This window comes from Anas acuta, chromosome 7 (genome assembly GCF_963932015.1).
Source record: "Anas acuta chromosome 7, bAnaAcu1.1, whole genome shotgun sequence".
Classification (NCBI taxonomy): Eukaryota; Metazoa; Chordata; class Aves; order Anseriformes; family Anatidae; genus Anas; species Anas acuta.
Genome location: NC_088985.1, coordinates 4,322,974 through 4,392,296, shown reverse-complemented (window position 1 = coordinate 4,392,296; position 69,323 = coordinate 4,322,974). Strand labels below are relative to the sequence as shown.

The following is a 69,323-nucleotide window of genomic DNA, read 5'->3' as shown; positions in this document are numbered from 1 at the left end:
GCGCCACGTTTTCACTCGCGTGTTGTGCAGGGGTGTTGCATTAACAGCTGCCATCCCATCCTATCCTATCCTATCCTGTCCTATGGTGGTGGGGTGGATGAGAGCAGGCAGGAGAGGAGAAGGAGCAGGAGCAGAGAGAAGAACGCCAAGCAGCTGATTTTCAATTAACGGCTGAAATAAAAACGAAGTGCTTTTAGCACTCGGCCTTCAAAGTGCCAATACTCTTAAATAACACAGGTACCTGGCCCTTCTATAGCCCTATTAAATCAACTTCATTTGTTTTAAGCAGAGCTGAGCAGTACTTATTTAACAAGCACTTCTTCAAGCATGACTCAACACGCAGGGAGGAAGCCTTTCAGGGCAGACAGAAGTGTCTCGGAGGGATGCTGGGAGAAGAAATTTCTCTGGGCTAGAAATCACTCACCGCAGCAGCTTCTGGCCAGGGGACGAGCGCTGGGAGAAGGTTTGGGATCATCTGATTCTGCCCAGGCTGGGGTGCACCTCATGTGCTAAACGTTAAGGACCTTGTAAAAGGGATGTGGTTGGGATCACAGGCTCCTGGAGGGAGAAGCAGGATACCCTGAATGCCCTCCTCATTTATCCCTTTCCCCTAACACCACCTGAAACCTCCCTATGACCTTGATTTTAAGGTAAAACGGTTAAAATGAATTGGAAGCACCATCCTCAGGATACACGGGGCTGTGCGTCTGTCCCCAGGCGTGAAGCAAGCTGTGCAGGGGGGAGTGACGACAGCCGTGGCGCACAGCAAGCCTCCAAGCCACATCCAGCTTGCCTGGGCACCCCAGCCTTTCCCTTTCTTAGAAGAAAACAAGAATTTTGCTTACAGGGCAGGTCTGAAGAGAGAGACGCGTGCTACATCCCCCAAAATATCCTTCCCAACATCCTCACAGCCCTTGGCCTCCCGGACCATCCCTGTCCCACCTAGGAGCACATCCCCGGTCACCCCCCATCCAACCCAGGCACTTTGGGCCGAGCGAAGCTCCCGGAGCTCCTTCTCCAGGTTTGAAGCACTCAGGGCTTCGAGCTGCGTTACTTTTACCCGTCATTGTCTTTCACTTCAGTTTCTGTATCCCATTGTTCGCAGGTTTGCCCTGTTCTACTGCAAGATCCACTTACCTCCAATCCCCCTCGTCTCTGATACACGGCGCGTAACCGGCTCTTAACGGGAGCCTCTCTACCCCATCAAAGAGCTCTCGGGAACATCTTTGTATTACACCGAACCCATTCAGAGCCCCCTTCACACACTTAGCCTGAAACTCGTCCTCAATCAGGCCCCCATTCTCCATGCACAAGTAACTCTCGTCCGCACGTGACCACGGCTCTCGTGCGCTCGGCACAAAGCATCGTGGCGCACACCGAGTGGTGTTTCCGAGCCAACGCGCATCAACCTCTCCTCCTAGAGATGGGAGCACAGAAGGACAGCGATCCTAAAGGCCCCGATAACCAGCTGGGAGCACGAGGCACGGCTGAGCCTCGCCGGGCTGAATTGCCTTCCTGGGATGGTTTGATGAGGGGCGTAATCACGGGAGAAGTATTTCTGAAAGAATGCATCCTCGTCTCTTCTAACCACAACTAATCAGCAGCTAATTCTCGCTGTCCTGTTACGGCTTGTTTGACTTCTGGAGAAATTAAGAGCTGTCCTCGTGGCAGGGCTGGTACAAGCACCGCTGATTTCTGAATGGCTCAGCTTCAGTGCTGCAGGATCAGAAAAATAATCATCATTTAAAGCTATTATTACAGCAGAACTTTCGTTCTTTAAAAGTTTAAAAAAACAACAAGAATATCATTTGTGATGCATGCAGAAGAACACCTCGTTTCACACTGATACCAGTGTTTTGGAAAGCGGCCCCAACTCTCCAGCACTGTCACTACAGTCTGAAACAGCTTAAACTGAAGGCACGGGGAAGGAAGAGCCCCACGCTGGGAAGACAAACACTTTACTTCTCACCTGCCTCCATACAGCTAATTTTAAATCCCTCCTGTATGCTTTGCCTGCAGGGCACTCTGAAAAACAGATCCTGGGTTTAATGCAGTCCTCGTCCAGCACGACATGGTCACGTCCTCTTTGGGGCACCTCTCCCCAGGGTCGCACCCTTGCTTCAGGTGCACGGAAGCACTCTATGCCTCACCCCACAGCAGCCCAAACAGGAGGACGATGCCATAAAAGCCACCCCACTTGCCACCACCCTCTCTCCATTTCACCCACAGGCTCCGAAACACAAAGACCGAAGCCCTACAAAGACGCACGCCCCCATAACCCCCTCCAAGGACCCTCCGAGCACTGCAGCAGACCAGGAACACGCACAGCCCCAAAAAGCAAACACTGTCTGTGCTTGCTCAGCTTGGGGCCGACAGCACCCGCAGGCATGGACGGGAAGGGGGCATCTCGGTCCCTCTGCGCCCACTCCCCTCCATTTCAGAATCAATAAGTAGAAAAAGGGATGAGGACGTGATTATCATCTAAGGTTTTAAAACCAGGGGCGATGGGGGAGGCTGGAAAATGTCAGAGGCTTCTTGCGGACGTGACACAGGCTGGCTTGTGGGCACATTAACACAACCGGGAGAATTCACTCAGGCTCATCAGGGTAATGAAATGTGATATCCACTGGAGAAAGCAGGGGCAGGGACACGCTCCACTTTGCTGTAGCAGCGATGCCCTTTAGACAAAAGACTCCCTGGTGAAATGCAAAACAACTCTGGGACAGAGTGTGTTCGAACAGGATCCAAGGACAGCAGCCCCACGAGCACACGCACAGATCCTGCTGCTTATTTCCGCGCTGCACGGGGACACGCCAGCGCGTTTGGGGAGGAGGTGCTCGGGAAACACCAACACTTTTCCCTTTTCCTCTTCCTGCTCTCTAACAGCCCCATTGTTCAGGGTTCAGATGCAAAGCTCTCGCCCCAAAAACCTTGCTGACTGCGTCTACAGGCCACATACATCAGCTGCAGGTTCAGATTGACTTCAGACAACTGCTGCAAAGCACAGGGAGATAAATCTGTAGGGCTTCCAGGAGCCCTACATCTTTACAGAGCAGGAAAAGGTTCTCCATAATATTAACTATTCTTGCCCTACATCGTTTGGACCGAGTAGGAAAATACCCCCTAGCCCCATGGATACCACTACCATAGAGCTCCTCTCTGCGATCCTGGTACAGCTCTGAGTAAAACGGAGATACCAGTGCTAGGGAGAGGAAGAAGCAGAGATCACAGCTTTAACTTTCCTTTTCACACCTTCCTTCGCAGAGGAAATGCTGCATTAAGATGTTGATGAAATATAACACATCCCACTCTCCCCAGCTCAGTCTGCAACGCGCAGCCCTCCACGACAGAATCCCAAATTGCTGTGTTCGGGCAGGTCAAAATAAGGCAGTTCATTTGGTAAATTCAAGTCCAAATGCCCCACCCAAAAAAAAGATTTATTTTAATGGGAATACATCCAAAAACGTCAACACGTCCCTCCAAGAAAGGACTGTTGTGACACCAGCTTTCTCTGGCAAGGTCAGCCTCAAAGCCGCCTCCCGGACCTTGACAGCAGCCACACAGATATTTATTTCTCCCTACTATGTTTTGTTTTTGTTTTACAGACTTTATAAAGGCTGCTGGAAAAACGTTGACTTTGCAAACAAAGTTTCTGTACGGAGCAATTTATCTGATCCATAGCATCTTAATTTGGATGTGTGTTTTAAGAATAGTTCTTCAGGCAGCGCGCAGCTCAGCTCGGGGAAGTTACATAAATCACCAAATTTACATCCGTGTGCGCTAACGAGAAATGAATGCCTCTTTCCCTTCCAGTTAGCATTTGTGTGTGTCACGGGCGCTGCTCCCTCTCCCCACCTTTCCCACTGTCTTCAGGATATGGCCACAGCAATTGTCAGATTGAATTACACTGATAACCCATCTAATTTAGTGCCCTCTCTACAATAATACCCCACGCCAGCTGCTCCGAAGGAACATTTAACACTCCTCGTAATTGACAATGATGGAACAGCACCACCACGAGGGTCATATTTCCTTTGCATTAGGGGACCCCCTCCTCTCCTTCAGCATTTTGCCATTTGTGTTTTGATCCTAGCTCACGTACCTGGGAATGATCCACTCGGACAAAACCTGACAGTCAGCACTACCTTCTGGCAAGGAGTTGTGCCGGTTAACGCGCTAATTGGGTGTGCAGCACACCTCTCATACCTGGCACTGCCACGTCCCTCGGAGACAAGGCTGCAAGGCCACGGGCTGACTGCCGTGTGCTCTTCAGTTTGTGCTGGGTCACCCTATCTGCTTGCAGGAAGCCAACTCCCACAGGTACCTGCACAAATGGCATCAAGAACCCCTTCACCCTTGGCAAGAAGAGTTTTGAAAAGGATGAACCAGTCCAGATGCCACCCAACTGGAAGCCCTCCTTCCTGCAGGAGGGACACGCACCAGGTGCCCCAGGAGCCCCATAAAACTCAGCCCCAGCTCCCACACGAGAACAACACTGCTAATAAGATGTCACGGGGAGGGTTTGGGGACAGGGACGGGGCTGGGCTGGATTGTGGAGTTCAGCTTTCTTCCCCGACAGGGAAATTTGCAGCTTAATTAAAATGAAATGTTGGCGCCTGTGTTCCACGTTGAAATATTGATGGAGGGAGGCATAAAGCATTTTATGAATGCATGCTTCCAGTTTGTGATTTACTGCCCCCAAACACCGTTTCCACGGAACCTACTCGGGAAGAAAAGGGGGAGAGATGAAAGAGCAATAGAGGTTTTTATCGCTGCAGAGAAAAGGGGACGGAATCGGACCAAGTTAAATACAGTGTACAGAAAGACGCTTTCACTCTGAACTTTGTGTACAGCAGGAGCTCCCTCTCACCTGCACTGAGCTCGGTGGAGGTGCTGGTTTTTCAAACCTTTCCTTGCAGTGTAGCAGGTAGTGCTGGGAAGGAGCCGCACTGTTCAGCAGCAGTTAAGGAGAGGTCAAGCCACTCTTGGTAACGAGGCCTGGAGGAGAGCGCTCACAGCTGGGGGGAGAAGGCAGCCGGGCAGGACTCTGGACACAAAGGCCAAGTCCATCACCTCTGCCCGATGAAGTCTGATTCCATCCTTATTTCTAAAGTGTGGAGAGGAACTACTCAGAGAGCTCTTTAATTAATGATCTAATTACGGCGCTGATGAAGACGGCAGCGCTTGCCTTTGCTGTGGCAAGGGCAGCAGATAACTCTGCCCGTAGCATATTTGCCACGGGAACAAGTCGCAAATTTGCCTCCAGAATGAGTGAAATCCCAATTATTAACCAAAGATGAGACCTCAGCATCCATCAAAGCTTGGGCACGGGGAACACAGAACAGCAGGGAACCAACGCAGCAACCAATCCAAAGAGGGAGAAGGAAATCTCGCCAGGATCCAGGGGGATAATTTAAAATACACAGTTTCACTTCACTCAGTCACCAGCGTTTTCCTTTTTTGCTCTGCCAAATCAATTAATGGGCTGCAGCAAGCGGGCAGGAGTCACAGAAAGCATTATCAGCCCCGGCGATGGCCAGGCTGGTGGCTGCTGCACGACCCAGCTGGCTGCACTGCCCTCCGAGAGCCTGCTCCTCCTGTTCTCCAACCTTGGCTTCTCCTTGTAGTCCTTCCTTTTCCTCTCTTCTCCCTAAAACCAGGTTAATGTAGTAGATGTGAGTTGCTGGCTGCATAATTGGGTTGTGCGTGCACCCAGGGCAAGGTGAGCCCCCGTTAGCACGCACATCCCTCATTCCAGCACCAGTCTTCCAGGCACCTTCCCTTCCTTTCCACCAAACCTCACGAGCAGATGGAGCTCCAAATATCCCAGCTGTTTCCCCGAGGGTGGTAGAAACACTTTCCTGTCACTCCCTTGGGGTTTGCATCGCTCACCACAGTGCAGCCTGAGAGCAGAAGGGCAGGATGCACACACCTCCGACATACAGGGTAGCTGTAAAGTCACAAAGGCAGCTCTGCAGAGACAGATTGTGGCTCTCCAAATTGACCCATGAACCCAAACCAAGGAATTTGCATTGCACACACACAAAAACATTTGAATCCACCCTGTTCCAGGTTCCTCGCTGCTGGTCCTAGCCACTGGAGGGACCAACCCAGGTCACAACCAGACCCTCAGAGAGCCCAACTCAACCCAGCCTGGATCCAAAACACCCCCTGAGACTCATTCAAGCCCTCTTGCTGGACCACGTGGTGCGATGAGGTACCTAGAGATGCTTCACTTTAGGGTCTACGATGGCCTGGGCACAGCCCAGCTCTCCGTGCTGGAACATACCCTTGCTCCTCCAGCTGCAGACCCAGGCATAATCTCCTTTCACTTTTTACTTACTACTTGCTCCATAATTTAAGTTTGCTTCATTAAGACTTCAGCTTTACATTTTCCACCTATATTTCTTCCAAGCTGCATTTCCTTTGGTAAGCCCAAGGACTTGGCTTTCTAAGCCAGCTTAAAAATATTAAATTCTGACCACATCTTTGCATTCAAGCACTTACAGGTACAGTTTTGGACCCCCAGCACAAAGCGTGTGTTGTCCCATAAGCATAGTATAAGCTGAGACAAAAAGATACCAACCCAAAACTGAATAATCAAAGCCAGCTGATTAAAAGATTGCTTGCTAGCTACATCTGCCGTGAAAAAGTACATTTCACTTTAAGGTTTGACTCTGTTTTAACAGAGAAATGGGATTTATACAACGGGGCAACTTTTTTGCAAGATGAATTTTTATATTCCGCATTCCCTTTCCAAATAATTCATTCATTGCAATGCACCAAAACAGTTTTTGAAGTCCCTCGATTTACTATTTACTCAGCAGAAAATATCAGCAAGAGAGGTCTGTAGAAAATTAAATATATGCACACATTGAGAAAAACACTAAGTGACAGCCAGCGCTCAATGAAATTTTATGTGACCGATAGCTGTTGCTGGATGCATGATTTAAAGGTTGCATTAAATATCTGAAGCTTCAACTAATCACTGGATAAATAACTTCCAGGGGAGGCCTCAGGCAAGCGACTGATAGAAGGCTTCTCAGCAGATACAGGCATGTACCGACGGAGGTAGCTCTGAGTTAAGTTCTACAGGAAGAGAAAAATCCCAGAAACTAATGGAAAAACAGAACAAAACACAAGAGGCCAAGCTGTGCCTGTGCAGAACAGCCTGGCAATGGCAGGCTGAACAAATAATGTCTGTTTTGCACAGCTTCTTGCACTCTGGGTGCTGAGGGTCTAATCGGTGACTGCATGGTTCCTGGGCTGCTGCAGGATGTGGTGTCAGAGCTGCGAGAAGCTGCAGGAGCACATGGAAATTCCCTGGGCTCTGAACAGACCTTCTTGGTGCTGCACCTCCTGAGAAGCCCCTGGGAGCTTTTAAGCCTGATGAAACACCCCAAACCCACGAAATACTCTCACCATTGATTTATGTGAGCAATTCACTGCACGGTGCAGGTAAGTAAGCCATCTCCTCTGGGTTTGATGAGCCTTACGCAAAGCCTACTGGACATTTCTGCATTTTTTACTGAAAACAGACAGCTCCCTGCCCCACAGGCCACCACTGTTTGGGGTGACCTGCATTTCAGGCCACTTACTTGCAGAAGGTGATTTCAAAGCCACTTCAGGAGAAAGAGAAGTTAACAGGGACCAAACCCACCACCCCTATGAGTTTCCAGGATCACAAGACCACGTTGTACGACCCGAGAGCAAAGGACAAACCTCAGCATCTCAGGAGAACCGAGTCCTTTCAGCTCTTCACTCTGAATCACGTTAACCTGGCGAAAGGAAGGCATCACTTCAGGGCAGATTCAGCGGGAAGGAAGGAAATCACGGGGCTTCCCAACATGACCAAATACTTGCCACGTTACGGCTGCGTTCAGGAAATAACCTCGCAAGATGAGCAAGGACAGCGATGCCCTCTCCGTCTGGAGAGCAAGGTTGAGCGTGCAGCAGCGGTTTCTCATCGTTTCCTGGAAAACACCAGATGTTCGGTGAGGTTTGGAAACATTTCCCAGCAGCATAACCCTCCCTTCCTGGTGCTGAGGTCGTACACACAATTTTAGCCAATTTAGGGCTACCTGTGCAGAGATGCAGCTACACCACTGGCAAAGTTAATTTTTAGCATGGAGGAGGGTAATTCAGGCATCAATAAGTATTGATCTTTGCTTTCTTCCTTCTTGACCTGAGAAGGATTCTCAGATAACTGACAAAATGAGGATAATCGGGTGTTGCCTACCTTTAAAGACAATCCTGTTCAATTTACCTAAGGATAATCACCTGGGATAGGAGAGGAGCTGAAGTCACCACCCATCTTCTCCTTTAACCAACATGCAAAGTTTAAAGAAAGGGAAGAGAAAAAGATCATAAAGGTCAGTTTGCACTGGGACGAGGAAGGGACTAGACAAAAAATTGCTCTTTCACTGTCACACAGGGCTGCTCTTCTTGATGTTGCAATCCAAGAGGCAACAAAGATAGTTTCACCCATGCTATTGAGCTCTGGATAATGAAAACTAGTTAATGGCCGAGAGCTGTCACCAGGAGCATTGATTAATTAGGAGCAATTGATTAATTAGAAGGAGTGCAACTCTAGTGGCGCATCAGCTGCTAATAATAGAGCCCCAATCAGCCGAGGAGCTTGTCTGAAAGGAAGAGGAGGCAGCCACAGGCTCGCAGCTCACCTTCACTGAAGACAAGACAGGCACCAGCTCCTCCAGAGGGCTTCTTTCCATCTCCCACCTCCTGCTAGGAAGGGATGCAAGTGTCAGAACTGCCCGAGAGAGCCCAGCACAGCCTTCCTACACGATGATCTTCTGCCTCCTACCTACTGAGGACACGAGCTTTTACTGAAAATTGGGTCTTGAACACCTCCGAGGTCTTGATTTCTCCTTGCCTCAGTTTCCTAGCTGTAGGAACGACACTTCCCCTAACCCATTTCAAGCATAAGCTAACTCAGAGCAGGAAATCTCTCTCCCTATTTGTCTACAGGGCCTTAAAAAAAAAAAAAAATCCACCTTGTACTGGAGCTTTTCTACATTACTGGAAAACAACCCAAAAATTAACAAAAGTGACCCCTGGGAGAGGAGAGCTGCACTTAAGATAAGCTTGCCGGGTGCCTGGAGGAGTGCGGGGAATGATGATGAAATAGCTGTATCATACACACACACATTTGTTAGAGCTAATACTGACACAGCCAGGAGACACTGACAGCTCTGCAGAGTAAGACTAATTTCCCAGCCCTGAAAATCATCGCGGTGGAAGGTTTAGGAGTAAAAATTATCCAGCCCATCTGACAGAGTGGTCATAATTTCGGTGTCTAACACCTCAGTAATGCCTGAGCCACAAATTATCGTTCTGCATCAGCAGAAAGCAGAGGTCTTAATGCTTTTTGTTGACATGGCAGGCTCGATCACTGGCAATAGTGATTTGGAATAGAAGACAGGTGCTTTTTGCACTGTGCTTACTGGCAACAGAGATACAGGCACGGGGCAAAGAGGGAAAAGATCCTGGCCTGCCCTCCAGTGTGGTAAAGTTTCCTCCAAGCTCTAAAATGCCCTTTCTGGGGCTCTGTAAGGAGAAAAAGCAATTCCATGCTCTAAAGCGGAGCTAAAACCCTCCAGCAGCATAAATGAAAGCGAGTAAAATAAAAACCAGCGCAGTATTCCTACCTCTTAAACCAAACAGGGCAGATCTCAGGTTGCCTCTGAAACTTAATTGGAAGATGGCACCACAAAGACAGTAAAAACCTTTTACCCAGCTCATCCCCGCTGGCTGGTTATTTTTGTCAATGAACTGCATGCAAAACATGACCCAGAAGCACCGCCGTGAAGATGTTTCCTTCTGGTTCAGAGCCTGTAGTGCAGGAATTTGCAACGGTATTTGCCGAAAGCTCTGTGCCACTGCTAGAAAGGACAACACTCAGTTGTAGTTTGTGCGCTGGAGACCTTCAGAGGCACCAGGAGGGTACCCAAAAATGTAGGCGCTTTAAAAAAAATTAATCTCGTTTCCCTCCTTATGCTGAATCCGGTAGCAAAAGCGAGATTCCCAAGCATCATTACAGTGAGGCACATTAAAATACTTCACTGAGCATCTCTGCAGTTTGAAGATACCGGTCAGTCATATAAATCACTAATTACCTGCTCAAGGAGGCAAATCAGCTGCAATCGCCAGCCTCAAGTGAATCAGTTTCACCTGCTCAATCGTGCATCAGGAGAGAGGGCTGAGTTATCCTTGAGCATGTGGCCGTGCAGGTCTCCAGAGCAGGCATTGATTGTGAGCCGCTGATCGATAGCTGGTTCCTGGCGAGGAGCAGCCTCTTTGCTGAGCAATGCCTCTGCCAGGGCACAGGGGCTGCTTCCTGATCCTGCTGATGCGAGTCCGTGCTGCCATGATAGGTAGCACATGCTGGGAACCCTCCCACCCCATTACACCCCCCACTGCAGGACACTTTAGCATCCTATCTAGCAGCTTCCCAGGCCACTTTAGCATCCTATCTGACCTCCAACAGCACCTCAGAGGGATGCAAGCAGGGGTCCAAGAGCCCAGGCAAACCATCCCAAGCCACAGACCCCTCTTTTTGAGCCCGAAGCCCCTGCACGGCCACGGCTGCCTCAGGAGGGAGCAGAGCTGGCTGGAATTAAACACGGCTCCATTTTACTGCGACAAAGTCCCCAAGCCCAGGCTGTGAATCAGTGACAATTTGTACTATTTCATCTCTCCCCTCCTTGCCATGCCTGCCACAGGAACTCTTTATCCCCAGACTTTGAAGCGAGCTGCTATGTTATTTAATTTCCTTCCCCCAACGGGTGCAGCACAGTGGCGTTTGGGTTTCTTACGATTGCTGTGTACACTGTTTTCCCATTAATTTTGATCCTGCTTCGAACAAACAGTGCAGACAGCATGGTCCAGTGGTCGTTCCCACTAATAGCAAGAACAAGCAAAGCAGATGAATTCAGTTTGGAAGAAGCCGTGCAAACTCATTAAGCTGGGGAGGAATAGAGGTGGTAATATAAATAACAGAGTAACCTCATCAAAAGAGCATGTTTAATGCTAACACACGAAAAAAAAAAAAAAAAAAAACAGCACTGCACCTGAGATGAATTTCATGCATGAGTTTCTGCTATCAGATTCAGATTGTGCAAAAAAAAAAAAAAAAAAAAAAAAAAAAGCGCAAGATTTGCCAATCTCTCTCCAGCAGCTCCCCTTACACCATGCTCCAGGCCTGGGTGTTACCTTGGTGCCCCCAGGGATGTGCTACCCCTCACCACCTCACCCAGCACCCTCCCAGGAAGGTTGGAGATGATGCTGAGCACCTGCTGAGCATCCCAGCAGGCTCCCACATGCAATCTGCGAGGGACAAGCCCAACAAGAAGCCAGCAGGGCACCATTTATCACCCAAAAAAATAAAGTTTCTGCTCTCAGCCCCAACCTGAGGAAAAAAACATGCTAGAAAACGCCTCCCAGAGGCAGGTCTGGGAAATAAAACTCAACTCCAGTGCACAGCGAGGCTCCTGGAGCTGGCTGCTGTCCCCCCCAGCAGCCTCATGTGCCACAGCCTGTAAGGTAACTGTTTCCTCAAGGAAATAATGCCTTAACATCTTTTTTTCCACTCACCTGCCATGCTCCCCTGTAGGCTGCAGCCACTCTTTCCTCCCAAAGCAAGCACGCGTGGCAAGCATCTTGCTATTCTCCAAGCAACCATTCTCAGCTAATTTAGCTGCGAAGCCTACTGTTTCTGGCTCACGTTGGAAGAAGGGTTTGTATGCCCAAAAACTCATCTACCTCTTCAAATCCTACGTGCTGCCCTAATTAAGGGTCTGGGCAGACAGACCTTGCCTTTATAACCAGCCCAGCTCCAGTTCCTAACCTCAGGGCAGCCGCTGTGCGCCCTGAGATTGGGAAGCTGGAGATAAAATGAGGGCTTGAAAGCAAGAATGGTACCCAAAGACCTCAAGAATGGTACCCGAAGACATCAGTGCTCACAGATTTTGGGGACAGAGTGCCCCAGGAGCAGCACCGATGCTTTGGGTGCACCAAAGGACCTGGAGGTGCTTCTCAGGAGCCAACATGTCCATGGAAATTCAGCACAGCTTGGGCAGCACCCAGGGGCAAGGACTACGGCCCAAGAGCTGCTTGGCTGAGCACAACCGTTCTTTGGCAGCCCTGAGTCCTGGTTTTTGGGACCAGGCGGGTTTCAGAGTTTTTTTCTCAGCGTTTTCCTGACCCCTAGTGACAAGACGTGGCCGTACCTCAACACGCAGCGCCCAGCTCTGCCTGCAGAAACACAGCAAAACTCGCTCCTCCGGGTGGAAAAAGCTTTCCAGATCCATCAGGATCCTTACTCACCTTGCAGATGTGCCAGAAGAGGACCGCCGGTGGGGAACAGGAGCCAGGAAGGGAGCTGAACACAGACTCCGTGACTCCAGCCTCTTGCGACCAGCTGCCTCCCACTGAGTGTTCACGTTTGCTGCCTTCGAAGAAGATTGCACCACTTTTATTGCCAGTTTTTCAACCTAGCCTTCTCCAGAGGTACCTACACGCAGCCTGATGGCGAGGCCCTTTCCCCAAAGCACTGCGTTACCAGCCCAGAAGAAGTTTGCAGCAGCCTCCAACTGATTTTGTTCACCGTGCCGAGGCAAACTTCAAGCCCTGGCTGACTTTGAGGGGAACAACTCTCCAAGAGGAAGGCTCACGCAGGGATAATTAACAATTCATCTCTATTTATCGGGCCCTTTTGTCAGCTTAAACCTGTCACAACTGCCATAAATCCCCTCCGATGCTAAACAAACTCTAATTAAATCTATCGTGCCACGGGAGCAACACTTCAGAGAGCAGCAGAACAGGCGATGATGAAAGAAGCTGGCCCATCACACCAGTGACCTCAAAACCATGAACACGTGGATGGTTCGGTACCACCAGACACAAATAAGTTCCCCCATCTCCTGGGTTGCTAGCACTGGGTGTCCCCATTTAGGGAGGAAAAGCACTGCAAGCCCTTCTCCTTTCTCAATGGGGGGAGAAGAGGGAAATGGAGGTGGCGTCAGAGCCAAGTGCACCAGGTAAAGGTGCTGCACACTGCCAGCATCCCCAGGATTTTCCAAAAAGGCAAATATCTAAACAAATCTCTTCTCTAAGGAGCCTGAGGGATGGTCTGGTTCAGACCAAGGGTCTTTCTCACCCAGGATCCCCTCTCCAGCTGCAGCCAGGAGTGCCCCGAGAAGAGGGCAAGCACAAACAAAGCTTTTTCGTTCTACCTTTGCCTATTTTCAGCCCAGATCTCCCCTTGATTTGCTTTCTGGTAACCCCACCTGGCTGCGACAAACGTCTCTCACGCAGCGCTGGAGGACACCCGCCCTTCATCAGCAAACATCGCAGAGCTGGGTCAGCAGCTTTACCGACAGCCACAGCAAAGACGACGGCAGAAGCCACCTCTTTCTTTGCTGGTTAATCCCCTTTGCCTCACGAGAGAGCCCGGGATGGGAAAATAAGAGTGAATTTATCATTTCTCAAACCATGCTAATGCTCACACCAACCCCGCGGGTCAGCAGCTCCTGAGGGGTGCCTGGAAAAGCACCCAGGCAGGAAGATGACACTGAGAAGATCTTTAATACTGTTAAGTGAGGAGCCAGCACAGCTCTAAACTAGGGGAAAAGGCAGGAAAAAAGAGCAGAAATTTCCCCCAGTTGGAAGCACGCCCCTTGCACAGGGCTGCACGCATCCCTGTGCAAACACCTTGCCCAACAGCGCTCAATTAATCATTAAATCGAGAGTCCCATCTCCAAAAGGAAAATTAAAGCAGAGCAGAGGAGGATTTCATGCACTCGGGGGCGCAGGATTCAGAGGCAGCCCGAGGATCGCCCAGGCACAATTTCACACCTACAGAGAGGAAAATCACAACTGCCCTGTTGACACCTTTCAGCAGAAGCACATCCCTGTGCCAGGGAGAGATCTCACGCGGAAGGCTGGTCGTTACGTGCTGATTTATAACCTAGGAGAGAAGCTGGCATCACAAAGGAGCCGGGTAATCAGCAGACACGGTATAATTAATCGTTTTTCTCCCGATGTTCTCCAACCACAGAAATTCTCACCTTTAACAAGCCGAGGTGCCTGTCAATTGCTCTGCACTGGCAGCGCGCTTGGCAAGGTAAATAGGATCAGCTCCCAGCTGGGCTGGAACAAAAACCACAGAGGGAAAGCAGGGCACGGTGAGAGGTGGGGGATTGCGTCCCCCCCTCCCCAGATCAATAGGGAGGCCAGGAGAGGCACTGCCACCTAACCAAGGTGTGCCTGAGGCCCTGACACGCCAATATCACAACTGCCACCGCGTTTTCTTCAGAAGGCTGCAGCTGCCACCGGGGCTGTGCTGCTCAGGGTGTCCTGCAATTCAACCCGACGCCAAGAAAACATCCTGCTCGCCTTTCCCTGCCCTACAAACAATCCCACCTCCTGGGCTCATTGCTGACAACGGTACCACACTCCTCTTGCCTTCCGTATCAAAGCCTCACATCTGCAGACAACAATTTTCTTCCCAGGTGCTGCATTGCCTTCCAAGTCTCCTCTCCCCGGACGGAGGCAGAGGCTCTCCCAGGACGGGAAAGATTCTCATTTTTCCTTTTCATTACCACAGCAGAAGGATTTGCTTCCCTCTAAGACGCCTGCTGGAGAAACAAATAGTCTCTGTGGCGCTCAAGAACTCCGACAAGTGGAAAACAAGATGCGCATAAGCATCTACGAGGGGCGTGTGTCGCACTGTATTAAAAAGTTCCCCAAATTAGTTGGCTCAGGGGTAAGGAAAGGCAGCGGGGTATAGTGGGGGTGCTGCATTTCTGTCCTCGCTACCTGCTGGGCTTGCACAGCGTCACGTACATCAGCAAGGCACAGAAGTGTCAGCTCTGGAAGATTGCCCGCCACGTGAGCGGGTTCAGCAGGCGACAAACCACGGGACACGGGCACAAATTTGGGGAGCAAACAGGCTGGGGAACAGCTCGCAGCGCCCGTGCGGACACGGTTCCCTCAGCAACAGGAGGAAACGCCTTGAAAATGCACCGAGGTATCATGCACAGTCCCTGCGCTACCCCGGCTCATCACCACGCTGTGAAATGATCCAGGCTGTCCCCACGCGGCACAGCCCTCAGCTCCTGGTTGTCACTGCACGGAGCGATGCAGGGCCGGGAGAGCATCACAGCAGCACCCGGGGGGGCTCGTAACCACCCCTCTCCATCCTGCAACAGGTCAGGAAAAAATCCCACTGGGGAAGGGATGGGGAGAGCCGCTGACCACTGCTCGTAACATGGGGATCCAAGGGGCCCGTGTTCCAGCATCCCCAAGCCCAGCCAGCGTGCGACCGCTGCCGGGCGGCGTTGGGAATGGGAAACGCGTGGGGCACGGGCCTCGGTCCGCCCTGGGTGGACCCGACCCCTCGCCACGCCTCCCGTGGCCCCAACCCCACTGTTGGGCTCCAGCACGGCTCGCAACACCCAGCCTGGAGCGGGGACGGAGGCCACGGACACCGGCGGGCGATGGTAAGGCACCGGCGGGCAACGCAACGCGGCTGTTGCTCCGCCGGGGAAGGATGGGGAAAGGAGGGTTTGAGGTGGCTGCTGCAGCCCTAAGGAGGCAGGAGGAGAGGGAGGAAGGAGCAGGGCTGCGTGCTGTGGTTAATGAGTAACGCGGGCAGCTCGCAATTAGCGGAGCCACAGCCTGCTGGCTCCTCCGCAGGGGGAGGGAAAGGTTTGGCAGCACTGCCAGCGCGGCTCCTGCTCAAATCCTGCCTTTGGGGTGTGAGCCCCACTCGTGCGGGCTCTGAGCGGGGTTTTCACAGCAGAGGGGAGGCCTCGGGGCACAGCCAACTCCAGTCCTGCTCACGCTGGGGCTCTCCCCCTCACCTTTATCCCCTTTAGGTGAGGGGCCACACTTACAAGGGAAGCTGCAGATTTGGGCAGGGGGGGGTTCATCTCCAGAAAACCCCTTAGGGATGGGCTCTCGGTTTCCCATGCTGGTCCCTTTGCCTCGGTTGCACAATAGCGTCCTGCGGGCAGAAAAATAAGAAGATCCAATGCCTCAGTAGTGGAAAGCCAGCAAAAGAAAGCAAACTAATTGCGTTTCCCTAATGAAAAGCGTGTGTGCTTAAAGAAAGAAGCGCACATGAAAGCACGGACAGGCTGTACCCACCAAAACAGCAGGCGGGACGATGCTCTGGGGGGGGGAAAAGGGACAGAAGGATGGGGTGGAGGGCACAGAGGGTGCAGGGGGACTGCCACAAGCTGCTTTTTGCCCCGTCTGCCAGCCAGAATCCAGCCAGGCCTGTGCAAAACCCCAGGAATGGCCCACCTCAGCCCTCAGACCACCTCCCCTCTCCCCACAACGGGGTGTGAGCAGCTTCCAGCCCTCTGTCAGCCCCAAAACATGGTGCTGCCACCAGTCCCCCCCCCTCGCCAAGGCCTCCGTCCGTCCCCACGTTATCCAGTTGCTAAGCTACCCGCGCCCGGCTTATCGCGCCATCGGCACGAAGGGCAGCAGCCGAGGGTTTATTGCTCTGAGCTGTGTTTACTCACCACCTGCCCTCGAAACCTGGCATTAGGCAGGCCACGGATGCTCGGCAGCAGCACCTTAAGCGGCTGAGCAGCACAAGGAAGAGGGGGCTGGGGTTGTGGGGACTCCCCCCTAACTCGCCGGGCTTTGCCCTAAAGCGCAGAGGAAAGCAAATGGCACAGAGATGTTGGTGTGTGGCAGGGTGAACCAACAATCCTCCCCGGTGCTAGCGATCAGATCGCCCTCAGGAAAGGATTTAATCCATGAAAAGCAACACCTCTGCACGCTCATCCCTGCCTGCCCACCCAGCCAGGAGGTCACACCAGCCCGGGCAGCTCCCATCCCAAATTTAGTCCCATATTTGCCCCTACTCGCTTGCTAAAGCCATGAACTGCAGCTTTCCCCCTCTCCCCCCCCCTTTAAGAAGCAACAGCTCTGCCCAGGAGCAGAAGACAATGCTAAATCGCAGTCCCTCCCTCTGCCCTTTGTCACTCGCAGACAAACAGCCTCTTAAAACCCATCCGAACGTAAGGGAGGCTGAAGGAAAAGGAGCTGAACTCCAGTTTACTGTGACTCATCTCTGTGATTCACACCGCTTCTTTTCCGCTCTCAGAGAGGTCTCTGGTACAGCTGCCCTGCAATTAAAGTCCTCCTCCTTCCGAGGGTACCTCACAAACCCCAAAAGCAAGCGGTTCTCAGTTCCAGAAGTCTTCACAGATACAGAATTTTTGAGGCAGGGGGGCAAAATATTACGCATTTTGGAGCCTAACCACCCAAAGGCACCATTTTCTTAGTGCTTCAGGCTATAATGAACATGTACACACAGCAGGAGCGTCCCAGGAGGTTGTGCTCAGGGGTTGAGGTCTGCACACACACACATCCCTCCCACCCAGTTTGCTGCTGCCTCCACAGAGCCATAACTCCAAAATCCAAGGGATGCCCATTTTTGGGGGGGGGTATCTGCTTCATCCTACCCCTGCCGTGCTGACCTGCTCCTCTTCCCTTCCCCGGTGCCAGGCAGGAAAAGCCCACAGGCTGAGCGCGGAGGAGAGGGAGCAGCTGCTGCCAAACCTGAGAGCCGTGGGGTGGAACGAGGTGGAAGGCAGAGATGCCATCTTCAAGGAGTTCCACTTCAAGGACTTCAACCGGGTACGAGCATCGCTGGGACCGAGTTTTTACAGTGCTGGTTTGCAGGGCAGGGAGTCCCACCTGCAAGGCTCGGCCACAGTAACACTTCCATTTTCCCAAAACACAATGGCTGAGCAAGATAACCTACACAAGACCACTCAGCCAGAGACAGCACTTACCTGGGAAAAGATCCCCAAAAAGAGGAAGACCCATACAAAACCCCAACAAAGATACAGAACATCCCAGGTCTTGGATTTGCCTAGATTCCTAGAAACATGGGGTATAAAATTAATAGCAATGGGGTGAACAAAAACGGATCAGAAGGTAAATGGTCCAGAGCTAACTTTTCTTCTTACTCCCCTGGGCAGGCCTTTGGCTTCATGACCAGAGTGGCTCTACAGGCAGAAAAACTGGATCACCACCCTGAGTGGTTCAACGTCTACAATAAGGTAAGGAACAAAGATGACAGGGACAGAGCTCTTTGGGGAGCAGATCCCATTTGTGAGGCATAAAATAGCATAAGTCCCAGGCAGACGAGCAGAACCTCTTCCCTTGGCACAGCACAGGCAGCCTGCAGCCATCACCTACAGCCCCTTTCTCCCCCTTTGGTTTCTGCCCAGCTGAGCAAGCTGGCACCAGAGTTTTTGGCTTTTTTAGATCAGTACCAGAAGCAGCAGGCAAGGGAAAGAGCTTCTGGATGGTGAGTTGAAATGCACAGCTGGCTGCCACGACCAGTGCAGGGACAGCAGTCACTGCTTGTGGCCAAGGAGAAAACCATGTGAAATGCCTCAACACCTCCCCAACCCCAGGAAATTTTACTAACGAGTGCAGAAAGTGATAGCACTACGTGCCTCATCCGATGCGAGCTGCCTGCAGCACTGGGGGAACCTGTTCCTGCTCTTTCTGCCACTCAGTCGCTCTGTCTGCTTTAGGTTCACATCACCTTGAGCACCCACGAGTGCACGGGCTTATCCGAGAGAGACATCAACTTGGCCAGCTTCATCGAGCAGGTTGCAGCTTCCCTGTCCTGACTAGGGAGAGGCACCTGAAGCCAAACGTCAGCTCTGCCGCAGCCACAACCCACGCCTCGCCTGGACAACTGCACCTCGAGCCTTGCAGTAAATCTTTCCAGAGCCTGACCCCATCTGATATTGCTTCTTTTTTTTTGTTGTTATTCTTTCTTTTTTGTTATTCTCTCTTTTTTTTTTTGTTATTGCTTCTTTTGTACCAAAATATGCTTTACTATTCACAAGGCGGTACGTGAACCCTTGGGTTTATCACACACCAACAACTGTGATGTGCAACGTGGTTATTAATTTAACCTCTCCCTGGCAGTATTATAAGCAGGCATGTGATCTCACCCCGATTGTAACCAGCTTTTAGTAGAAAACCAACCGAAAGTGTTTACAATAAAGCTCTTGGTTAACCTGATCTGAGCTCAGGAGGTGGCTTCACTTTCAGAATTACGCCCAGAGGTTTTCCCAAAACCCCTGACTGCTCTGTCCTGTCTCAGCAAGGTGCTCCTGCCATGGAAAAGCTTCTCAAAGCAGCATGGAGAAGAGGCACGTGCCTTCTCAGGCCTGCACCTCAAAGCAAACGTGGTCTGAAAGAGAATGAGATTATCAGAGCATTGTTTAAAAGCCGGAGCAGATCTGATAAAAACTGCTTGTGCTAAAATCCAAAGTGCAGCCATCGGACCCGAGGCACAACCACGGGGAAAACACAACCAAAAGGCACAAACGCAGCAGGGGCTGGGGCACACCTCCCAAAAGGGTTTTTAGGTGGGCTTGGTGCTGTAAGATCTTCACTCCAGTAACAGTGGCATTCAGGCAGTGCCTGAATTTCTGCCTTTTTTTTTTTTTTTTTTTTTTTGGGTAGCAAGAAGGCTTTGCTGTGAATCCAACAGCAGTTGTTCTCAGCAGAACAGCCTGGGAGAAATACTGGAATCGCCCAACTCCAAGCAGATTTTTTTTTTCAACCCTCCAAGTTCCATAAAGCATTAAGAGAAAACCCACAGCTCTTACACATACACAATTTTTGGCACCCTTGAACATCGCAAGAGGAAGTCAGAGCCACCACTTTCATCTTGACAGAACAAAAGAGCAGCTCTCGGGCAGAATTAATACCATTCATAAACCATTCTCCCCGCCACAGACTAGGCTGCTCCCAAGAGCAAAGATCAGAAGCAACAGGTCCCCATCCATTCAAATGAGCACTGAAACAGAAAAATAAAGAGTTCAATGAGCCTAGGTAGCTCAATGCACCATTTTAATGCAAACCAGGTCCGTTTTCACCATCTCATCAGCTATTTCAGCTTAGTTTTACAGTGGCAAACCAGAGCAATATCAAATACTGCCATCAGAGGAAACTCATCCCATCTGTTCATTAAAAAAATCAATGAATTTATTGGGCAAGGTATTATTGTGGTGTACGCAACCCTTCCGTTCCCCCGAGTCACCAGCAAAGTGCAGATGAAATCCGTGGCATGAAGACAGACATCTCTTCTTGGCCCATCCGAGTGGATATTCTTCAGCCTAGTACCTAGGAGCACCCAACTCGCTTGGGAGTGCTTTGTACAAGTAACAAATGTAGTGTCTCGCTTGGAAAAACTGACCTGTCCGAAATCTCGCAGGGATTAACAGTTGGGAAAATCCCTCCAGATCATAATCCAGTCTTTTTTTTTGAGAGAGAGACAATTATATAGCCTGTTAATCTCATTTTTCTCTAAAACCGTTTGGCATGATACAGGAGAAGCAGATTACATGTTAGGTGACCAGGATGAATAAAGACTACACAACAGTAAATTACAGTGGCCTGTTCCCGACCACAGGATTACATTTACAGTACAGAACGTATACACATCGAACAATTAAACCCACAAATTACTAGTAGGTGAGGTCCAGAATGGAGTACATTGAGTTACAAATAACATCTTCAAATCCACCCAAAAATGTGAAATGGAGCACTGATCCACCCACTTCCTCAGGGGAGATGGCACCAGGGCAGAGGAGGGAGTTTTTCCTCTCCTTTACCCCACCCTAATCCATCCCCCCCTTTCTTTCAAAGCAGAAACAAAACAAGTAGCCTCCTTTTTTGTTTTCCAAACCTTGGCTCAAAGAGAACCGTCACAGTAGACAGACACTTCAGGCTCTCCCCACAGTACAGCAAAACTGAGAGATGCAGCAATGGTCACGTTAGCAAGGCGTTGACAGAATAAACAGGTCCAACACAAACGCTGACTGCCAGGGCTGCTAACACACCGAGAGACTGGCAGGCAATTCCAACAAGATGTTTTCAGAAGGGCTCAGAGACATGCACTGCAGCCACCAGTTCAATGTGACAGGAGATGGCCAAAATGCTTTGTCTCCTAGCACTACTAAACCTGTTAAAAAGCAAAGTGTTCTTCCCAGCACTCTCCAGGTCCAAAATTTGGGTGTGCAGCAGCTGCTCTGTAGCCTCCTCAGCCCGTGTAGTTACCGAGCAAGCGTGTGCTTCAGCTGTGTTAAGCCAGTGGGGGCCAGGTTGGGGCTATTGAGCCCATTTCGGCAGAGACGCTGCAGTCATGGCACGAAGTCTTCTTCCAGGTGCTGAACTCTGCCTGGGAAACTCTCAGCAGCATGCCAAAAGCCGAGAGGAAATGCACAGGAAAGCCCTGCAGGAGCAGCTCCGCCGCTGTTTAACAACTCAAGAGGTTCCAGCTCATCCTGAGGGCAACAACTGCCTCCCAAGCTGCAGCGGTAAAACTCTCACAGCAAAAACAGCAGAGAAAAAGCCTGTGTGCCCAGGGCTCGGCTACCTCCAGCTTACTGCGTCCTGTCTCCTTCCTTTCAGAGCTCTGCCAGCATCTTTGAAATACTGTGAGGGGACTTGGCTCAATAGCACGACTACTCTGCCTTACGGGCAAGCACAGTTTACCTGAGGCCAGCCTGCCTTTGAGGTTTTGTTTTCAGTATAGTACCGTAAGGAAACTGCAGCTAATGTTGCAGCCAGTCAACAGCTGACCCCTCAAACCCTCCCTGGCATCCCCCAAAAAGCCAGAGAAGCATCAAGGCACAATGGTGAATGCCCTTACGAGAATGTGCCTTAAAAGAATCAGTGCAAAGAGCAGAGAGATTACTACTTTCTATTACAAAAGTCACCTTGTTATACTAAAGGATTATGTGTTTTTTTTTTTTAAAAAAAAAAAAAAGTCAGCTTTGGTGCCATACGTTTGCACGTCAAGTCCCCAGCCATGATACACGCTAGGGCTTCACTGACTCGACTACAGCATTGTGTGATAGTGCAAAACCTTCAAGTTATGAACAGTGAAATCCCTGTTTTGCACATCCCTCCAGAACTGTGCAAGGTGCGACAGCACTCTAGGTGGTCGATGCATGTCTTCTAGAAGAGGCAGGGAAGCAAAACAGATACTAAGTACCTAGGATTTTCAGTACCATCCAGTTCCTCTCCGTACACCACCCACTTGCTTTCTATTTCTGCTGTTATTCAAACGGAGAGATTCCAGAAAAAGGATTGTGTGCTGTTTCCCCCCCTACACCCTCAATAAATATTGATTGCAGTCTGAGATCTCCAGAGGGGGGTTTAAGAAGTTACATGATCATCTTTCGTTTGCCAATCTATCAGCTCTGCGTTATGTAGGTATAAGGCTCCCAGCATGGTTTGTTAAATGCAGTAGCTTGGAGGAATACTCAAAAGAAAAAAAAAAAATCAATTTATTTTCTACCTTCAGCTTCTGGGAAGATTGAAGCCTTGGAACACAACATGGAAACTCAAATCTAATGCTTGGCTGGACACCGGCTGAATGCACTGTCTGAGGAGAAGAAACAGCAAGGAATGAAGTGATATACAGAATACCTGAGGAGTCTGGAGTCATGGAATGACACTCAATTCATGATGAGAGTAGGCAGGGAGAAGGGAAGGAAAGCCCTAAAACCAAAGTTGAGTGTGAAGATAATGCAGATTTCAGAGCAGACGGAGATGGGGAATAAAGTTTTGAGATCAAGCTGCCATCAGACCTGTACTTGTAGGCTTATACTGCAATCTCTTTCCCTAGGAAACCTTTCTTTAAAACCACCCCAGTGCTAACTGGCAAGGCACCGATAGTTGCGCTACGGTCAGCAGTGGCCAGGAGAGCCGTTCATGTGCTTTTCACCACCAGGAACTTCGGTGCTGTACAGGCCATCCAGGTAGGCCAGAGAAATCTCCGCCACCAGGCTCCTGTCGGGGATGGACTGGGCCATTCCGTAGATGGCTCCCTAAGCGGAGAAGAAGAGGTGGTTACGTGGGATCCTTAATTCCACCCAGGAAACAGGCTCAGCCAACACATCCCTGCTATATCCCGGCTCCTTACCATGCCTGTGGTCTTGGCGTTGAGGTCTTTCATGATGTCCTCAATGCTGTCTTTGACATCTTTCAGGAACTGCTCCGCCACGCCTGATTTGGTGTGCAGCTGCGTAATGCAGAGATGAATGCTGGCAGGCAGAGGGGAGGGCAGAAGGGAGAGATTAGCCACCTCGGGTACATACAGCAGTTTAGTTCTTCCCTGGCCAGTGCCTGCCTCTTTAAAATAAGGTGCTAGTGGGATTAAGGGAGAAGATGATCTGCTCCCTTACAATTAAAGGTAATCCCTGAAGAATACTTGCTGGAATCAAGCTGCAGGAAATTGAGCTCTTCTGCTGCAAAACATCAACTCTCCCTTCCCTTCCTGACATCAGCATACACCGTTTAAGGTCTAGGTAACCTGTCAGCCACCCCCAGCGTGGAAGCTGGCACTCAGCAGAAGTAACAGGGCTGCTCACACCTCTGAGCTATTTACTTCAGGCTCTCTAGACTCCTCTTCAAGCTAGCTGCAAGTTTAAAACTTTGTCAGTGCAGCTCTATCTTAGAAGATTCCTATCTTAGAAGATTTTCCCCTTTCACCCACAGAAAGGCAACTTCTACCCACTCGAGAGAAGTTTTTGACAAGCATTCCTTTTACATCAGGGTGGAAAGATCACTGAAAATGATCGGCCTGTCGCTGTTCTCTTGATTACCTTCATCTTCAGTGGGCAGGAAGAAGATATTTAAACAAAAAATAAACACCTACAAACCCTCACTTGCTGACATGAGGCAAAATCCCAGCTATTTATATACTCCTGCTTGTATTAAACAGAGCTAAACAGAAAGAGAGCCTTAGCTATGCCCTCTGCCAGGCTCATTAAAATAACTACTGCTGCTGTATATCAGCAATTAGAAATGTAATTGCCTCTCCACAGAGGAAAAGTCTACATACAATTTATTAGATAACGGGCAACGCTCAGCAAATTAAGAGAGCTGGGTGGCCTAACGACACCCATCTTGCATGCCCTGGCTATGCACGTTGCTCCTCTGCTCCACAATGAATGATGGCTCCCGCTGGGACCACAAACTCACCTTGGTGGGAACTGCAGGACGTTTAAGTTCCATCCTTTGGCAGCTAACAGATTAGATAATCGATAAATGTCAAAAGTGTCTGAACCGATGGAGAGGACTGACACCTCAGGTTTCCCAAAAATGAAGATGCTGTCAATTTTTCTCAACCTTGAAGGAACATTAAAAAGAAAAAGTGACTGAGGGTGGTTAAAATGAAAAGGCAGAACGGGGTCAGGCATTCTGTCCATCTCTCTGGGGCCTCAAAGAGAGAGAGGGGAACAGATTAGGGCACATTTGCACAAAAAAATCATGCAACCAGCACTGGCCACTGGGACTTAGCAGAAGACTTGGATGATTTAAGCCCTAAAGTATGCTTAGGGATGGAGAAGGAGTGAGGAGAGAGGCAAGGGAGGACAGTACAGCAGAGACCATCAGCTCACACAGCAATGCAGGCATCCCAACGAGAGAAATTATAACCCTTCTTTCATCATCCTGAGTGACTTCCCCTCAGCCATGCTTCAAGAGTTTCTTCTGCCTCAAAGCCAGCTACACAGAGATGCCAGCACCCCTCCTCTCTGGGCCCCTCAACAACCTGGCACAGGGCAAAGAACCCAGATATAAGCAAAGCATCTCCTTTAAACATCCAATGGATCCCCACCTAGCAGGTAACATGCAACAGCTTCTCTAGGGGACAAAATAAAAAAAAGTTGCAAGAGAAAAACAGTTTGGGAGAAGGAGTCCAGAAGGGGGTTAAAAAGTACAAGCAAGAAGCTCAGGCACGCACGTACTCTGACTCAAGGAACCGAGCTGTTTTGATGATCCTCTTCGTGGCCTCGACGTAGCCCGACTCCCCCACGTGCATCAGGGTTGCCCAGCAGGCGGCTATGATCCCACCGGGCCTGGAGCCCGCCACCGAGGGGGAGGCGTAGATGCCCCCCTGCCAGTCGGGTGCCACAAAGAACTGGTAGCTCCTGTACTTCTTGTCGCTGTACAGCACCACGGAGGAGCCCTTGGGAGCGTAGCCATACTGCAAGGGGTAACAAAGCATTACAAAGAGGCAGGGGGGCTCAGCAGCACCTCTCGTAGATGACCACCCAGATCCCTGGCACCAGGGATGGCATCAGGAGTTGCTCCCCTCAAATAGAAGCATGGAAGACCCCACTCTGCCCCCCCTCTTACCTTGTGGGTGTCAGCAGAAATGCTGGTCACGCCTTTTACACGGAAGTCAAAGGGATGCTTTAGAGGGAAGCCGGCCTTCTCCATGAAAACAATGAGAAAACCACCCAGGCAGGCATCAACGTGGAAGGGGATTTTGTATTTCACTGCCAGCTGTGAGCAAACAAGAGGCTCTGGTGAGTAACACGCAACCAGGGACAAAAACCTATGAGGTAGGTGGGGTACCCAACCTCCAGCCACTAAAGAGCAAGAGAAAAAAACATTGTATTTTGGTAGTTTGCTCTATTTGACAAAGAGATGTCACAACTTGGTCCGAAAGAAGTATCCACAAAGTGTAACGGCACGATCTAAGTGACAAGAAGGGTCAGAGCCCCTTGCTGGTCACACACAACATAAATAACTGGAGCATGGGAAGAAAAACAAAAGGCGTGTTTGAAAACTGAGATCCCAGCCCTTTGATTCCTCCTCCCCCCGCCACACTGCATTCCTCCAGCTTCTGCACCGAGCCTGCTACAGCCAGTAGGCCCTAAATCAAAGCGTTTTTACAAGGTGGCCTACTTTGCTGTTATTTCCTCTCAGATATCAAAGGACAAGCCCCCTTGGCTTGTCTCGCAGAGGGTGCAGCAGAGGTCGAAGTCGCATACACAGTACATTCCTTCAGCTGCTGCAGAAGTTTATGGCACAGACTCGGGAGATCAGAGACAAAGCAGGAGCTAAAGGCCTGTCGCTTTGCCTTGCTACGACACAAACTGCGTGCAGCAGCTCGAGTCTGCAATCCAGCCCCATGCAAACAGCTTCATGACAATGCCCAGGGGTAATATCTGGTATTTAAAGCCCACCCTCCCGCAGCAGTTTCTGAGTAAGTGCAAAATGAGAGAGCCTTACATTCCTCCTCATATTGTGTCCTACGTACCCTGCTGCTAACAACCCATTTAATGGCAGTGGTGCCTTCCCAACCAGTCTGCTGCTCCCACCAGATTCACTGGCTGAGATCCTGGACCCCCCTGCTCACTTTTTGTGCGGAAGGATGCACCAGTTTTATCGCCACAGCACCCCGGGCCATCCTACCTCTGCCACCTCTTCAATCGGGTCCATAATCCCATGTGGGAACTGGGGAGCAGAGCAGACCAGCATGGCTGTGTTCTTCGAAATAGCTCTCCTCATTGCCTGAAGATTTAAAGAGAGAAGATGCTCACATGCCATTTACCAAGTGTCACCCTGCCAAAAAAAGAAAAATAAAACATGCAGCATCTGGTCTGAAAAGCTAGCACACAAAAGCAAAGCGATGAGCTACAAAGCATGAGCAGACATCAGCTGAATCACTTAACTCATCCACTTGGAAGTACTACAAAATGTGTTTGTTCATCCTCATCTGAAACCTGTGGCTATTTCTGATGTACATAATTGATTCTAAATTAATGACACTGGACAAAGGGATGGGTTACATCCCATCCACTTATTTCAAACTAGATTTTGTATGCCATGACGTGCATTTAATCCCACTGTTCCTCCCTTATGGTTCATCTCTCCGGGTAGGAGGATGCCTTGTGATTTCCTAACAGTGCTCCTTTCCCACAGGAAGAGTGCCATGCTGCCTAAAGTGGTACCTGAACATCCACTTCCATTGTCTTGGTCAAGGGGATGTGAATCATCTTCATTCCAAAGTAGTGAGCTGCCTTGTCAAATGCTGCGTGAGCACTCACTGGGACCAACCTAGAAAAGCAACAGATCGCAGACTTCAGCCCAGGCAGCACCCCTGAGCTTCACCCAAATGAACACAACAGCTGATGGCTCCCATCTCCACCAGCAGTGACCAGACTGCCTCAGCTAACCTTGTTCTCAGAGGCATCGTATCTTCACTGAGGCCTTTAATACCAGGCAAAAATGTTAGAAAGGGAAGAAAAGAGCCACAGGAATTCAGCAGAAGATGAACACCAGTGTTTCATCTCTCTTTGTGACTTCCTCTCTTATGCAATTAACCACAGAAACATTTTTGACGCACTGTCTAGAAAAAAGCAGCACATTAGAGGGAGCAAATCCTCTATTAGCAGCGTAATGATTAGCACAGTTTCTCATTTCGGCTCCAATCAGCCCCAACTTCAGTCCCATGGTTTTCAGGCTAAACCCTCTTTGATCCAAATGAAATCAAAACCCTTAAATACATCAAAGCGCCTTGCAATCTTTGCACAAGAGGGGCCCCAAAGCAGAGATGAGCAGTCTGTGCCTGGAGCTGCATGCAGGTATTGCAGAAATACACGTGCATGGCACAGCTCCGCAGCCCACATCCACCCCTAGGATCCTAGGCTGCTGAACAGTTCCTGTGCTTCTGCACCTTTACCTTCCACCTGGGTTTTTCTCCTGCATTCAAGGCCTCCAGACACAGATGGACAAGGAAGGGGTGGTAACAGGCTATGAAATGAAGGATTACGGGGGCCTAGCAGCCGCCTCAGCGCAGAGGGACAGCCAGTCACACAAGCAAAAGCCGAGCCACAAAGGCGTTGCTTACATTTCGGGATGTTTGATGCCTCTCTCGTAAGCCAGGTCCCGGTACGCCTTGCAAGCCATCAGGATGCTCTCAGTCCCCCCAGACGTCATCTGTCGTGAAAGGAAACAGAAAAACAGGCCCTGACGTGGATGTTGCAGGAGAGGAAAACAGCAGAAGGGATCAGAAGCATCTCTGGGCAGAAATGCTGCAGAGGACAGCTCGGGTTTTCGAGGGCAGCAGTGAACAGCTGAAGGCAGCTTTCTGACATTCAGGTGGCAAGCACAGGTTTAAGTGTTGACTCTGCTATTTAAAGGAGGGAAAACGTGGAAAAAAATGCACAGAGATGCCTGAGAAGGGGGGACAACACTGCAGTCGCCTGCTAGTGGAGGTGAGCACACCTCACAAGACTCCAAAAGTAAGTAAAACGCCTGCTTAGCCCCTGGTTACCTGGGGACCCTTTATCTGGGTTACAGATTAACGATGCCGCGTATGGAGAAACAACAACGTTGACTCTGCCTTCAGCTAACCGAAGTGCAGCGGGGTTTATTAGGTCTGGAGCAGTGCCACGCCGAGGCACGGAGCCAGCGCAGGCTTGGCACTGCTCCTGGGCTAAGAAACCTTCCCAGAACCCGGGGCACAGCAGAGCGCACAGCCCTCGTGCCCCTTTCTCTGCAGGGGCCAGGCAAGGTCTGGTCAGTACAAGGCTGGAGCTCACAGAAGCCCTCCAGGACCAAAATTTGGGCATTACACCCCCCAGCTCATCCCTCGCTATCTGTGCTGTCCCAGCCCCTTCCCCCTGACCAAAGGTGAGCGAGGGGTTTTTGCATCATGGGGGTGGAAAGAGGAAGGTACAGACACCACCCGTTTGATCGAGTTCACTACTGCACACATTTGCTTTTGGCAAATAAATGAAACACTTTCTTATAACAAATCCCTCAAGCAGGAGGCCTGTCTTCAGCAAGCCTTTATGAGCCCTGGTGCACAAGGGCCAGAAAAGCGTGGGCACAAGCCAAGGTAAAATTTTAACCTCGTAAAACACGAGGCTGGCCTTTCCAGCAGCCCGCAGGCATTAATGCTTCCATCTGTTGCTGCACGGGGTGAGCCGTGCCTTGGGGACAGCCAGTACCTACAGCAGGTGCTCGTGGCTCAGGTGGAAGAAAGGAACCAAGAGCTCCATCCAATGCTTACAGAGGACTGATTTTCGATCCCCACCCCCAAGTGACCCCAAAAAGGATGCAGCCGCGTTGGTATGCCTTCTGACATCTGCTTCGTCTGGGTTTTCTTCTCTTTTTTCTCAGCTGACACTGCCACAAAACCCCCAAACACAAGGAAGACGCCCGACAGCGTGACAGTGACTAAACATTAAGCACAGCGATAAGGAACAAAGTTCGCAGGCACAAAAGCAGCCTGCCACATCTCTCCCTAACACGATCCAAGCTGGAACAGCTGCCACCACAGGCAGCGTGGCAGTGACTGTCACACCACAGGCACTTTCTGCTTTTTTTTTTTATTATTATTTATTTTCCTCTCCGCTTTGTAAAGCAGCAGCTGCTGCAGCAAAGCCCTACGAGAGCCTCACGCTGGATAAAGAAATCATTGCACTCATTGGGAAGCAAATAGATGGCAGCACAACGCCTTCAGCAGCTTATGGGCTGTGTCACTCACTTCTCAACCCTTCTGATAAAAGGAGACCTGTAGGGCTGCCAGCTGGCTTGGGAAAACCACAGCCAGCACAACGCGGATTCCCTCGCGGCTGCGGGGTGGGAGAAGAGGAGCGGAATTACTGCCTGCTTGTAATGTTGCTTGCTCCTACCTGTACCCGATCCTAATCCGCTCTTTGTAAGGCTGTTACAGAGGCTGCTTTCTGTACGTTTGTCTCTCCCCCAAAGCACCACTGCCTCACCCTCACACAGCCGGCACCTGCCCCCAGTGCCTGGCTTACCACCTGCATGCAAACATCGAGCTGTGCAGGTTTGGGGAAGTGAAAATCACTTTTCACCAGCTGATCAGCTCCTCCAGGACGGATCCTCCTCCCAGGCACATGCATGACCACACAGCCAGCATCTCTAGGTGAAAACCCACTCGAAGAGCTGCCTTTCAGCCAGGTGAGCTTCCTAAATCATCCCAAGACGAGTCTGCAGCACGGAGATGCGGCAGAGCAGCGGGGTGCAGCTTGGTCCAGCAGGCTTACACCCGCAGAGGGAGTCTGCTCCTCGCCCAAATCGCCCACAGGCTCCATCAGCCTCGCTGTGAGCTCATCCTGCCCCAGCCAGAGCCTGAATCACGGTCACAGGACAACTTCCCACCGCCCGCGGCATGCCGGCAGCTGGCCAGCACGCCGTGATTCAGCACCGGCCATCGGCACTCACATCATCTCCTCCCTCCCCTAAACGAAAGTGCTCAGGCACGAGCAATGCCACGGGGAGAAGGGCTGGGAACAGGCATTGTTTTGAGCAGCTTTCCAGCCCCGCGCTATCTTCTAAAGCCAGGCGAAGCGTGGGGAAATAAACACACTTGGTTTTGATTTATTATTTTCCAAACGGGAAGGAAAAGGAGTGAGCACATAACCCTCCTGCTCTCTGAGCTTGGTATATCCCTCCTGTTACTCACTCTCTCCAAATCCCAGTGCTCTGTAGCCTCAGCACTCAAACAGCAACAAGAGGCACAGTCCTTGCTGGGGGATTTCTGCTGCCACGCCACCTGCAGTCTCTGTCAAGCTGTCAGACACGCAGCAGCCACCTTGCTCAGCTTGGGGTCTCTCCGTTTTGCTGGAATTTCACATTAGCATTTTGTCTCCCTGGAGACAAAACTGACCAAGTTTCCCTGAGCTGAGCTACGCTATGAATAAAAGTGAGCTACGATTTATTTCCAAGGCAGCATTAGGGCAAGAAGACACCACAACCCTCTGTATGGCCATAACATAGTGGCAGACTCGCATAAAACCCCTATAAACCTGCTGGTTGTAAAAGCCCCCCGTTATCTCTCAAGGTGACCTGCTTATGACAGATAAAGCCTGATAGATCTGCAGAAGGACAAGCCAGAGTTTAAGCCCCTCACACAAGATGCAGTGCTCACATTTCACTGCTAAACTCCTACACCAAAGGAGCAGGCAGCTCCGTGACAAAGCCTGGAAGCCCCAGAGCTGGGGAGGAAGAGACAAGCAGGCTCCTATGGGAGGCTGAGGCTTGCATCTTCTGATTTTGGCTGCTCAGCTGCAAAGCAAGGTGGTCAGCATCAAACACACACACACCCCACATGCAACTCTCCTCTGCACTTCACTCCAAACTGCCCCTTCAAGTTCAAAAAAAAAATACTAAAAACTATGCAGGCTTGCATAAAAACCTTAAATTTGCCCCTCGAATTAGAGGGGAAATCCTCAGAGCCAGCACTGCAAAGCAGAGCACCTTGTGACCAGGAACACTTGCCTACATCAGACACTGAACTCCCCCACTCCTCATCTACGTACTCAGCTTAATTAGTTCTTCCAAGTCATCACAGGAATGTGGTTAGGATCTCCTGGGAGCCAAAAATGTCACCAAATCCTGTCTCTCTGCTCTTGCGTAAGGTGATTAGGAGAAAGGACAGAAGTAGCAATTAGGGAGAAATAGGAAGCAGCCATACCCTGCCGAAAATGATTACTTTTTAACCAGGGCTTAAAGCCCCGGGACATCTCCTGGTGAAACAAGGCAAAACGTATGCCTGAGCAGCAGAAATCTGAAGTGACATCCTGTGTTTTAACATTCACAAAACACACCGAAAACCTTCAAAGAAGGAGCAGACTGCTCTCCAGAGAAGACGCTGTGTTGGGAAGATGTCCACACGACCGTGCAGAGATGCTCAGCCTGCTGAAAGCCCTGGGAATGGGGCAAAAGTGTGGCTTTGAGCAGCTTTTCCCAGCCTGAGCACCCGAGTATCAGCCCCAAAAAGCACTGAGCTGCTCCTTGCCATGGAAATCACAGCTCTAAGGAAGTGAATTTGCCCCAGAAGCACAAACATTTCCTCCTCCCACCCCACAAAGCGAGCTCTTCAGACACACCACCGAGCTCCATCTACCTTCAGGAGGCAGGCACCAACAAAATTGGGCTGGCAGCCCCCGCTGCTTCCATCAGGTTAGTAAATCCTGCAGACAGGGACCTGGCAACAGACACGCAGCCACTGCTGCTCAGAGAGCAGCGGTAGAATTCAGGGAAAAAAGCATTTGTTTTAGTTTACAGCACTGCAAAAGTTGAATTAAGTGACGCAGGAGCCTTCTCACGAGAAAAAGCCAGCAGCACCTGCAGAACAGATCAATTTGGAGATAAAAGTAACTCGCAGCACTACACCCGCCCCGGTTTGGCCATCTCTATTTCACAGCCTCGCTGGGTACCGAAGCATAACTGTGGCAGCCTGAGCTACCAATTACAGCAAGGCCTTTCAGAAAAGAATAGCCGCAGTTTGGAGAAAACGCTCTTTTTAAATGGCTTTGTTACCGTGCAAGCCTCCAGAAATCACTCTGAAATGCTAACTCTGTTTCGGGAAGAAAATAAAAGAAGTCTTTGAGCCTGAGTGCTTGTAGAGCACATAGAGCACATGAGCTGTTATCTCATCCCACGTCTCTCCAGGAACTGCCAGCTCCTCTGGACACCCAGACAGGAAGGGCAACGCAGGAGGAAGGTAAAAAGTCCACTGGAGAGACTTGTTTGGACAAGATAATTGCAGGGGTGCAATTAATCTTCTGTTTCCACCTAATCAACTTTTCAGCCCTCCCTCCGACCCTGCAAATTTGCCTGCTCAACCAGCTAGAGGCTACCCTCACGGCAGGTCGCACGATCCTCCGAAGGGAGGGGAAGAGGAAGCAGCAGAGGGAAAAGTGGGATTCCCCAGAGAGTCTGCAGGTCTCACGTTGCCTGCGATCACCGTCTGATTGCTTTGGGGCTTTTTTTCTTTTTACTGTTCTGAATTTCTCCTCCCACGCAATCCTACTTCCAGGCTTCGGTGGAAGCACCCAGGGGGCCAAGGCTGGCACTTTCACAACACGCACCCCACAGAACTGCCGACTTCTGCAAGCAAAGTCCTCCAGCCACATGATAAATGTCACCGAGCTATCTGATTTGCATCAATCAGCTTCTCAGGTATTGATAAAGAGGTTTTAACAGCCTCCTGCCCCCTCCACAGACAGTCTCAGCACTGCAAGTCAGCAAGGAGGAGAGGTGAGATGATTTTTAGGTGCCAGGAGGCACGCTGCTTCTCCAGGCTCAAGGGTGGCACCAGGAATACAGTCTCTCCCAGCAGAGAAAGAGGTTTGGGAACCCCGAACCCAAGGAAACAGCTCAGGGCACCAGGTGCAACCTCCTGCTATCAAAGGCAATCACATCTTACGTTACTGCACAGTCAAGTTGCATCTTCAATCCAGCTGGATGTTGGTCCCAACTACCCTGCCATAAGGCTATTATTCTACCTACCTCCTCAACACAACCGAGCTCCCAATAAGCCCATTCAGTGCCAGTTCGCCCCATAAACACGTCAGCACTGCCTTCCCATACCAATCTTAAGCCTTTGCAGGCCTTCCACCTCCCTGACATGTTTACAGATGCAATCATGTCACACTCAGCCTCTGAAGAGTCTCATCCGGATTCTCCCCACAAATATAATTTTACAAGTTATAAAGCAGTCTTTGTGTCACAGTGGTGCATGAACACCATGCTAGGAGAAAAGACCTCGCTGTCCTGTGGCACCACAGACAGGTAGAGAACGTGGCCTGCCTGAGGAAATCAGAATTCCTACCAAAAAAAACAAGCCAAGAGGAAGGAGCGCAAGAAGCTTATTTTTACAACAATAATTCTCTTACAACTTGACAGCTTTTGTTCTTTGATAAACTTTAAAAACATCAGTGCAAGGGCACATGTTTGGTCATTTTCTTTGAATTCTGTGGAAGCTTTAGAATTGTTTTCCACCCTGGTAGGCCACACGAGCCTGGAAAGCCAGCTTTCCAGTTGGGGAGGTGACAGTAAGTGCCATGCCCGCCCGATCACGAAGGCTTCAAGCTGCTTGTTGGTGACCAGCCAGCCAGCCTTGTCCTCAGTCTCAGCATTCTGGCAGGCTCACAGATTAAACCTGAGGGGAGCTACTCGAAGTGACACTGCTCTGTTTGGCATCCCCCACTGACAAGCAGGCAGGCTTCTATGGTACATTACACTGGGTCTCCTTTCCTACTGCCAGCAAGCCTGTCTCATTTAAGGGTGTGAAAAAACAGGTGAAGGAAATCATCATTTAAGAACTACTTGGAGTTAAATCATCTCTCATAAAGCTTCCCTGAGAAGAGCAATTACCAACCAGCTCCTGGCCAGCTATGCTGGCATGGCACGTGCCAGAACTGCACACCAGAATGACCTCAGGCTCAGAGCTGGATGGAGAGCAGAAGGTGCATTTGCACTTCGAGTCAGAAGTATCCAAATGCTCACAGGGCACTTGAGCACAAGCTACTTACAGCACCACAAGAGTTGGGGCCCCCGTGGAAGAGGGTACAGGCAATCCTCACTACTTCTGCTTCCATCTTCCTCAGACCAGGGAATATATCCGGATGGAGAGGATTACTCCAGGCAAACTCTTCGTACACCTTCAGAAAACAGAGACAAAGTTAGCCCTGCAGGTGAAGCCTTGGATTATCAGTGAAGAGGTCCAGGTTTGGGAACTCACTGTGCACAGTACATAAACAGACTTTCTGCAGATCTGCAGTACTTTCTCCCGCTGTGAGTACACACCACAAGCTGGGAAGCTACGCTGGGGGGGCTGAAATCATTTGTTTTTCTAGAGCATTCTGGCCTCTGGAATGATTATATAACACAACCCTGTCTTTACAGCAAGCAATATTGCTAATGGTTTAGCTATTTTAAAAAGAACACGATTATCTGCCCTTCTTTTGTTCACCAAGTTCAGGTATATATATGCCTACCCTATGATTGCTTTATGCAAAGCAGGCCAGTATGCAGTCCTAAAAAAAAACTTGCTTTGCAGAACTAGTTTGAGTTTAATAGTAAAGAGTAATTCCAAAGCAGCTAGAAAAGCACAGCTGCCCATCCACTCTGCAACTAAAGTGGCCGTGGAAACCAGTATTTCATGCTCATTCTGCAACTGAAGGCTCACAGGATAAGGCTGCAACGGGCCAGTTCCAGCCTCCTGCAGCCATGATCAAAAAGCAACCACAGGGATGTTGAAAGAAATACAGCACAATAAGGCAGCGAATAATCAGCACAGACAGAGGGAATGTTTCCACAACGCTCAGTCCAAGGTTAGGCTCCTCTAGAAAGGCTGCTCTGAGCTTTATGCTTCCCCAGAAGTGGCAAAGAAAATGTCAACGGGCAGAAGAAAACAGCAATAGCAACCACCCGACAGAGCTCATTACCACTGGTATAAAAGCTGTTCCCAGGAGCAAGGCCAGGTTTCCCTTTCTAGTGAAAAAACCTCTTGAAGTAGATGTACTTAAAAACAGACCTTTGGGCTGTTTAGTTTTCTTTTTTTTTTTTTTTTTCCAGCATTCTCAAAGGGAAAAGTTCCAGACTAGGTAAACAGACCTAACAAAGACTGCACTGAAGCATGCCAGTGCCCCATTGTTGCATGATTTGGACCGCACAGCAATGCCAACCACATTTTACAAACTACTTTTTTTCTTTTTGCTTAAACCAAGACCGATGCTGTTTTGCTTAATCAAGCTGTTCCAAGGCTAAAGTCCTCCAGCAACCCCAAAGCAGGGCAGCCAAAGTGCTTTCTCTCCAGCCTAGAGCAGTTACACCTGCCAGGGGGCTTGCTGAAGCTGATCTATGGCAATTTTAGGCCTCTTATCATTCCCCAAATTAAAAGGTCAGTACCAGCCTCCAGTTCACTTGTGCTCAACTTCTTACTTTCGCACTCAAAACAACATCTTATCTGATTGGATCCTAGTTATCTCTACAGTGTTTTCACAGTGACCGCCACTTGGCCAGTTTTGCAATGCTCCAACGCTTTGCTAATAACTCCCCTTCCACCTACATTCACCCTAGGCTCTGTCTTTGGAGTTGGGCAATCTGAGCTTCAGATCCTCCCTATTTATCTTGAAAGATGCTGGAATATTGTTGAGGGGTTTCTGGTCACCCTGAAGTTGCTAAAAATACGTGCAAAGACGCCAAGTTAGACCGCTGGCACCTCACCTGCACGAGCAGACGGGTGAGTTTCTTTTCACCGCTATACACGGTCCCAGAGACTTTCCCATCCTCCCAGCGTACATCTCCTGAAAGAAAAGAGAGGAGCACACTGGTTGCAGACACAGCCATTCCAGGACAGCACGCAGAAGAGCAAAGAAGTCCCCCCCAGCAGTTCTAAAGATAAGGATTTTGCTTTTGGGCTTCACTGAGGAGGAGCAAGAATGATTTTTGTGCCAGAGAGATAGCTCCCTGCAATGCTATGCCTCTGGCAGCTTGTGTCCTGTAAACTTAGCAAACTGCAAGTAAATGATGAATAAAGTGCTAGCACATAAAGAGCTAGCTGCAGCAAGCAGTTATATTAATACATAACCCACCTAATCCTCACTCACACTCCCCAAACTGCTGTCCACACAGCCCAACTCTCAGCACTGAAGTGACGGTCACATCCAAAGAGCACCCAGCACACCACTGAGATGGAAAGGTCAAGGCTGTATTGCTAAAATCTACAACACGGGATGCTTCAGTTAAAGTTTACCTAAACCTGAATGCCACTTAAGCATCAACAAACCAGAGCAGGTGGGTGGAACAGCATTTCAACCCTCTTAACCAGGTTAGTTTCTGCCTCTGAACACCCAGAGTATTTCTACCTGTGTAGTTATGTGCTGCCTCGAAACTGTTAGCCTTGATGGCATCAGCTTCAGAAGAATACCTAAGGCAAACACAGTCACAATCCAACCCTCATTTCCAAGTAACTTCCACAGAAAACCGCACAAGTGTGGGAAGGAGAAGACAGAAAAATAAAAAAAAAGGAAGTAAAAGCCCAGTGAAGGAAGGGATTCATTACTATGAGGGAAAACACAGAGAGAAGGCAGACACAGAAAGCAGCACAAACAACATAAAAGCAGAAAAAAGGAAGTTGCTACATTACTGTTGCAAAACTGTTCCTGAATATGGAGTAGCAGAAAATTCCAATCTTTTATCAGACTGGAGATAGGAACAGGTCAGTCATATATTCTCTGGACAGCAAGTCACCCAAATTTGCTCATTAGAAGTAACAGGATGTGAATCAGCATGGAGATATTTACACCAGGGAGGCAACTCAAATTAACTTTCAGACAGTGCTTATGTGGACTCAAGCCAAGAGGCCATCATCGTGCCTTTGCCTTGCCTGAGTGGCATTTTCAAGATGCAAACCACGGGTTTTGATTAAAGTGAGTTTTGGAAGCTCCCTAAAAATACTGTTTGGAAGTCCTTTTTGTTAGGAGCATTCCTTGGGGCTTTGCAGAAAATACATTTCTGGTAAAAGCTGAACATCAAGGCAACTGCTCAGAAATGCATTCAAAAAGCTTCCTCTGTATTTTTCTTCTCATCTCTCCCATCAGTCAGTATTAAACTCTTGGGACAGAAAGGGAATTTCAATGTAAATACCCAAATACAGCAGTAGACATTGTGAATACCGACTTTAATCACCTCCAAAAGGAGAATAGACAAGTGAGGAACATCAGCAGAGCAATATTTAAGATGAAACTGAGAGCAGGCATCATTAGATCTCATTTGACCAAGTAAGTCTAATGCTGTCTCCGAAACAGACCCACCTTTGCTAGGGCACAGACTCAGTCATACCTTTTGAGCTGTACTCTTTCATCTTCTGCAGTACTTCAGGCTGGCTCATGCCTTGTTCCGGCAGCGCTTTGATATAATCTTTTTCATCTTTCAGGAAGGATAAACTGGAAGTGACATCATTCAAGGCCTCATCAATCTTCTTTTGAATCTAAAAAGAAAGGAAAAGCCTATCAACAAAAGGTGCTGGCCAGATTATAATTGTTCAACACGTGTGAGATCAAACTTGCTGGCTACTTCCATACCAGTGAATAGAACAGGTAGGAACTTCTTCATCTCTGTGACCAAAAAGCATAGCAGAGTTACAGCCATGCAGTTGAACTCTCCCCTCTCACCAACTTCTCCCACCAAAAACAAGCTGCCCTTCTCCAAAAATGCCTCCTGGAACAGTCACTGTTATGCACTAGTCTCTACACCACTCTGGGAAGCAGCTAAGGGAGCGTGCTAGCTGGCACAGCCCAAAATTGAGCCAAGTAACTGGGATGGATGACTGCAGAACGGGCCACTGCTCAGCTGTGTTTCATGTAACAGCACAGACACCACCACGTTCAAAGAGAAATGGTTACTCTTTGAGCACTGATAATGGGTACTGACGAGCAGTGGGAACTTGGAGCACCTTCAATAGCTGAGAAAGCAAAGCTTAAGGCAAAAACATTTCATTTTTATCCACCACACCTTTTTAAGTCACAGTCCGTAATTTATAGAAGTCTTCAGATTCATTATATTTCATACCTTGTCTTGTCTGCCGTCACATACACAGTTTAGAGACTCCAGAAAACAGGAACATTAAAGAAATCTCCCTTACAGGCACAGTTAAAAGATTTCTCTCTTCCTACTCACACCCCACATGCAGGAGGCCCAGGCTCCCTCTCAGAAAACCTTTCAAAGCAGACACTCTTCTTCCAGACAGCATAGGTGTTGGGATGTTATCAGCCTTAAAGACTTTTGGACATTGGATTCCCTCAAAGCCAAGGCCTCCCGTAAGCAACTGATAGGTTATCAGCCTGCCAAAGAGTGGGAACAGCACGCAGGTAGGGCACGTCAGGAGCTTTACAGTGCTTGCCCTGAGAAGGTAAGCCTGGACAAAAGAGAGGGACCCAGGAGGTGTCCTAAGGGGCAGGCAACAAATCTAAGCAGAGGAGAGCTAGTAATTACTTCATCTTATCAACAGCTACTCGAGCCAGAAGGTAAAAATTGAGACATGTGAAATGAAGGGGAGATGCCATTCCTTTATAGAGGACTGGAGGAGAAAAACTTGATAACTGCACCCATACTGAGGTCAAAAGGAACTGTATCCACGTTGAAATCAAAATGAAGAAGTTCCTCTTTACTATTTCCATCTGATAAAGTTGCCTCCAACAGACCCAGCACCCCCCACACCCCACCAATTCAACGTGCAAAGCTGCCTACGCATCAAGCAGAAAGGGCAATCGAGTACGATGCCACCATGTACCAGGTAAAAGAAACCAAGCTGCGCATTTCTCGATCATTAAGTTGTTAACCTGCTAAGACTTGCTGACATTTGTAGTTTCAAGTTTTTAAGTAAAAAGCATCTCCTCGACACTAAAGCCCGTCTCATTTTAATGATTACACAAGCTTCTGATATCGCCGTGCTATAATGCTAACTCTGCTAACAGATAGGGGCTCTGAACGACTCGTGGCCAGTCATTGATTAAAACAATTATCCTTCCACGTTGCATAATAGACACCTGGCTATCTCACGCTTGCTCAAGACATTGTTTCAGAAGAACAACTCAAGTTCAACCGTGTCCTTTTCTTCCACGAATCAAGTTATATTCCTGAAATCTAACAAGAAAGAAACACCACTGGAAAATTCCACCACTGGATTCACTGATACTTGTATAAATAAAAGATGGTGTAATTTATGAGAGCAAAACTATTACAAAACAGACCAGGTAGAAATTATCTTTCATTAACCAGGCAGCAGCAGATCCAAATCTATGCCCTTAGATCATTATGATTAGTGACATGACAGCGAAGAGGTGAAGAAGTGTAGTTTCTCTGAGACACAGCAAAAACAAGGGCCTGGAATAATAGCACAAAAAGCTGTTCAAATACTTACTATAGCCCCGACAAACGGCATTCTTCTCAGTAGTTTAAAGAACTGCTTTTTAATTCGGGATGTTAAGCCTGAAAGAGAAAAGCCAGAAGTTAACCTAATACGACTCAAGAAACTAAAAACTGACTCGGAGCACAATACTCCCACCCCAACCCATGAGAGGCTTGGCATTTCTGATCCAGGATAAAGTCACAGTCACAAAAGGGACGTGGAGAGACAGAGCAGTGTATCAGAAAGCAGACAGGCCAGGCTGCAGGAACTGAAGGAACTGCTTTGCACATCAGCATCTATCAGAACCAATGATTTGACTCATTTTCCTGCTCGGTTCCTCAGGCTGCCGAATAAAGTCAGACGAACTAAAAAGGCTGAAATCCTTCCAAACGAGGCATAAGGAAGGCCAGCACCTGCCTGAGTGGCAATGTGCACCCAGACGTGGAATTTTACGAGGAGAGGGAGTTTGGATTTGCTAAAGACAAGGTCTCCAGCAAAAAGGTAAGAGCTTGTTGAATTTTTTGTCTGCATCTTGAAACCAAGAGAGGACAACTTGAAAATGTCTGGCAACCTGAACCAGGCTCCCAGGCCACAGGGATGGAGGGGAGGACACAGTGTCACCTCCATCACACCACACACTGCCTCTATCCGAGATCCCACTGATGGCAAACACCAGAAAATCCTGGGGGTAACTTTAAAGGCAGGAATGCAAGCAGGACAGCAGCTGCCTTACAGCCACCAAGTCCTCCAGGGGTTTCAGCCAAGCACCAGTCACAAGACACTCACCAGGAAACAGCTAAACAAGCTTTAAAAATAAAATCAACCATTTTAGGACTTCCCAATCTTGTCTTACAGCATCAGCCTGGCCCTTTATAAAATGGGGGGGAGATATATGCTTCAGATACATTTTGAAAAGCTGCAGGAAGTGCAGTCTGGCACATTCTGTAGCAAATATTCGTTAGCGCTCTGAAAATAACTTTTCTGCTGCACGTTTCTGTGTGAAAACCGTTTAATTACAAACACCCACATCGAGGGGGAAAAAATAAATTGCTGAAATATTCAGGCAGCCTAATTAGACTTCCTAATAATTAGTCAATGTTTTAAAAATACTGTGCAACAGTACAAACATTAGCCAAGAACCTGTACTGGGCACAAGTTCCCACCGTTCACTTACGCTTGCCTTTCAAAAGGAGCAGAGGCACAGACATTAATTAAAAACTTTGCTGTTTTTAACAAAAATAAGCCTAACCCTGAGGCCTGGGGGACCTGCAAAGCACCTCTGTTCTCCTCCAAGGGCAAGGCAGTTATCCCTGACCACCACGAAGAGCCAGAATGTATTGCAGGTTCATCAAAAAGAGGTCCCACTGAAGAGCTACTGCTATCAGAAATCACTCAAAGCAGGAACAGGCTCAAAAAAAAGAAGCAGCACAACCCCACAATTATCTTGGACCTCCTGAGGATGAAACACGTTCCCAGCACCAAGCTAAAAGCGCGTTTTCTCCCCCAGGAAGGGAAGCAAAAAAGAGCAAAAGCAACCCAGACACTTTGTTAGTGACTGAGCTCCCAGGACCCCAGCTCTGGGATTGATTTCCCCAGGTTTTGAGCAAGAGAGGGTTGTGATGAGTAAACAGCTTTGCCAGAAGCAGAAAGGGAGACGGATGGAAGGGAGGGAGGGAGATGCAGGCACGTTCCAGGCTGGCCTGCCACACCCTCTGCAGGAATGGGGATGTTTCACTGCTTACCCAGGCCCTGACCCTAATTCGAAATAGGATTTTGTCAATCATGGGTTACAGAAGAAGGTGTTTCACCAAAAGTTTGGTCTCATTCTGCCCCCTTCCCCCTACTACCCGAGAACAACTGTCCCCTCTCCCTCCCCACAAACACAGGACCCGTTTTAAGTACTTACTCTCGGGCTGGAAGAGGAAGCTGTGCAGCCATACGGCTAGAAGTGTGGAAGAGCACGTCAGCCCAATCAACTGCCAGGGCTCCAGTCCATCGCAGCAGGCGTTCACCAAGCCCGTTGCTGTCTCCCAGTACACCTGCAGGATTTCCTTGTAGCTAGAAATGGCATCCTACACCAAGGGAAACAAGATGGGCATTAAGACAAGCTCAAACACACACAAGCAGGGCATCAAAAGTACTTGAATGACAGAACTCCCTTCCACTGGGAGTCTTACGGTGTTTTTCAGTACACAGACCCCTTTTGCTTTCCCTAATCCCTGTGAAAGGCACAGGTAGGGCACAGTTGTCACTCATTTCCAGTTAAAAACCACTGACAGAAACACATCCTGAGAGGCTTCAGAGAGAAGAGCCGCTGGCAGACGAGCAGGATGCTCAAGCTTCACGGTCCCAGGACGCACCAGCAGATCTTACCATGGCCCAAGAAAACCACACTGCATTAACCACAATCTTCCTATTCCCAAGGAATCATCTGCTCAGCTGGCACGGGAAGACTGAGCTACCACTGTTCACCAGGTACCACCAAACAGGGCTATTTAAGTACCTAGAGCTGGATTTTTTTAAGCTGTGAGCACTCAGCAACTCCTCAGGGCTGAGATCTAATTACTGCATTCCTCCCAGAGCCAAGCACTGCTGGAAGAAAAGAACACCGGAGAACTGTGATGCAACCCTAATTACAATATTAAACCAGCAATTACTGCCAGGACAGAGCCCAAGCACCTAATCAATAGCTTCCAAGCACGCCACCTTCGAGCCTAGGAGAACAGGGTGGGGACCACAGGATGCACACAAGGAGGAAAAGGTCATTTCCCCAAAACAGGGGGGTCCCCAAAACAATTTTCTGGGGTAAAAAAAAAAGCATTCTAGGAATGAGAACGATCCATTTGGTGCTACAACCAGATAAAAGTATTTTGGAATCTTTTTCAGCCCCCAAAGCACTCTGCCCAAGCCTCCTCCCGAACCGAATGTTCCCCAGTTTTGCTGGAGGGACATCCAGCACCACAAAAAAAGAAATACAACCTTGATAACCTTGATGGTTTTGGAGTGGCTTACAAAGATGGATAAACCACTAAGGTAAAAGCTGCCACATCTTCCACAGATCCACAGATCCCTCTTCTGGGGCAAGTTAGCACCAGAAGCAGCATTTAGGGTTTTTTTGGGTCACCCTTAGGGGTGGCACATCACTTCCAACACCACGGGAGAGGCTATGAGCAGCTTAAAAAAGCCAAGTGCTTCCAAACAGCCACAGGAAAAAGGCAGGATGCCTCACAAAGAAGCACTAACGAGCAATCACTGCTTTGGAAAAGCAGTAAAATACATGTGAGAGGACTGGAAAAAAAAAAAAAAAAAAAAAAAAAACACTAAAGCAACCCAAATGTAAGGCTAAAACAAAAGATCTGTAGAACAAGAGTGCCAGCGCATCGCAGGGGAGTATCATCACCCACAGCCCAGCACAGGGTGGAGGAGAGGGGCTGAACAGGGCAAAGCCACAGGGAGGAGCAGCCCGGAGAAGCCCAATTAGCACCCATTTGCTGAGCAAAGGGCAGTTTAAGCACACACCAGCCACTTCTGCCCGAAAAAAAGGCAATTAGGCCAGGCCTAGTTCACGCCCAGCCCTCCAATTCCAGCACCACCAGCTGATTTAACGGGTGCATTTAGGGGAAGGTTGCCTTTTCTGCTAACACCACAGGGACTTGTCAAGTTCCAGCGAGGTTGCTCAGCTTTTTGGGAGCAATCCCTGCAGAGGAGTGCTCAGCCAGCGGTGACAAAAGCAGGCGGCTTGGCTCCAAACTCGCTGCAGACATCCCCGTGCTTCGCTCGGGATCACCTGAAAGCTGGGACGCTCCAGGATGCAGCTGCACAACCCTGTTTCCTCATCACTGCCATCAGGAAAAAAAAAAAAGCACGCACACCAGCGCTGCTATGCGGTAACCCAGTGATGCTACCAAGTTTTGAACAAACAAGAGATCTGTGATGTTAATGCTCACCCCAAGAGTTTCTCCCTCTTGGGATCCCTGCACAAAGAACAGTTGGAGAGGGCAAAGCTTTCTCTATGCCTCACTTTCTCCTTCGATCATTTCCATACTTACGAGAGTTTAAAGGGCGAGATCGATCGAGTCAGGAGGATACTGAAAAGAGATTAAGACAAGAGTGCAAAGTGGCACGGGACACTGGTTAGATATACCACGGGATTTCTCAGCACTCAGCGTTTTCACAGCGCTCGTTTGCCTCCACTGAGATACGAGGCCTCTCTTCTCCAGATTGCTAACTTAATTCCAAAGGTATCACTCAAACGTGCCCTGGTTTTATTACCCCCAACACCGTGTGATGGCAGCCTCGCTGCTGCAGCTCCACGCTGCTTCCTTATTCCCCAGGGAGGAGGCAGGGGTAATAAATGCCTCGGTTTAGCCCAGCTGTTTTAATTCTTCCCCCTCCGGCTCTGGAAGGGCTGCTCACACCTGAGTTAAAAGCCAGGTTTGGCACCAAGTCTACAGTCTGGACTCCTGGTGAGACATCACAGCTCCAACACCAACCTGCTGGGGGTACGGCACCGATTGGAGAGCCAGCAGCTGTGCCAAGCAAGCCCAGGTTCAGCACAGCAGCTGACCGCGGGATCTTTTGGGTTGGAAAAGACCAAAATCATCAAGTCAGCCCTCGAGCTGAGTCCCATCACTCAGCCACGTCCCTTACTGCCACGGCGATGACTCCCTGGCTTCACACACGTCCCCTCCCCAAGGACACAGGCATTTCGCAGTTATTTCCCAGCTGAGCTCAGCCAGAAGAAATGCTGGCCACGTGCAATGAGCAGAGACGCAGTTTCAGCTCTGTGGGATTAGAAAATCCCTTCGCCCCTGCCATTACCACCTCCCCAGCTGGGCTACAGACACTCAGCTGGCCTGATTTTAAGCCAATACACAGGGCAGGATTTCACATAAAATAATACTCTACTTATTTGTGAAGATATCAAAACAAAAATAAAGTTTCCCTTCCCAATACTGGAGCTGGTTTTATTTCCTTAAAAGACCCTTCCCCCCACAAAAGCTTCACCAGACAGGTTTATTCTAGAAGTTTAAAAGCCTTACTTACGAGCACACTGAAAAATAAAGGGGAAAAACTTCCACTGGAGGATTTATTTCTAATTCTCAGAGCATTAAGACAGACCCAGGTATTAGATAAAATACTAATTGCTGTCATTAGGACTTGCAGCATTCATTTGTCCTGGTATTAATGCACTCAACAACCCAAGCAGTTTACATGTCGAATTTTTAGCTCTACAGATTAGGAATATATCCTTAGGACTTTACTTCTAAAAGCCATTAGCCAGCTGAGCTGTTCCAGGGATATAGCACTTAGACGACTACAAAAGAGGACAAATTAACTGCAGTAATGCTCTTCTGTCCCAGATGATAGAAGAGAAAGAGGGGGAGAAATTGCCAGAGCTAATACGAGCCGATTTTGTAGTTTTGCCAGAACAGCATTTCCTCGGCTGAAAGTTAAAGGACTCAAATAAGCCTTAAAAAGACAGAAAGGCAATATACTGGAGAGCCTCATGCTTCTGTTAAAAGTGCCTCCCCTTTCTGATACTGTAAAGTGGAAGCACTGTAAAGTTTACCTGTGGGAAGAGTGGGAAAAAGGTCTTATCAGCAGCATCTTCCTTCCCCCAGGACAGTGCTTAAAGTGGGAGAGAGCAGAAAGGTGCTTTCAGAGGCCGGTTTATTTTAAGTAATCGCATGAATCTTGGGCTGAAAACTGCGCGAGGAGGAACTGCTCTGACCAAACCACATCCTCAGCTTTTGGAGTCCGCACCCTCCGCAGCTAGCTGTAAATCAGCCAGTAACAGTATGAACAGCACAGAGCTTGTTACCCTGCCTAAATAACCCACCTGAGCAGGCGCCTGGCACCTCCAGCCACCTTCTGGCCTCGCTGCCAAACGCTGAGCGAGGAGAGCGGTGGCTGGAGGTCAGCGGTGCCTCCTGCGGCCAAGGAAGACCAGCACGGCCTCCACACACGCTCCGGCCACATTCCCAGCCCAGGAAAGCTGCCACCAGCTCCCCGTGCCTGAAATCTAACATTTGGGTTTGCCATTTGTCTTCCCTCACTTGGACGAAGGTGACGAGCAAGGCAGCGTGCCGCGCACCTCAGCACCTTGTAAATTAAGAGGCACAAAGACCACTCACAGCAACGCGGGCAGAACACATGGCTTGCTGCCACAAGGACGGCTCGCTGAGGTCCCAACCCAAAACATGCTGCAGGAGGAGGGCCAACTTGCTTATTTACCACGCACCTAAGGAGGAGGAAGACTTCAATTAGCTGTGCCTGAGCTAGCACCTTGCTGCTGGTACAAACCCGGCCGCAAAAGGGCACGTCGGACCGGCACGACCGCAGAACCGGCCGGGCCATGGCCATCATCAGCCTCGCAGCCAGCTTCTGACAAGGAAAAGGGAGGTTGAGCAACGCCACCCCGTCCGAGGCTGCGAGTCCCTGCACGCGCAGCGGTTTGCTTCAGGCTTGAGCAACAACCGTGCTCCTGTGTCCCTCCCTGCCACCCCCAGCCCCGCAAGGGTGACAAACAGCTTTACGTAAGCAGCAGGCACGCGGCATTTGCTAGCCAGCTCCTCGGCACAGCCCGAGCTTCTCGGCGTGCTGCCCCCCGCGGAAGACGTGGGGACACGTGGGGACAGCAGACAGGGCCTCTCAGAAATCAGGAGCCGTGAACCTGCAGCCACACGGGCTGAACTCTGAAAGAGAGACACATTCAGGTCATGCGTATCTTACTGCAGCTCTCTGACCACCAGCTTCTCCTGGGTCACATTTTCCACTGCTGTCCTACTGAAAGCCTTTTTTTCCCATCTAGTTAGTCATCTCCCCCCCCCCCCATACACTGTGTATGGGAGAGGAATGTCCACATACTACCCCACCAGCCCTGAGTTCACAGGGAGTGGCTAGAGACTGGCTAATTATAGCTTCATCAGAAAAACAAACAAGGCAGGAGTAAGACCAGCAGCACCCCTGGGCTCCTCTGCAGAGGGGAAACATAAAACTCTCACAACAAGACGGAAAAATGCTGATTCGATGCTCAAAAAAAAAAAAAAAAGCGTAGTTTTACAAGAGCTCAAGGGACTTTCCAAATGAGGTGCGATTCAGATTTCACATGGGGGCGAGGGAAACGAGGGAAAAAAAAACAACACAAAGAGCAGTTGTTGTGAAAAGCCTACCAGATGCTCCCCTACAACGCCAAGAAACTAAACAGTGCTTGAGAAACAGCCTTCCGCTATGGAGCAACAGCAGTTAACCCCAACCACTCACAAGATGTCACCTCTTGTCCACTCCCTACAACAAATGGATGTGCAAAAGCAAAGCCCGCAGGTCTCGAGGCATGCCCCAGATAGCACAGATCTCAGGTGGGACTGGGTTCACTCGATATAAACCCATCACAGCTCTCCCTGGGGGTCGCTGGAGGTGCATTTTCTGCGAGGAAGCATCCTCCCAGCCTCCACAACGAGGACGAAGGAAGGGCTCAGTCCTCCCTGGGCTGGGGCTCATCTGGACACATTTGTTCATTCCTCCGCCTGGCACCCTCTCAGCTGCTGATCACGCAGTCCTTTCTGCCTGCCTTCTGGGGAACAAAACGGGTATTTATGTGAAACATCAGGCGAGTAGCTCGGTGCCACGCAGAGGTACGCGAAGCGCTGGAAGACACAGTCCCGGCGGGGCTGCCTGAAAGCAGCCGAGGGCACAGCAATTGTTCTGGGAGCGGGCAGAGGAGAACAAAGGCAGCACCGAGCCTGGCACAGCTCCCCGGCGGGGTTATGCAAGCAAAACCACCGCTATCAGCGCAAACCGAGCGCCGCTGTCACGCTCGGAGGGTCCTTCCCTTCACCACGGCGCTGGATCCTCACCGATCAGACCCCGTGCTCCTCACCTGCCCTTCCTGGTTCATGGCAGCACGAGTATCGCAGCCAGCCCTGCTGCTACACCGGGCCTCGGGTTCATCCCGTGGTCTACGGCCAGCACTAAAACATGCCTCAAAGCCCCTAGCACACCTAGGCCGTCGCCGTTTAGCCACGACGCGGAGATTTCCGACACCGATGAGGGAATCTTGTCAGCCTCCTGGAAGCGGTGAATGAGAACAGTTCACGTCAAAAGCACAATGCTGCAAAAAACGGGGCACCAGCAGGTCAGGCCTCCCGAAATAACCCTCGCCGTAGAGCAGGCTCTGCAGCGGGCGAGCACTTTGGAACCACTTTTTGGGGTTTTTACGGCCAGAACGGTGCGGTTGGCAGCAGGGGCAAGCGGTAGTCACAAACCCGTATCCGCAGAGATTTTCGGTCTGACCGAAATCCTTTGGCCCCGAGGGTCGCAGCGAGGTTTTTAAGGCAATCAGAGCCAAAGTGCCCCGCACCCCGGCGGCCCTTCCAGCGCCGACCCCCGGCTGCTGTCCCCGGGGAGCCGAGGATCCCCTCAGCCCCCGGACCCCCGGGGCAGCGCCGCCCGGCCCCGGCCCCGGCCCCGGCTCTCACCATCGCCGCCGCCGCCGCCGCCTCCTCCTCGGCCGCCGCCGCCGCTCCGGGGCCCGGTGCCCGGCCCCGCTCGGCTCCGCCCCGGCCTCCCGCACCACAGCGCCCGCTGCGGGCCACGCCGGGTGTAGGGCGGCCGGGAGGAGCCCTATAAGAGCGGGGCCACACCGAAAAAGGGCCCTATAACCGTATAATGCCCCGCGGAGAGGCCCCAGCCCCTCACGCCTCAGAGCTGGGCCGGAGCCGGCAGCTCCTCGATGCCCCCCACACGTTATACATCGCCCTCTCCCTTCACGTTTCCTAACTCTAAGCACTTCAGGTTTCCAAAAATCTCGTTAAAACCTCATGAGTCAACACCACAGCGCAGCCCCGCTGCAAAATGTGCCCATCCAGCGGCTCGCGTGGGTTCATAACATTGGCATTTGACCTCCCGGGCCTGTGTTTCTGCAGGGTTTTGAGAACAGCGCTCAGGGCATTCCCTGATAGCGCAAATATTTAACTCTGCTGTGTTAAAGCCATTTCATCAGCTGTCACCGTGCCATCCAAGCTGTCTCTTCACAGACGATGGCATCTCACATCAGACAGACAGCGCTTTTATCTCAAGCAAACTGCCCTCGTGGGATTGTTTTTGAGGAGTATTTGTAGCTATCAGATGTTCTTTTTAGCAGGAGGGAACAAACAGATCTGTTATTAAACCGCTATCAGATTCGCAAAGTAGGGCTTCATCGCGTGCACTTGGCAAGGAAGTCTGAGGCAACTCCAGACATGCTGTGCTTGCTGAATCAAAGAGCACCGAGGCCCTCAAACTTTCACAAAGTGTTGATATTTGGAAAAAAAATATTGTTTAAAAAAGGCCTAAATAGCACTTAGGGTGCAGGAAGAACTCGTTTCTTAAAACTTCAAAAGCCTCTGGAGGATGCATCAGCACAAATCTTGCTCGGCTTCACACGTTTTCACACAATGCCAGGAAGCAGAGGGCTAGGGTTGTTCAGGTTAGCTAAACACAGGTAGAAAGGAATAGGACGGCTTGCCATAAACCCAGGGGTGGGCAGGAAGGGACAGCGGGGGGGGAAAGAGCCCTTTCAGCAAGGGGACAACGGTGGCACGGGAACAAACGCACAGAGAGGGCTTGCTGCTGCTGGAGAGCTGAGGCTCCGCAGTGGCCTTTCTGCGAGAAAAGCAGGGACAAAAAGGCCCGATTTGTAGGTTAATTTCCCAGATCAACCCAGCAGGACATTCAGCACTTACAAGCAGGTTCGTGCTGCCTGCCTAAGCACATCGCCACCGCATTAAGAAACACAAATCAATAGCTAAATCAGCAAAGCTCCAAGCACTGATCTCAGGCACAAGGCACGGTAAGCCTGTGCTCTTCGCAAGCAGCACTGCTCGCCAGCAGGCAGGAATTACAGCCTGTGCTCCAGCCAGCCGCGGCCTGCAGAAGATGGAAATGAGAAACACATTGGCTTGCTAGAACAGACCACGACATACACGCTGCGTCTCGCCCCAGCCTCATTTCCTCCCCATGCATTCCCTGCTGATGGACTGAAGACCGCAGTATGCGATGCTGGGAAGTCGCTCGCAGCACCGAGCCGCTGTCAAGTCAGCAGATCTGGACCTCCAAGGGCTCCTCCGCCGGCCAAACCCTTTGTGCCTCCAGGGCAGGAATCCCGAGCACGAGACCGCATCCTCAGCCCCAGCAGCTGGCACAGCACGGGGACCCAGCCCTGCCAGAAAGGGTCACTCACAGAGCCCTCAGTAACTCGCACAGGGCAGATACCGACTGCGAGCAATTCATCAGCTAAGCAGGGCATCTCATAAAAACGTGGTGACATAGTTAATTAGATCATTTTAAGGAAATAACCTAACTATTTAGAAACGGAAAGTAGGAGCAGCAAAACCGCATTCCCTCTTTTAGTCTGTACAAGGCCCACATTTCCATCAAGGCAACCATGGCGTTAATGCAGCCCAAATCTCACTTCTGCCATCATTTGGCACGTTTTGTTAGCATGGTTGTGCGCGAGCGGAGGGTAAGAAATCATCAGGAAGGGCCCTTGCAATGAAAGCGTAAGCAAGGGTTTACATAGAAACCATTATATCTGGTTTAACCTGGAATTTTTCAGTTGATTTGTTTCACTTATAAGTAAAGGGATCAAGAATGGGAGCTATATTCTACACCAGCAAAGCTCCTTTCCCATAATCTTAATTTATGCAACTTTATATTGTGCACATATGGGCTCAGTTCCTCAAAATGCCATAAAATATTCCTATTTGGCAGACAGCATAGGTTCTCATCTTATAGAAAATTGCCCCAAAATTGGTGGAATTAAAAGAAATGCGATTCCTCTTCTTGTTTCCAAGTTGCTCGGGACACAGAAGCAACTCAAAGTGCTGAAACGTGAGCCCTTGGAAATAAACATTTACATTAGGCCTTTTGTGTACGCACTGAGAAACACAAAACCCTGGCTTTATATAAACTCCACAGGAGTTCAAGAAAGCGGTGGGATATATTTTCAACATTTTTCCCCTAGAAAATTTAGGAAATGACTGCACTTTGTGATTACAGCTCAAGATTAGGAAATGGCAAGCCACCCAAAGAGCAGCAGCTCTGTAGGAAATAAAAAATAAAATAAAATAGAAATAAATAAAAAAGCTGATAGTTTCACTACCACCACCACCCCCTTTTCCTGTCCAGTTTTATATCTCTACATGTTGTTCCCAAAATGATTTTTTTTTTCCTGCTGCTGAGTTGCAGATTGCAGCGACCAAAATTTCCCAGCCAGCCTGGGTGTTCCTTGCAAGCATTTACCCCAGTGCTCCCCCATGGGGTTTTTGGTGCTGCCTACAGCCATAGTGCCTTAGGTTTCCATTCCAGGGGGTGGTCCTGCTGGAAGGATCCTGCCCCAATTCACATCCACGGAGGTGTTTGAGAGTCTCTCAGGAGGTGACACCTCGCTGCAGGGCTCCAGGCTTGTCCCAGTGCCACCACCGTGCCGTCCTCTGCTGAGGATGCTCTGGGTGCAGGAAGCTGAACAAGTCCCCACCCAGAGCAGGGGATTTTTTGGTCGCTTTCACATCCGCCTTGTTCCTGTCACCCGTTTAAGGCAGCAACGGGGAACAAAGCACCAATGCCTTTGTTCTGCCATCAGCAGCAGCATCAGCGCTGCAACCTGGTGGCAAGCTGGCTCACGCTGCCCCGGGGACACACGCGGGCTGTGATGCAGAAAAGATCTTAATTACATAGCACAAGATAACATGCCAAGGTGCATCAGGAGAGATCCTCATGCTTTCTGCTGGCTTTAGGCATTAGCACTCGCAGAAGCTATGACAGTGAGCAAGTGAAACACTGTCACCAGCCTGAGCACCAGGATCCAGCCCTGGTTGGAGCAATGCCACGAATTACCACGTCCTGGCTTCGGCCAGCTGTCCAAGCTGCATATTGTCAAACTAGAAATTAAATACTTTGAGGTGATGCTAACAAGCGATGCGTCTTGGAAGCTGCAAAATAAATCTGAAAAATAAACCAGACCTGCCGCCCCTTAAGGGGTTCCTAATAAACCACAACCCCATCACCAGCACAAATCCTGACCGGCTCCTGGCTGAAAAACCACCCTCAAAAACTACGCACAGCAGCTCCTCTGCCTCCCCTTACCCCCAGCAGCCTCCACGCAGGAGCACCTAACACCGAGCATTTCGTTTTTGCCAGATTTCCAGTGCAGCACAAAAGGACTACGAGGTCTATCACCTTATACCACAGTGCTCCCATTCAAGTCCCAATTTTATTCATTTGTGAATGCTTTTGCACCTCTTATCACACGCTGAGGTGTATTAGCCCAGGGTTAGGATTCAGTCCCCAGCTCACGCACTTGAGATTTATCACCTCGAGTGGGATTTACACCACGGTTTTAGGAAGATGCAAGACTTCATTTGCACACAGCAGACAAAAAAAAAAAAAAAAAAGCCCTTCCATGATACAGACTGGAAGACCTGCAGAAGGAAGGTGTCTCTCCCTCTTCCGACCATAGAGGGAGCTGATTCTCCAGCATTAGCCTTCCCAAAAAGCAGCACACGAGCTCCCAGCCCCAACATACAGCCCAGAAATTATTTTGGCCCCTTTCCCCAGCACAACACCCAGACCTCACATGCGGAGGAAGAAGGCAATTTAGATTAAATAATTAAGGGCTCTGGATGCTGTTTCCCCCTAAACTACAGGTAGATCACAGAGGGGGGGAAAAAAAAAAAACAAAAAAAAAACACTTTCTTAGATATGATTGATTGCTCTTGCTGAAGTTCAACACAGGAAAAGAAATCAGAGAGGAAAACCCTCCACTGTTTGGCTGACGAGTCATCGTGCACTATAGCTCCCGCATTTAAATGAATGATAAATTGCTTTTAAGAAATGACTTAAGTCAGTGAGCATGTTATTAATCTTGCACTGGAGAACAGTCTTCCTATCCTCCTGTTCCGTAAATCACCCAAAGTGTTTAGAGGTTTGTCTGACAAGCTCCGAAGCCGTATCTTCCTTGTCAATCTTATCAACCACTTGTTTAATTGTAAAAATGTAAATAAAATGCAGCACGAGCTGGCCCAATGCCTCATGACTCGCACATCGCCTCCGAAGGGAGAGGAACAGGAGGTTCCCCAGCTGCACTCAAGGCTTTTCAAGGATCAGAACAACTCCAATGAATGAGCCGTGTCTGGCCCCAGAGCACAGCAGCAGCTTGGTGAGAACAAGATGCACGTGCTAGGAAAGCATCCGTGATTTCCTTGTGCCTGAGCAACATCAGGTCAGGTATTAACTGAAGAGCAAGACCCCCTGGGGCAAAAAATAAACTGGAACAATGTCACATGTGGCTTTGTTCACCATCCTTGGGATCACCCAGGACTTTGTTCATCATCATCTAGTGCTACACCAGACAGAGATGCTTTCGGTGGCAGCAGGGATTATGAGCACTAAGGGATGTAATTCAGTGATGGGACTCGGCAAGTCGTGTTGATGGTTGGCCTTAATGTTCTTGAAGGTCCTTTCCAACCTAGAGGATTATATGAAAGACAATCCCAGCACTGGCTTCTCTGGTGTTAATGGAGTGTGCTCAGCCGGCTCAGGTTGCACTGGTAAATAAAACATCTCACTTCAACATCAGGACGCTCAGCCAAGTAAGTGGATACCCAACACAAAGGGTAAGCTGCTAATTACATCCCAGCGTGCAAAGACATTGCTGATGATACCGCACACACACTGAAAAATTAATGGCCAGCTAGGACTTGAATGTGCACCACCACGAGGCTTTTCAAGTCCTCTGGCAACTCCTACCTCTGCAAGCCCAACATCAGCATCTCATCATCACGTCTTGGGACCTGAGGCCGTGAAATTGCTCTCAGCATCGGTGGGAAAGCACCCATAGAGGAGTAACTCTTACTGGAGAGCAGTCTGCTCCCCCAGCATTAGCTGGGGTAAGAAATAACTTCCAGCTTTGGGAGCTGGAAAGGTGCACAATGGTCTAAAGATCTAAAACATGTTGGTTTTTTTTTGTATCTTCCAAAAAAAATCCCCAACAGAAGAACATGTCAGCTAAGGATTTGTTGGCTACCTACACCCTCCACCCACACACCGCAGAGCAGACCATTTTCCAAAGCAGTTCAAGCACCTCAGCTTCACCGAAGGCAAGTAACACCAAATGGCCCTTTAGGAAAGCTGATTTAACACACAGCATTCATAAACAGCTTTGGGTTACGCTTCTCCCATCCTGGTGCATTCTTTGACCCTCGCAGAAAGGCATTAAAGCAGCGTGGCAGAGATCTCGTTAAACAGCCACTTGCTAAATCAAAAACCCAAATCAATAGCATAGGCATAGCCTGACTTTAAAAACTACTTACAAACTAAATTAAAGAGCAGCCGCGTTGCCAATTGACAAGATTAGAAAGGTTTCCCTAGCAGTTGTTGAGCTTACGAACTAATGAACCATGCAGACAGAAGGCAGAGCATGGTGGGGGGAGGCATTTGCACTGTTGGTTTTTGAACAAATCTGGTCACGTCTCAAGGGCTTGCAGAAAATGTTATCTTTTTTTTTTAATAAAAGGAAAAGTTTTCTGGATATTTCTCTTTTCACCAAGTGCTTCACACTAGCCCAGGGAAGCTCGCAGCAGTGCCAAAGTCCAACAGCAGAGCAGTGGAAGGGGATTAAAATAACAGCAAGGTTGTTTGCTTGGGCAAAGGGAGCAGGGTGGGCTCCTCCAAACCAGACCTTCACCCACAGCTCCCAGGGGGATGAAGGAAGAGCAAATACCTCAACAGGGAACCAGGCCCCATGGCTCACCTGCTTCCCAAAATTTTATAGGGGAATGACAGAAACAAACGTGGGTCTGGAAGGTGAGAGAAGGAAACAGGGTTGTAGCCAAGCTATCTTCAAATTCCTCTCCCTAAGAAAGGATGAACAACTTTCCATGTCAACTGTGGCCAGGGCTAGAAGTAATAAGGTAAAACTGGGTGACCCCAGCCTTATTCCCTGCCTTTCCACAAAACACCATTGTGCTTTAGGCAGCAAAGCCTTGATTTCTGCTTATCAGACCCGAAATAGAGAGGCACAGCCTGGGCTCAGGGGGCTTCAGCTCCTAGCAGCTCTGCGTGCCCAGGCTGTCCCCCCGACCCCATCCATTGAGCCCCCGGACACGGAGCCGTGGTGGGCAATGCAGAATGAGCCCTGGCATTATTCCCCAGCCCCTTTTGGGTGGGGGGTGAAGGAAAAAGGGGACAGAAAGGGCGGGAGGCAGGCGTTGCTGCTGCCCTGAGCAACGCAGCCTAGCAACCCTAACACAATAAGGCATGGATTTGTGAATTTGGGGATTTTGGGAGCCTCTCAGCAAGGAGAAACTCACTCTTCTGTGCCTCTTAGGAGAGGCATCACTGACACTGATTGCTTTCCTCACCCATATAGCTCATTCTGGGCTTTCCCTGCAAAACAATTGCCTAAAAATAGGCTGGGAAGGGAGAACCCCATTTATCAGGCTCAGCTTAGGTGAACCGTCTCAAAAAGGGCTGCTTCAAGGCCAGAGCCGTACGAAAATAGCTCCAAACCTCTCAGAGCCCAGCTTTTACTGTGGCTGCCCAAGCGTTTTCACCTGTCTGATTACTGTGTGCTTTTTAGACAGGCCACGCTGGCACCACTCAGAGACTCGCTCGCAGAACAAGCTACGTTTGCAGGAGTTGCAGCTTCTCCCGAGCCATTTGTCCCACAGAAATACCACACCTGCAGAGTTCTGCTCCTTGTATTCGATTATATTTGTATGGAGAAGCCCAGGGGCAGGGGCAAACCCCATGCTGCCCAGCACAAAGCCATCTCCCCCAGAAAGCCCCAGGGTACGTCCCACCTACCTCAGAGACCTGCGGCGAGAAGGAGGTGGATGCTTTGGGAACAACCACGGCTTCCTGAGGGACCCCTTGTCCCAAAAACCACAAACCAAGTCTGTTCCCATCCAGGAGCAGCAGAGATGGGACAGAAAGGGACACAAAGCTACTTCATGGACCGAGAAACCCAGCCCAGCTGGGGACTGGGCTTAAATATTCTCCAGGGGGTCATGGGGGAGGTGGAGGCCCCAGGTGAGGCTGCTCAGGGCTGTTAAGGCCCAGCAGTGCCCTCAGGGACACCTGGCCCCGGGAATAAGTGCAAAAGCTCTCTTTTGTGGTAAATCGTGTCTTTTAGCAGGGCAAGAGTCTGCCTGGGCTTACAGGAACTGGAAAAGTGCTTGGGAAGCATTTCCCCCAAGCACTTGAAAGCCACAAAGACGAGCAGCAAAGAGTGGCACCCTCTGGGTTTTGTCAGCCCCATGGTGAGAGCTGGCGGTGGCCCAGTTCTCCGGGACATCCTGACCAGGTGGAGCTGCAGCACCGTCCCTATTTTCATCCCTATTTTCAACCCTATTTTGCTCTGCAGGAGTCTAGGAGGGGTTGGGGGAGCCACGGGAAGCATCTGCCCCACAGGCAGCAATAACCTGCTGCAATAACCACCGGGGTCCCCGTTTTCCTGAGACCCACTCAAGTGACAGCAGATACCGAGGGGACATTTTGGCCACGGCCAGCTGCACGGAAAGCTGCGAGCACGAGTCTTCTTCTCTAGGGTTTTCCCCTGCATTTCCCTTTTCTGCCTCTCAGCACCTCCAGCTTGCCTCTTGGCATCCCTCCCGCATCAGGTGCCGCTTGCTCCCAGTGACGCCGCCACGGCCCATAAAGAGGAGGCAGCAGGCATCACCGTGCGAGCTCGGAGGTGCACCACGGGGCCACCAGGCCCCCTGGAGGAGAAGCTGTCACCCCAGCGGGCTCAGCCACTGCTCCTTTTCCTTTCCACCTTTACCAGGAAAATCCACGTCCAAGGTAGGGGTGTGCAGGACGGAGGAGTGGGGAGCTTTGCTGGGGTGGTGAGGGTGCGATTTGGGAAGGGAATGGCATCTGCACTGATTTTTCTGGAGGGAGGTTTGGCACAGTGAGTCCTCGGAGCATCAAGGGTGATAATTGCATGTCCATCCTATTCCTCTGCTTGTTTCCCCCCCCAGATCCCACCCGATGCATTGCAATGCTGCCAGCTGAACACCTCTCCTGGTGAAAGCCATCCTCAATCTCTCTTCTCATTTAAAAAAAATAAAATAAAAAATACAGAGGTGGCAGCTTAACTCCTCCAGACCGCACTCTGTCCAAGCTGGATGGAGCTGCAGAAGCAGAGATGTCCCAGGAATAAGGGAAAGCACCGGGATTGATGCCTACCCCTTCCCCTGATGGCTCTTCCCCTCTCCCTGCAGGCTCAGCACCAAGCCCTCTCTCATCCCGCTCCTGGATGGAGGTCCAGCTCCTAACCACCACCCTGGGGGGGCCAGGACAGTGGACACCCATCGGGGACCCCCCCAACAAGGCGATCCCCTGGCTGGCTGCGGGTCGGTGTGCTCCCATGGGGCAGCATGCAAAGGTGGGTGGTGGAAAACCTCCCTGCTTGGGGTTTTGGGGGACTTGTAAATGCCACCAATTACCTGGGAACTCCTCACTCGTCCTCAGTTTTTCCATTTTCTGTTTTTTTTTTTGGTTTTTTTTTCCACAGTCCTGGGCTTTGGGGCAGTTGGGACACCCCTGGGGGGAAAAGGAAGCTTACCAGAGCACCTCGCTCAGGGTGAAAGGTGCAGCAGGAGCGCTCCTGCTCCCACGCCTCCAGCTTCCCCACCCCAAACCTGCCCACACATCCCCTCGTCCTGCACAAACTCGCCGTCTCTGCCTCCCAGCAAGGAAAACGCAGGGACCTGAGCCAAACCGGGAACTGGTTTGACACAGCCACCTCCCACTCCCCGACCCGCAGCCAGACCTGCTCTCACAAACCTCTGGTCCGTGGCAGAAAGGATGAGTGACCCGGAATGGGATTCAAAGCCCCTGCAGGCTGCTACCTGGGGAGTTTTCCTTCACCCTCCCGTCTGCCCCTGGGTGATGGGACACTGGAAGCAGAGCTGGAAACTCCCCAGCTAGCCAGGATCTGTCCTGGCAACCCCCTGAGGCACAGCAGGACTTCTCCAGCAGCACTCTGGCTCGCCTCTGAGTCCTTGAGTTAGGAGGATTTGAGTCTCACAACTTCCCCTACACATTTCTGGTGAAAATCTGCACCAGAAAAAATACCCCACTTCCTTGGGGAGGTGCTCCTGGAGAGCCTGGTGTGTCCAGAGCCACGCCAGCACCCTGGGCAGGACGAGGCTTGCAGCTTTGATGCTGCCGTATCCATCACCTGGTTTCATCCTGCCTCCGGGCATGCTGCCCACCCTTGCCAAAGTCCACCCCGATGTCACACCTTGGCAGACGAGGTGCCTGCGTGCCCCTCTGCCCTGCCACTTGTCCCCCGTGCAGCTCGGGGCACGATGACCCGGTTGTCCTGACCGCCTGCGCCCCGTTTTGCTGCCAACAGGTCATGGAGCTGCTGCGCCAGGACCTACAGGTGGGCTCAACAGTGGTGAGCACCCCGAGGCTGGCCAGAGGGGTGAGGACGACCTGGAGCGCAAGTGCTGGAGACTAGGGCAGGGGGCTTGGTATCCTGTTTCTGTCCATAATGCTGCCAGCAGATAATCTCCAAGAGAATTCAGAGTGAGAGCAAATCACAGAATCACAGAATTTCTAGGTTGGAAACAACATTTCATTTAAAATAAAAACTGGTCAAAATTTTCGGGTGTTGAATTTCACCCGGTGTAAAGCAACCACTTGCTTCAAGGAGACCATAAGTGCTCAGTGCCTCACGAGCTGGTTGTTTTCCTACTTATTTTCGCCCCACATTTGGCACAGCCCTCTCGGCTCTAAGTTTCAGGCTGACCTCCAGCTGCCGTGGCGAGCAGGCAGGTATCCATGAGCACAGTGATTTAACTCCTTAAGAGAGGATTTGCACTGGGAGGTTGCACCCAGACAGAAACGGGAGGTTATGTTCCTCCTGGGGGGTACACGAGGGACTGGAGGAGCACCCAACATTTCAGCAGCACTGGGTTTAGGTCCATAGATTTGCAGAGTTTCCTAAGGCATCATTCCAAGAGCATGATGTCCCCAGACGGGTCTGGGGCAAAAATTCAGCGATTTGGGGGTTGTACAAAAGTTGGCTGATTGTGAATTGAGTGGGAAGCGAGCTGCCCATTCCCTCTGCATCCTGACAAACCCAGCTTTGGCCCTTTGCAACCACAGGCTTCAGGAGCCACTTAAACGGTGCAACCCAAAAGCTCAGACGTGCAAAAATTTGCACGGCTGGTGGGGCACAGCCAGCAAAGCATCTTCCCAAACCCCTTCCCGTGCTGGTTTTTGTCCTGGCCCCTCCAGCCTGGCCCTTTAAGTAACTTGAGCCTGCAAAGCCCAGTCCCTAACTTCAAAACGCTGCTTTCCCTCCCCAAACCCCTGGGTCTTCCTTTTTAAAAGCAGCACTTCTGGAGGAGGGAAGGGAAGGGTTGGTAAGGATGGGGCAGCGAGCATCCGCCTCCCGCACCGGGGTGAATTCGCCACGCCGCTGCCTTCCCTCCAACCCAAAATGCTCCCTGCAGCTTTCCCCCCACCGCCGCCACTCTTTGGCAAAGCCCAGCTGATTTCCAAAGCCTCCGTGGCTGCTGGGGGTTGGTGCAAAGGTTTAATTATTTGCTCTTCCTCGGGAGTGGAGCACCGGGACGGGGAGAAGGTCAGGTCCCGCCGTCGGCGGCTGCAAAGCGCGGCTGGTGGTGCGTGTGGCCCCTCTCCCAGCCCTTCCTTCCCCATCTTCCAGAGCCCACCATGGCTCTGCAGGCATTTTGGGGCTCCATCTCCCTGCTTTGCTGCTCCTTCCTGAGCACGGCAAAAGGTAAGAGGCTTTGGGGCCGAGGCTGCCCTGGGAAGCAGGACAGATGCTCGTCCCGGCGCACAAACAGCATCCCGGGGCTCGCTGCTCTGCACGGAGCCCTGCAAAAGCCCCTAAATGGGGAGGGAAGAGGTGCCACCAAGCATCTCAGGGGTTTGGGGAATTTGAGGGACCAGGGAGGTCCTTTCGGGGGACAAGGAACAGCCAAGAGCTGGGGCTTTTCCAACCGCATACAGCACGCAAATATAGAAACTCTTTGGGCAGGCCTGGGAAGTTATCTGGATTTCCATCAATTCCTGCTCAAATTGGGGATTTTTCCCTCCCCTGAGACTGTGCTAATTTTTCACAGGGATTTTAAAACCCCATTTGTCATTATAACAAAAGTAGCAAAACCATCAAGCATTTCAGGCGCTCAGCAAGCGCATCAGATTTGCAGGAGAATTTTAAGTGGCTTTAGAAAAAGAGATTAGACTGAATGTCTGTCGTGGCAAAGGCACCCCTGCCCCAAATTGTACGTGCAGAGGAACAAGAGAAGCAACTCCAAGCAATTCTGAACAAGTCAGATTAAAGCAAAGCAGAGTTTGGATCCAAAGCTGCCCCTAGCCAGCTCCGTTTTGCCTTACCTTGCAGTAGGTCAGTGATTTAATTAAGAGTTGGGGATTCTGATACAACTACTTATCTACTCAGGAGGGAAAGAAAGGGAAAACATAGGATATGAAGAGTACAGCCTCTCTTCTCTCCTAGCAAAAAAAAAAAAAAAAGTTACTAGTGTTGTCCCCAAGTAAATGCACTTTGCATTAACTAATGCAGAGTGCTGAAAAAAAAACCTTCAAAACATTTCTTCCATCCATGGGCACACTCAGAAAAATTTGCTTCGGGATTAAAGAGTTTGCATGGGATTTTCCAAAAGTGCTGAAGTCCCCGAGCAGGGCCCCTGCTCTGGCTGTGATTTCCAAGGCAAGAGTGGAAATGCAACCAGGGATATCCAAATATTGGATATATCCATATTGGATTTTTGGATACTCCTGGAATACCCAAATTTCCCTTAAACCCACAAATAATACAGAAATGGGAAAAGTAGGAAGGGGGAGCGCAGGTGTAGCGGGGTGTGCCACGAGCAGCTGTCCACATAGAGAGGAAATTTGGGATTTGTACTACGGGACACAGGCTTCAAAGAGCACCCAGTGCAGTTCACGAGCATCCCCGGTCCTCTGGCACGCGGGGACTGGAGGGAGCGATGACCACGGCCCCTCAATATTTGTGCCTGTCCCCAGGGGACCCGCAGGCGCTCTCCTTCCCAGCCGGCAGGCAGTACCAGTACCGCTACGCCCTGGCCATGAGGCTGGACCCCCTGGCTGTGCTGTCCCCCGGGGGAGGCTGGCTGCAGGTGGAGGCGCTGCTCGGGGTGCGCCGGCTCTGGAGGGACCCCGGCGGGGAGGAGCTGCTCCGGGTGCAGGTATGTCTCCTGCAAGGGGTGATGCAGCTTTTCCTTCACCCCTTTCCCTTGCCAGCATCCCCAGAAGATGCACGGCAGCTTCCCAGCAGACACCGTTGCTCTCTGCTGTCCTAGATCCAGGAGCTGAAAGCCCGACAGCAGCCAGAAGAGGCGAAGGGGCAGGCTGGTGCCGGAGGTCCCCCCGCGGAGATCACGCTGAGCCCAGAGGCACAGGCAGAGCTCCAGCAGCCAATTTTCATCTCCTGGAGCAGCGGCAAGGTCAGCTGGAAGCCTCTTGCAGGGATCCAAAGCTTTTCTGGCTACGAAGCTCATACAAGCACCTGCCCTGGCTCTGCTTTCACATCAGAGCACGAGGAGGAGAACGGTGGCACGTACAGGGGCACACGGTCTACTGCGGTGCAGCATCACCCCGGGTTTATCCCCGTCCTCCAGAAGGGTTTTTATCTGGGCTTTGGTCCCAACGGTGGGATGTGAGCTCCTTTCTGACCTTCTCCTCCTTAGAGGATTATTTAAAAAAAAAAAAATTAAAACGTGCAGGCACACCTCCACAATGCCAGCTGAGGGATGCGATAGCGAAACCTTCGGGGCATTGCTTAGGTTGCAGGGGAGATGCCTTTCTCTGGGGGCCCCGAGAGCTGTCCCCACAGCCTGACAGCACATCTTACCCCGCCAGGTCAAAGCCCTCTACGGGGACGAAGCAGAAGGCGCCCTGATCTCCAACCTGAAGCGAGGCATCGCCAGTCTGCTCCAGCTGCAGCCCCACGCCGGCACCGCTGTCGAGGTAGGGGGCTGTGAACAGCACCTGGGAGATACAAACCATCTGCAGCTGGTTTTTCAGGACCAGGCACATTTACAGAATTATCCTCTTCCCTTGGATGAAGGGGAAAACGGCCACAAGGGTTTCTGCCAAGCGGGGTTTACCTGTGTTTCAGGAGGACGCCTCTGGAAGCTGCCGGGTCACGTACACCGTGTCCAACCACTCCATCACAAAGACAAAAGACCTCCTCAGCTGCACGAAGCCAAAATTGGGATTCAGCTCTGTGAACAAGGCAAGTTTTTAGGAAACGGGGTTTTATCCAGAGCAGGAGGCGATGTCTGTGAGGAGAAACCAGGAGTGGGTAGGCTTCCAAATTCGCCATCCCCAGGCATGTCCCACTCCAGGCAGGAGCATCCCAAGGCACAGCAACACCACCCTGTAATAAAAGAGAAGGCCCACACGGTGTCACCAGTCCTCCACACGCCACCGTCCTCACCAGGGGCTGCCTTCTCCCACCCCCGGGAAGAGATGGGCCCTTCTGGATCTTCCCTTTTTCCAGATTTTCGGAGTCCAGTGGCAGCCCACCAGCAGGAGCCAGTACGTGGTGAAAGACGGCGTGCTCCAGTCGGTGCTGGCGGAGGAAAGCCACATGGTGGCTCTAGCCCTCAGGTCCACCACTGGCATCAAAATCAGCTCAAGGTGAGCAACGTCCCCATCCCCATCCCCCTGCCTGGACGGGGTGGCTCGGCATGGGACCAACGCACCCACCAGGGGCTGCTTCTCTCCTAACAGGCAGCAGCTCGAGCTGGTGTCCTCATCTCCTGCCCCAGAAGAAGAGGCCAGAAGGAGCCTGGAGGACACGCTGGCTGGCACGGATGGCCAGCACCAGCCCCTGGGCATGGCCAGCCTGCCCTTCAGGAGGGGCTGCACCCACTGCCCCTCGGTCGGTGACACCGCACGGCCCCAAAAATCTCCACGTACCTGGGGTGGATGGGAGGAGGTGGAAGGATTTTGGGTTAAACCACAGTGAGAGTGCACGACTGGCACACCCAGCCGGGCTAAACGCATCCTGGGGGTGAGGTCAGGACGTGCTTCCACCACTGGTCAGGCTGGCAAGGACAAATTTCTGCCTCCTCAATTCCCCCAGGCATTTCACTCGGTAATTCTGGAGCCACAGGGACTGGCAGGCACTGGTGATGCCCTCAGTCTCTCAAATTGAGGATTTGGGGCACAAGCCCTCAGCAGTGCAGGTGGGACCATGCAGGAGGTCATCTGCTCATCCCTCTGGCTGCATGGCCTAAATTCAGCATCCCAAGGGGCCACTTCCACTCCTAAATGTTACCCGAGTTTAAATATTATCCCTTGACTCAGGATCTGAGAGAAAGAGGCGAAATTCCCCCAAATGTCCTTTCAGCTGGTAGCCTACCTGAAGACCTTTGACGGCCAGAGAGCCAAGAGGGACATCTCGCAGGCAGCAGCGTGGCAGTTCCAGAGGTTCCTCCAGATGCTGCGTGGTGCCAAGAGGAGAGATGTGCTGCAGCTGCTGAAGAGGGCTCCCGAGGAGATGCTGTGAGGCTTGGGGTCCCTACCTCACCAAAAGGGGCTTTCCGTGCCGATAAATGGCACGTAGGGCCATGGCACGCAGGGACACTTCTGTGCTGCTCTGTAGCTACACCCAGCCCAGGCAGCGGCGCAGTAGCTTTCCCACCATGACCTGACAAGTCCAAAATTGCTCTGGTTTTCCTGAATTCCCACACTGTACAACCACCACATGGCCTTTTTTTTCTTTTGACTAAGCTGGCATTGGAGCAGAGCAAACGCTCCATTTACAGAACGTCCACCCATGCCCGTAGCATCCATCCTGGTCAGTGCGAGCCCTAAAAATGGGGAAGTTCAGAGCAAGAGCCAACATTTTGGGTCTTGTCCCACAAGAACTGAAGCTCCAATGAGTCCTAAAGCACAGAGAGGGGGATGAGCATCTTCTCCAGCACCATTAGTGATAACCTCCCACCTCTCCCTCCAGCCCCTTCGTCGTGGAGGCAGCAGTGGCTGCGCAGTCGGTGGCATCCTTGGCGGCTCTCTCGGATTTCCTTGACTTCAGCAAGGAGCCCAAGTCCCTGCTGGAGACGTTTCTCTACGCAGCAGCTTTCTCCCCCCGGCCTTCAAAAGAGCTCCTCCGCTTGGTGCTGGTGAGTGGGGACATTCCTCTCCTTCCAGAGGGGTCCGCGTCCAGGGTGGGGCCTCACCTGCTTTCAGCCAGGAGGGAAAGGCAAAAAATATTTATCTGTAGATGCACAGATATATTCCATGGATATAAAAGTCTGTAGAAATAGACCTTGCTACCCGTAGCTAAAACACACTCCTTTCTCTTTTTCCCTTTTTTTCCTCCCGTTTCCTGACACCCAGGACAAGCTGGATGGGAAGCAGCTGGCCCCCGAGGTGCGGGAGACGGGGGCGATTGCCCTGGGCTCCCTGGTGGGCAAGCTGTGCCGGCAGCGGCTGCGGGGGCTGCAGGTGGGTCCCTGCTACACCCCATCTTCCCCAGACCCCAAAACCCCCAAGGGCTTCCCAAAACACCTCCCGGCCCTCTCCTCATCCTCCTTCATTTCTGTTCCCCTGCCAAACCCGACCAGGAGGTGGAGCGCAGCGTTGAAGCCATCCTGGCAGGGCTGAGGGGTGCCAAGGAGGAGCCCGAGGCCGTGATCCACCTGCTGGCCCTGGGGAACGCGGCGCTGCCCGAGACCATCCCCATCCTCCTGGAGCACGCAGAAGAAGGTCCCGCTGCCGTCTCATCCGCAGCCATCTCTGCCCTGAGGAGATTCCCTGCCCGGCACATCTCCAGCGAGGTATGAGATGAAGCCACCAAAGCTCTGTGCTTCTTTCCCACGGGGGGCCCCACCACCCTTGGCACCTCTCAAACTGCCCCCTCCCAGGTGAAGAGGGCGATGAGGAGGATTTTCCACGAGAAGAGGAAGAGCTACGAGAAAACGTGCCGCCTGGCCGCTGCAGAAATCCTCCTGGACAGCCAGCCCTTGCCCATGGATGTCATCAACATCCTGCTGGCCACGGGGGAGATGGAAACAGAAACGGCGACGTTCCTGCTGCGCAAGGTCCAGAGCAGCCTGCGTGCCCCCCACCACCCCGCCAGGTGGGTTTCGAGCAGGAGGCTGCCTTTTTCCCTGCTTTTTTTTTTTTCCTCCTCACTGCTCCAGCTTTTAATCCCCTAAAGCTGTGTCCCCAAAGCAGCCACAGGACCCAGGCTCGTGGCTGCAGAGTCCTTGGAGGGCAGGGCTCCAGCTTGCAGGGCAGTGCACGGTTTGTAACCGCGTTAATCTCCCTATCGGCACGGAACAAGCCAAGAACTAACAGTTTCCAGAGCTAAGCAGAAGCTGCACAAAAATATTCAGATGGTTTATCCTAATAAACCAGAGGAGAGGCAAATTCCAGGGCAGCCCCAGTCTGCCCATTTCCCTCTTTGCTCACACTCATCAGCAACTGAAACAGCTCTGAAATTCATCTTTCTTTTTCTTAGCCTCATTTCCACTCGTTTTCCTTCCTTCCGGGTCCTTACACGTGGTTTCCCTCTTGCTTCCAGGAAGATAATGAAGGACATCATGGGAGACCCCCGGATAAACAACTACCACCGCTTCTCGAAAGCTGGCGTCTCCTCCTCCTTCTTGGGCCCTCTGACAGGTGACACCACGGAGGACACCGATCCCTCATTCCCCTCTAAAGGCTGACAGGGGGCTGGGTGGGGAAAGGCAGGTTGCAGCAGAGGCCTCAGCTTTATGGAAATGCCCCCAAAACCTCAGGCTGGGGCTTCCGAGCACATCTCCCAGTGCCATCTGATGCTGGCTGCTTGCCACCACCTGAGATGGGTTTGCCCTCCTCTGAGGTCCCTGTGACCACCCTGCTTTCCGCAGCAGGTGGGCTGGGCCCCGTCACATATTTTTCCCAAATCCTGCTCATTTGACAGAGGAACCTCAGCTGGAGACAAAGCCAGGAGCAGGCTGTAGGTGGGAGTTTGTGCTCTTCCTGATAAGTCAAGATACTTAGCCCCGTTCCTCGGTTCTTTTGGTATTTTTAATAAGGTCTTCAAAGAGGAGAATCCTTGTACCGAGACAAAAATCGCCAAACTTCAAAGAGGCTACAGCAATCAGTGCCTGCTAAATATCTGCTTACATCTTCTCCCCTCGGCCCTCATTTCTGTCCCCCCTCGAGTTATCTCAGCCTAGCCTTGTAGGGGGCAAAATAGCCAACACCTGCAGGAAACCACTGCGCTGCTATTTCAAGACTGGAAGGAGAAGGCACAGGGAAACTTTCCCCCTCTGAATAATTTAGCTTCACCAGGCATTCATGGGCAGCTCTGTCTTTCAGCCACCCAGGACCTGCTCTCCACTTTTGGGCTGGATCTGCTGTTTTTGGAGGGCGGGTTCCTGAGAAAGAGCGTCTCCGACTTCTCGCTGCTCAGCCACGACAGGCGGCTCCGTGCGGCTCAGGTGAGAGGGCAGCGGTGGGGTTTGGCTTCTCCTCCCCACCCAGAGCACCCTGTAGCAGAAATCCCAGAGGGCGTGCAGCTTAATTCACCCCCTTGCTGTAAGGGTCACCAAAGGGAAGCCTGGAGAAGGGAGCCGACCCCAAAGGAGAAGGGTTGGACAGATGTAGCATCATGGTGCCCAAAAATGCGTCTCCAGCTGTGCTCCGTGCACCTGACGCGTCCCCATTTCTGTGTTTTAGGTCACTATCGAAGCCCAGGGGATGGAGTCCATGCTGGGAGAGAGCGTCCTGGAAGGGGAGGAGGAGACAGAGCTCATGGCCGGGATGTCCGCCATCTTCTTCGACGTCCAGCTGCGGCCGGTCGTCTTCTTCCAGGGGTACGCAGACCTAATGGCCAAGGTCCTGCTGAGCAGCGGGGAGCCCACAAGTGTGGTGAAAGGGAACCTCCTGCTGATGGACCATCACCAGGTACTGGATGGGGGTGACCTGCCTCGGTCCCCGTTGGCCACCAGGCAGGCCCACGACGTGCCGTGCCAGTCCCACACCTAAAATCCACCAGGTCATGCTGGTTGAGGTGGCACTGAGGCAGGTCTTTGGGCCAGGAGCCGGGCACAGCGAGCACTCCCCTCTCCTTCCCCCAGGTCATTCCCCTACAGTCCGGCCTCCAAGTGGTGGTCAAAGTCCTGGGCGGGCTCGGCCTCGACATTTCAGCCAACGTGGACGTGAACATTTGGGAGCAGGAGCTGAGGACCAGCATCAAGACCAGGTCAGCGGGTGGGGAGCTGCTTGGCTGGGGGGGATATGGGATCCCCGGGGGGGTCAGCACCCAAAACAAGGGCTGCCCCACCTCGGGCTGCCTCCTGCTGGGTCCAGCCGTGGTGGACACATAGGGTCTTCAATTCCATGGCTGGACTTACAACAGAGGAGTTTGAGGAGCTGCCCAGTGCCCAGGGTCTTTGCTTGGTGACCAGACTTGGTGCTCCCCTCCTGCAGGGGAAGCCTCGCCATCGATTTCCAGGCGGAACTTGATGCCCCTTTCCTCCAAGCCACCGTGAGAAGCCAGACGGAGGCAGAGTCCTCCATCCACTTTGACACCTTCCTGAGGTTCTCCAGCAGCCCAGTGCTCATGTGCCTGCAGCTGAGAGAGGAGCAGGTCCCATACAGGTAACCTCCACGGAGCAGCAACACTGGCATGGAGCCCTGCAGAGGAACACGGTGCTCGGGAAGGATGAGGTCCACCAGCACGGCCTCCTGACCTCCTGCTGTCCCTTTGTTCCAACAGGGAGATCTTCACAGTCTCCAGATCTGCTGGGAACCAGAGCAGCACGGCTCGGAAGGGCAGGCAGGGCGCCGTGCCCAGCCGGGAGCTGGCCTTGCACCGGGACAACTCCAGGGCGTGCAGCCTCCTGCTAGCGGCGGAGAAAGAGGTGTAGGAGAACCAGAGCACTTTGGGACTGGGTTATTGCATCCCCTCCTGCCACGTGCCCAACGTGCCTTGCCCGATTCCACCACAGCCACACTGGGAAATGCTGAAATGGGGCTTCAGAAGAGACCGAGAGGAACTGCTGCAGGTCATCAAGAGGTATCTCTGGTGTGGGGCCAGGTCTGACCTTCCCACCCTGGACTTTCCTTGTCCTGAGCACTTCTCCTTCATGGCTCGCTTGAAGCCATAGCAGTCCATATACCAAGCCTTGTAAGACTCTGCCTTCTGCTGCAAACAAGTTTCTGATAGCCTAAGAAAGCGTTCTGCAAGCTGATACCCAAAAATGCCATGTTTCCCCCACCCCATTTATTAGGCAGTCAGAAGGGAACACAGCTACAGCTGGCCAGCAGCAGATTGCCCACAGAGGGAGTGAATGGCACACACACACACACCCTTAACGCACAGTTTTGTGATGCTGAGGAACACAAAAAAAAATATTTCTGGAGGAGGTATGGGGTTTCTTCTATATATGTACATGTATTAATGCAGCCACATAGACATTCACCCCAGAATAATCCTCAGGGAGAAGCAGCACAGAAAAAAAATAAAAAATAAATAAAAAAACAATAAAAAAGAAGAACAATAAAAGATAAAGATAAAAAAAACATGGGACAAGTGGTGGAGAGCCACCAGCTGCTGGGGGAGGTCAGGAGGAGATGGGGGACTGTGGAGCCTGGAATGGCTGCAGGAAAGGAGAGGAACAAGGGGGTGCCAAGGCATTAAACCATCCCCACAGCTCTGCACATCCCCCTCGTGGTGCTGATCCTCACAGACCTTTTTACTCCTGCATGAGATTTTAATATAGGAAAGAAAATCTGAAAGATGATTCGAGATTATGAGGACTCGCAGCCTGGGGCAAAGACACCAGAAGCAAATAAATTGTTACTCCAACAGGGGTGCAATACAGAGCTGGATCTGCAGCCAGCAGTGCCCAGCTGGAGAACCAGATGGTTTCAAACCACGTTTGGATAGTTCTCCATCCTGGGGGTATTTATTAATTTTCACTGGTTCAGCCCATCTCACGGGACAAATGCAGATGAAAAGAGATCAAGAGGGCAAAACTGAAGTCGTCCTTTCTGGATTTGAAGGTCTATCACACAAAGCTTGGCCAAGTACTACAAAACTGCTGCTTCAGGGAATCAGGGTGGTCATTATTCAGCCAAAATTGGTGAAGCTAAGCCCTGGGGTCACACCTGCACCCCATCCCCTTCCTCCTCCTTACAGAGGCCAGCCAACACCACCGGGCAGGCATTCTGCTTGCACGCAGAGTCCAAACCCATCTATTGAGAGAGAGGTGGCTCCTGCCTAGGGCCTCTCATCTGCTTTTTGATCCAAAGTTTACATATTAATGGGGAAGCCTCTGGCCCCTCTTATCAGCCGAACAGCAGTTCCCCTTCCCTGCTCCCCGAGGCAGGGGATGGAGATAAGATTGCCCCAGCCCCACGCGCAGAAGGCGGCGTTCCAGCAACAGAGATACGGCAGCTTCCCTTTTCTGCTGAGATTTGGGCTCTTTGGGTGACAATTTATGAAAATCGCAATTAGCTTCGAGTAAATATTGTTCTTCTGTTTTGCATTCTCCTCCCAAGCTGGATTGTTATCGGGCACGGACGCTGCACACCTCTCCAGCACGAGAGGGAAGCTTGCAAGGAGCAGCAGTGCTTCTTCACTCCTTCCTGATAAGGAGGGGCCTTTGAAATATTTTTAGCCCTTTTCTGTATTAGAAAACTTGCTTTTTTGGGAATAATAGGGAAATTGGGATTGTTAAAATTGAGAACG

The 69,323-nt window shown here is 50.9% G+C and overlaps 3 protein-coding genes and 1 long non-coding RNA gene across 10 annotated transcripts; 3 read left to right on the top strand and 1 right to left on the bottom strand.

The window, feature by feature from the left end:
* Positions 1-15,350: 15,350 nt before the first annotated feature.
* On the top strand, positions 15,351-18,784 carry PCBD1 (pterin-4 alpha-carbinolamine dehydratase 1). The gene is made up of 4 exons (XM_068689249.1): positions 15,351-15,521; positions 17,548-17,679; positions 18,027-18,107; positions 18,591-18,784. The coding sequence occupies exons 1-4, from the start codon at positions 15,366-15,368 to the stop codon at positions 18,687-18,689; spliced, it is 468 nt and encodes a 155-aa protein (XP_068545350.1). The 5' UTR covers positions 15,351-15,365; the 3' UTR covers positions 18,690-18,784.
* A 1,125-nt stretch (positions 18,785-19,909) lies between these two features.
* On the bottom strand, positions 19,910-48,159 carry SGPL1 (sphingosine-1-phosphate lyase 1). Of its 7 annotated transcripts, none has more exons than XM_068689241.1 (18): positions 48,037-48,151; positions 46,096-46,254; positions 45,888-45,943; positions 45,694-45,800; positions 45,129-45,187; positions 41,463-41,628; positions 39,569-39,636; positions 37,489-37,636; positions 35,872-35,951; positions 34,176-34,304; positions 27,731-27,819; positions 26,832-26,937; positions 26,293-26,391; positions 25,228-25,377; positions 24,837-25,075; positions 24,070-24,216; positions 23,009-23,129; positions 19,910-22,913 (listed from the first exon to the last, which is right to left on the bottom strand). In XM_068689241.1, the coding sequence occupies exons 1-18, from the start codon at positions 48,037-48,039 to the stop codon at positions 22,773-22,775; spliced, it is 2,067 nt and encodes a 688-aa protein (XP_068545342.1). In that variant the 5' UTR covers positions 48,040-48,151; the 3' UTR covers positions 19,910-22,772. The 7 variants fall into 7 exon arrangements, with proteins under 7 accessions (XP_068545342.1, XP_068545341.1, XP_068545344.1 ...); XM_068689240.1 differs by lacking the exon at positions 48,037-48,151 and adding an exon at positions 47,439-47,471; XM_068689243.1 differs by lacking the exons at positions 45,129-45,187; positions 45,888-45,943; positions 48,037-48,151 and having other exon boundaries at positions 46,096-46,737.
* A 7,866-nt stretch (positions 48,160-56,025) lies between these two features.
* LOC137859807 (uncharacterized) lies at positions 56,026-58,208 on the top strand. Its single transcript, XR_011098557.1, has 3 exons — positions 56,026-56,398; positions 56,821-56,984; positions 57,960-58,208. It is a non-coding gene; the product is annotated as an uncharacterized lncRNA (long non-coding RNA).
* Positions 58,209-59,165: 957 nt separating this feature from the next.
* Positions 59,166-68,121, top strand: LOC137859803 (microsomal triglyceride transfer protein-like). The gene is made up of 18 exons (XM_068689239.1): positions 59,166-59,357; positions 60,629-60,810; positions 60,925-61,068; positions 61,484-61,591; positions 61,743-61,859; positions 62,127-62,266; positions 62,360-62,510; positions 62,982-63,136; positions 63,591-63,756; positions 63,974-64,081; positions 64,201-64,413; positions 64,501-64,715; positions 65,163-65,260; positions 65,945-66,066; positions 66,305-66,532; positions 66,706-66,830; positions 67,058-67,228; positions 67,347-68,121. The coding sequence occupies exons 1-18, from the start codon at positions 59,291-59,293 to the stop codon at positions 67,495-67,497; spliced, it is 2,661 nt and encodes an 886-aa protein (XP_068545340.1). The 5' UTR covers positions 59,166-59,290; the 3' UTR covers positions 67,498-68,121.
* The last annotated feature ends 1,202 nt before the right edge of the window (positions 68,122-69,323 follow it).

Coding starts and splice junctions, on each gene's coding strand:
- SGPL1 (XM_068689240.1), bottom strand. Junction 45,188..45,693: donor TGTGTTCTGCCCGCGTTGCT/GTGAGTGGTCTT, acceptor TCCCACTTTAAG/CACTGTCCTGGGGGAAGGAA. Junction 35,952..37,488: donor GAAAGAGTACAGCTCAAAAG/GTATGACTGAGT, acceptor CTTTTCTTTCAG/GAGATGTACGCTGGGAGGAT.
- LOC137859803 (XM_068689239.1), top strand. CDS start 59,291: ATGGCTCTGCAGGCATTTTGGGGCTCCATCTCCCTGCTTTGCTGCTCC. Junction 61,069..61,483: donor TCTCCTGGAGCAGCGGCAAG/GTCAGCTGGAAG, acceptor TTACCCCGCCAG/GTCAAAGCCCTCTACGGGGA. Junction 61,860..62,126: donor GATTCAGCTCTGTGAACAAG/GCAAGTTTTTAG, acceptor CCCTTTTTCCAG/ATTTTCGGAGTCCAGTGGCA.
- PCBD1 (XM_068689249.1), top strand. CDS start 15,366: ATGGGAAACGCGTGGGGCACGGGCCTCGGTCCGCCCTGGGTGGACCCG. Junction 17,680..18,026: donor ACTTCAAGGACTTCAACCGG/GTACGAGCATCG, acceptor TCCCCTGGGCAG/GCCTTTGGCTTCATGACCAG. Junction 18,108..18,590: donor GGTTCAACGTCTACAATAAG/GTAAGGAACAAA, acceptor TGTCTGCTTTAG/GTTCACATCACCTTGAGCAC.